At 39.0% G+C, this 72,089-nt stretch overlaps 1 long non-coding RNA gene across 1 annotated transcript; it reads right to left on the bottom strand.

The window, feature by feature from the left end:
* Positions 1-17,367: 17,367 nt before the first annotated feature.
* On the bottom strand, positions 17,368-37,550 carry LOC136139004 (uncharacterized). The gene is made up of 3 exons (XR_010656790.1): positions 37,466-37,550; positions 19,088-20,167; positions 17,368-17,974 (listed from the first exon to the last, which is right to left on the bottom strand). It is a non-coding gene; the product is annotated as an uncharacterized lncRNA (long non-coding RNA).
* Positions 37,551-72,089: the final 34,539 nt, after the last annotated feature.

The following is a 72,089-nucleotide window of genomic DNA, read 5'->3' as shown; positions in this document are numbered from 1 at the left end:
ATTGGAAGGCAAAATACCTAATATCCCCTAATACCTACTATCATGCCTGGGGCATAGTAGATGCCTAGTAACTGTTTGATGAATGGATACATGACTTGAATGAATTTCATTTTATGTGACGACCATGGTAAAATAGCAGTAAAGTTTGACATTTATCTTTACTCCACCTGCTTCACAAATTGGGTTAAATAAGGTCATTTTAGCCGATTAGCATTTTAGTAAAGAATGGGGGTGCTTTGGAAAAATGCTACCAGCAGCCAGCTCTTTGCAGAAGTTCTGCCTAACTGGACATAAAGTGTTTAAATTAGCAAATAATATGTCCCCTTTGGTCCTGACACAGTTCATCACTCTTGGCTTCTGAAGAAACTGTAAGAGGGAGATGAAGGACGATTTGTAAAGCCCAAGAGAGGAACAGTGCTAAAGCCAGAGAGCTCTGAGGTCTCAGTGGTGACTAATGGAGACTTGCCGGGGCAACTGACCAACAGCCTTTATTCCTCGGCTTAATTGTTCATGACGATCTGAAAATTTTTGCTGCTTCCTGAAGAGTAGATCTCAACTGTGACGTAACATTGGGGAAAACGTAGGCCTAAAGCTAAAAGTCACATTTAAGGAAACTCTGGGCTGACAACTCCTGAGCCAATCACAATAACCTCTTAATTTTTGCTTATAACATTCTAGGGTTCTGAAATACTCTTGGAGTGAAAACGAAAGGAAAGATGAGGCTCCTTGTGATTGACAGGTACTTCTAAGGCCTGTTGTCTCTCCACAGTTAATCTTGTTGATATGACCTTTCTTCACATTTCTTTATTTTTAAGTCACCAAGGCATTTCTCTGAAAAAATCATCTGTTGCAAAAGGCCCCAAAGCAAGTATAAAGGAGAGAAGAAAATCATTTATCAAAATTGTATGAATTTGCAATTCATAATAAGCAAGAGGCAACTTAAGGAGATGGTTTTCTACCACTGACACTGTTGTCAAAATAAATGTGGGGAAGATAGTTACAGTAATTAACAAAAGAGTTAATTTTACTTTGTCATAAGATAAGGCTCAGTTTGAGTTCTGATTAAGAGAAGATCCATACCAAAGCTTTTTCTTCATTGCCGTTGATTATTATAAATTTAGACTAGGGATACACATCAGTTTCTCAACTATTGACTTGCATTGGAAAAACACTCCATCAACACCCAAATGCTTTAACCACAGCCCTCAGTTCTTTTCTCCTATCTCCAATCCATGATTCCTTCACCTACTCAGCAAAGAAGGTTGACATTATATTCTACTTAAGCCAAACACAAAAATGTTAGGCACCAGAATATATTTTTCAGATGAAGGTGTTAGCTTTCTTGCTGGAAAGTAATGTTCTTTAAAGAGCCCCTGAGTCTGTTTGAATATGGTCATCCAAGAATCACATGATCCGGCAGCAAGTGAAATTCCCCTAGCAAACAAACCACAAGAGTGATCATATCCTCCAAGTCAGAACTTAATAATAATCATGCAGTCGGCTGAGAAGTTGGTGTTTTGTAAGACTAGTAAGCTTCAAGCCTCAGGGGCATGCATGAACACACATGTGTCTGTTGGGGAACTCTTGGCATCCATTTAGCCTTCAGTGAGGGTCCAAAAACACTATAAATGGGGCAGAAGAAAATATACATACTGCATTTCTTTAGTAATTGAAGCAATTAGATAACCTCATTCTTAGATGCTTATAACATTCCTCATTAAGTTTGACTATGTTTATGAACATTTTGTGCCTGGCTACATTTATGTACATTTTGTGCCAACTTTACCTTTAAAAAAGAAAAAAAGAAGGTAAATGAAAGATTTTAGTTACCAAATCTTGGTTGGGACATGAGAAATGTGCCACAGATGTGGAGGCCCAAGGTTCTCTTCTGGTACCATATCAAAATAGCCTGTGATTGAATCTGCACTTGGGAAGAGGCTAGTTGACCTTGAGAAAGTTATACCATTTCTCTTGGCTCAGTTTCCTTGTCAAGAATTGGGAGTGGGTAAGATGACCACTAGGCCAATTTCCAGCTCTGACATTTAGTAAGCCGGGCCAAGACTGGCAATGGCTAGCTTTAGAAAGATAAGGAACTGACCGTTTCTCCCCAAACAAAATGCTAAGGTCTCCAGACAAGAGCATACACAGCCTTTGTTTTTATTGTTTAGGCAGAAGGAGAAGAAAATTAAAAGAAAATAATGCCACTGTATCAGTTAGCTATTGCTGTATAACAAATCACATCAAAACTCAGTGGCTTCAAACAAAAATATTTATTGTTTTTCATGAGTTTATGGATCAGCTGAAAGTTGGCTGGTCTGGGTCAGACTCAGCTCACCTTAGCAGGGCATATTCATCTGTTTGTATTCAGCTGGGGAGTTGTCCGAGGGCTGTTGGTGTAGGATAGCCTTCCTCACCTCACAGGGTGACGAAGGGGTGGTTGAGCCATGAATCTCTCAGTGTCCAGCAGGTCAGGTCAGGCTTGTTCTTTCTTGAGATGTAGTCTCAGAACTGGACTACTATCACTTCTGCCATGTTCTATTAGCCAGAACACGTTCCAGGAGTCAGGAAATAATATCTGCCTCTTGATGGGAAAAACTACAAGGTCGTATGGCAAAGGCTATGGATGCAGGGAAGGGTGAAGAATCATGGTCACTTTTGCAATCAATCTACCACTGTCACAAATAACATTTTTATGGCTGTGAGAATACAGTGGTAATCAAGATCCAATCATCACCTTCAAGAAAATTACAGTTTAGAGTAGGGGAAAGAACCTGACACCGCTAATTAGAATGCAGTGTAATAAATATTATAACTGTGGAGATAGTATGGGATCTAGATGTGGGGCAACTCCTGCTCAAGAGACTCAGGGAAAGCTTCTCAGAGGTGGTAATCTTTGAGCCAGGTCCTGTTCGGGTCTGGATCCCAGTGCCTGACTTGGTTCCTGGCTCACAGTAAGCACTCAGTAAATATTTGATGAACAAATAAATGAAGAATGAGGAGTTGGCACAAAAAGAATGAAAGACAATCATTCCAAGGAGAAGAACCAGCATGAGGGAGGAAAAAGGGACTTACCATTTCATCTCTAAGAATATTTATTTTTTCAACATGTGTTTGCTAAATGTCCACTAGGGATGAGGAACACGGACCCCAGGGAGTGGGAAGGAGACCAAATCTTTACTTATACTCCCCTCCATGTAAGGGAGCATGCCTGCCTCCTGCAACTCCTGTGCCCCCCTCACACAGACATCATCACCACTACCCTCCATGTGATGAAATCAACGTTGGTGAACCCAGTGAGGATGTGAGCCGATGGCATCTGGTAGGCTGCTCAAAACTCAAGATGCACTCATTGCACAGTGGCCAGATCCCTGGTTCATATCTCATCAAAAGCCCTCATTTTTTTTTTTTTTTCTTTTTTTTGGCGGTACATGGGCCTTTCACTGTTGTGGCCTCTCCTGTTGCAGAGCACAGGCTCTGGACGGGCAGGCTCAGCGGCCATGGCTCACAGGCCCAGCCGCTCCGCGGCATGTGGGATCTTCCTGGACCGGGGCACAAACACGTGTCCCCTGCATCGGCAGGCGGACTCTCAACCACTGAGCCACCAGGGAAGCCCAAAGCCCTCATTTTTATTCCTTAAAAAAAAAAAAAAAAGTGCTCAAAAAGGAGGCAATCCATAAGTAATGTTACTAGTTGGAATCCCAGACTATCTTAGAATACTTTCTAGGTTTTATGGAAAGCATATTTTGGTCCTGGGGCACATACATGCCTTGCATAGTTTTACAGATCTTGTAAATATTGGGTTGGCCAAAAAGTTCATTCAGGTTTTCACAGAAAACCCAGTAAATATACTGGTCAACCCAGTATGTCAGTGCTCCTCTAAGTGGCGTGGGCTGGGTCAAGCTACATCCTTTTCAATCTACTCCCTATTTCTTAAGGATAGTTGTCAAAGGTACAATACCATACAAGGTTTGCAGGGTGTTTTGGCTGGTTCAGGAACCTTTGTCGGTGGCTGCCCAAATCCTACAACTTGGGTTTCCTCTACATATAACACTCATGTGAAGTAGAAAACTTAAGGATCCTTATCAAATGTACCCAGAGTAACCCATCAAAGCATAAACAGAATATATAGATTAAAAGTATTAAATGTCCCTAAGTTTGTCTGCTTGAATTCTATCAGGCTTATCTTGACTTCTTTTAAGGGCTACAGACATAAGTTCATTTCCATGGGCTGAAATATAGCTCTCAAGTCTTTCTACTTGACTTTGTAACACTAAGTAGACATGTATGATATTCAGATACTTAACAACCAGTAGGATATAGGTACTGACCAATCAGAATGGATATGTGGAGATCCCATGTGTGCCAGTCATTAACCTTATTTGTTGGGCGGCAGGGAGTTCTGGAAGAGGCATTGGTGGGTGAGGGCAGAGGTAGTAGGGGTGCTTTTGGAACTCCTGGCTGCTGTCCTTGACCAATGATCACAGTTGGCCCTGAGCTACACAGTACATACCTGGTTCACTCTGATGAACACCTGTCTCTGTGGTTATGATCAATCATGATCAAGCTCATTATAACATACTTTAAGATTGCTAAATCAACTATACTTCAATTTAAAAATATTACTGATTTCTAAAATCTAAGGATAAGGCCAGGTACAAATTGACAAATTTTCCTTGCCTTTATTTCAAGTAACAGCAAGAACTAGTCTTTGTGATTGTAGGGAAGAAATTATACTTTTAAGAAGACCAGGATGAGTAACAAATAGTATGGGAAGTCAACTTGCTAAATGTGTCCTTAAAGTAAAACAGCTGCCAAAGTCATGTAAAACCAGACCTTGCTTTGGGTTGGCAATATCAACATCTCCGTTCTCCTCCTCCATCTCTTCCTCACAGACCTGGATTCTCTCAATCCACAGGTCCTTAGCTTGTGTGACTGGAGGTCTGGAAGTCTGATCTCTAGCAGTGCAGGCTTGTTGTAAAGAACTTGTGGGAAAACAATCCAAAGATCCAGTGTTTGGTGCAGGCACTCAGCTTCATGTCCACATTGTTGTTTTTCTGGTCTTTAAAGGCAAATTCTTTACTGATGCAGTAAGACTGGAACTTGATCAACAGAACAAATGTTGCTTTAGACACCATAATGATAATAATTTAATCAAATGTGATTTGCTTTTAATAACTTTATTGGCCCTCTCATTTTGAAGAGTGGCCACGTGAATGGTTTGCTTATGCCTTTTTAACAAGAGGAAATAAATGCTTCTGCTTGTAGGAGCAGAAGACTAATGATGCTTATTCCCATACTCTTTGTTTCAAGGAACTAAGTCAGCCGACCCTGCCAGTACAAGCGATCAGTCTGAAACTCCAATCTTGATTGAGCCAGTGGCAGCATTGGACCTGGTCCTTTCTCTGAACTTTGAGGGCATCCACCAGCCAGATCAATATTAACTAACATTTGCACTGTTCCTAATTGTTTACAAAGCACTTTCACTTATATGTGCTCCTTTAAACCATATGACTCCCATTTCACGGAAGAGACACTTGAAGTAAAATGGACTTGACCAATGTCACACCGTGAGTAGTGGTGGCACTGGGACTTGAACACTTCAAGCTCCCACCTCTGCACTATGGTGGGTGGTGTGTTAATATAATGAGCTTAGCAGGTCCATGGTGTAATTGGGAAAAGAACTGAATTCTGTTTATTCCTAAACCATACTCTCTCATACCACAGACCATCTGAAAAAGAAAGCACAAATAAATAAACAAGTCATCATTAAACCCACAAACTGCTGGGTGAACAGACTTTGCCAGGATACTGAGTTGGAATGATTCACATTAGAAAAGTTCATCCACTCATACCTAAGCGTCTCTGTAATTTAAGGGGTTTATAACAAGGGGAAAATAGTTTCTGAACAATCTGAGAAGACAGGACTAGGCCATCATTAAAGTATTTGTGAGTTGTTAAAGAACTTTTGTTCTGCTAGAATTCAAAGCTCATGGAATGAATTGCCCATATTTTATACTTACCCTTATTTGTAAAACTTGCTTTACCAAAAATAAACTTTTAAACTTCAGTTGAAGTTGTGAATTTCAGTTAGTCAAACCACAAACAAAATCGAGAGGACAGACCGGTGAAATTTTGTAATAACGCCAGAACACAGCTCTGATTCCTTAAAATTGATTATTAAACAAAGAACAAGGGCAGAGAAGCAGCTGGGGTAGAGGTAAGAAATAGAAGGAAACATAAGTTGCAGTGGATCCCCCCCACCAGAGTCTCCTAAAAACTGCTTTGAGAAAGAAAAAGGTGACTAGTAAGTTTATTTATGCTTTTTAAAAAGCACTGCCAATCCAATTTATCAGTTACTGTCTTGTGACAATTTATTCATTGTTCACTGTTAGAAGCCAGAAGTTACATAGAAATGCATGATTGGTGATAGCTTCTCTATTTCAATATGGTATAATAGAGATAACACAGTGCCCAAAAGCTCTGCAGCTGACTTTTTGTCTGCTTTGTCTCTTTTCATTACTCTATCAGAATCTTCATTTAATAGAATCCAGAAAAGCAAGGTAATTGCTTCACTTATCAGTTATCATCGCTCTCGCATACTTATCGTGTCAAAATTATTTATGTGGATAGGCCAGGTTGATCTTGCTGCATTCAGAAGCTTAAAATCTGAATAATTGTTCTGCCAGTTAGGTTATCAAAATTGCAACATAAGCAATGAGCTTCTGTTCTGGACGTTGGAGTGGGGAAAAGGAACAACCTCTTAGGTGTGCAGGTGGGAAGGGGAGTCCTGGACTAGGGTGGCCCTCAGGACCAGCTCTATTGGCAAAAAAAAAGAGAGGAAATGGCCACAGAATGAAGGCCGTAACTGGAAGATTTCATTGTGTAGCTCTATGACCAAGTAAAAGAGAAACGAAGCCAATTGAACAAGTCTTTTGGTGTTTTTCCTCAACAGTTGCTCCCTGAATAACTAATACAATTATTCTATAGGGCATGACAGACATTTCAACTTGGGTCTCGTATATCCACCTTTCCCTTTCTACTTGACCTCCCACAAATGTGTGTTGCATTTTCCTACTTGTAACTCATTTTTTAATTGTCAAGTTTTTGTTGTTTTAAAGATATATTAGGCTAATGCAGAAGGTGGCAGATTTTTAGTCTAGAAGTGAACATTTTTTTCTGCAAAACTACGTGTTGTTTGACAAGCCTTGTTTGGAGGCATCTAGGACTCTTTTTATTTTACAAATGTTGCTAGTAAAAAGAAGCTACTTTAGAGTGTTCATTCTCAGCTCAGTATCAGGGACTGTGCTTATATTAGCAGAGAATGGTTAAGTCCATGTAAATTTTGCTTCTTGTCAAATCTTGTGCATTCTTGAGAGTCTCAGAACCAACGGGGACTCTGTATCCTAATTCTTCCAGAGCCACTAACCCTTTCTCAAAATGTCTGTGGGGTCTGAGTCATTCTGGTACAGTGGGACCTTCTCATATTCAGCCAGTCATTCTCATATCCAGTCAGGGAATGAATAGAACTAATGGATGCTATTCTCGTGACTGTCTTAAGATCATCTTGGGCTATGTAATGGGTACTTTTTAATATTTTTCAAATTCTCTCAATGTGACAGATAATTCTTTTTAAACTTATTTACCCAGATCCTGCCACACTATTAGCTAGGATCTAACATCAATCAGAAAATTTTATCTAGGCTAGTTGCAGTTTATTTCTTAATGTAGAGCTGATCCTTCATTGCACCTTTAATTCTTCACTTATGGTGGTTAGCCTTGGAGCTGGAAACATGTGAAAGAGAGCACTAGGACATATTTGTGCTTTCCTCTTATTGCTGTTTTGGTAAATTTTTTGAAAATGGGGTGACAAATGCATGCTTAAAATCCAGTGTTTATATTAATTCTCTAGTAGCTGCCATTATCCTAGAAGTTAGAACTAAAGACTAGGTGGATATCATGACTTTTAAAGACCCTTGCCAACCCTGGAATTCAATTCTCATTTAAAAATCTAACACAATGAGAATGTGTTTGAAGAAGGGTCCACACCTAGAAAAATAACCAATGTCCCAGTGCCTGGGAGAGTCTGGTATCTAGTGTGCACTCAAATATGTGTCGGGTAAATGAATAACTGAATGAGTGAATAGCTTGCTCCCTAAATTTCAACCTTCAAAATGCCACTGAACACACAGCAAACGTTGAGCACCTCTACCACCTAACAGAGCGGTCTAAGGCCTGGCTCATGCATCAACCCTTTATAGACATTTCCTGATCACTTGGCACATCCTCTTCTGACTGCTATAGCACTGATACCTACCACCTTGCATCGCCATGATGCATACACATCTCTTACATCCTGTCATGCTGAAGTCAGGAACCTGGAGTCAGGGACTGTGTCTATATACTTTATTCCTCTCATAAAGACTGATGAAGCACCTTTATACACAATAAATATAAGTAAATACTTTATAAAAGAACGAACTGGCCTCAGCTTCTTCAATTGGTTAAATACAGATAATCATACCAAGGTCATGCCCCATGATATAGCTATTATTTCATGAGGCAGTGCCTGGAAGACAGTAGGCACTCAACAGATGTTGGTTATATTTGAACGTACAGAACAAAGGAACACAGAAGACGGAAAACTAACTCAAAATGCAAGGCAAGAAAGGCTTCACAGGGTTCAGATTGGGAGGATAAGTAGAGAAGTTCTAAGGGAAAGAAGGGAAATAGGTAGATCCCAGCAGAGGAAGCATTATAGACAAAGACCAGAGGTAAGAAAGATCTCATCAAATTATAGAGTCAGTGGATAGTGCTGCCTGGGGACTCTGAGGGACCCCTGATCTTTTTCTTCCACTCAATTATTACCTAAATTTTTCTCCTCAGTTAAAAAATGGGGGGATTCTCTTTGCCTTCTTAATTAAGACACCCTATATCAGCACTTGTTTCATTTTATTGGGTTTGATTTTAGAACAGTGATGACTTGATTTATTGGAATCATTTTGAATTTAATTTTAAATTCTAGAGTAAGGCAGCCATCATCAGGTTTTAGTCATATATGCAAAATGTTAACATATATCCTACATACATATCAAGGAAGGATTTGGCATCTGAATTATGATTCTGTTAATATTTTCAATTTAACATCCTATGTCTGTATAATTAAGAACATCTAAAAGACCAACACATATTGGGCAAAAATGGAGAAATGTGGCCAAAATCCAGATGTCTTGAATTATCTAGATGATTGACATCATATGGATTCAAACCCTAACAAAATGATGGTAATAAATATAATAAATAAAAATTCGGTATTTTACATTAAGAAACATTTAACTAGTTTTAGATACTTAATTTTATGTTGATATAAAAAAATGAATACACTTCTTTTCGGTTCATTACTGTCATTACTATATAAGACTGTCTAAAACTTATTTGGGTCAAGGTAATCAGTACGCACTGCTTTTTTACTCTATAAAAGGTCATTAATTCTCAAACAACTTTGTATGGCCTTTTAAATATAGGTACTGCACTGGATTTTTCCCAGTGATCTGGGGTTCTGCCAATCCTCCACAGATCTTCACATGTTATCATTCTTGGCTCTTGATTACATCAATTATTTTCTTGGCAAATCCAAGGTAGAGTTGGTCAAGCTCAACTAACATAAAAATATGTAACACCCCAAAGTAAATTGTAGGCCAGTTCAAATTCTGCTTTCACCTTCATTTTTATCTTAGCCTTCTTGTGTTAGGCACATCGCTATAGTTACTTTGCTTCATGATTACAGTCTTCTATATACACACGAAATTGCCAAGAGGCTCAGGGAACAATTTAGAATCATCCAAAGCCCTTAACACTATTAAATCCTACTTGATCTATGAAGAATAATTAGCAAGGTCTAGGGAACTTGTATGGGAATTTACCTATTTACAGTTAGGTCTGTCTGTTTGTGAACAGCCAGATGAGTTTCAGCCAGGTTCAGATAAGCATTTAGAGCAATTCTGAGACAGCTATATAGCTTCTTGGGTCAAGATGATGGACAGACCCTACATTGCCTCCTCTCCATTCCAAATTCCCATTGAAATGACAATATACACATAAAAATAAATAACCCCTTGGCAGCTCTTGAAACAAACAAGAAAAGGGAGGAGAAAGGGGGATGACATTAGCAGACCAGAAAGTTTGATGAAGTCTTGGAAGATAGAAAACAGATTGTGTTAGATAAACTCTAGCAGACTAAATCACAACCCAAAATGTACACAAAAAAAGAGGTAGTAGAGGTAGGGATCATTTTCCTGAAAATATCTCTTGAGAGGCTCTAAGCAGGTACTGGTAGAAGAAATTTCTAAGGGGCAGCAATAAAGATTTGTAAGGGGAAGACCATCTTCAGAGCAGCTAGACTGGATCTTGTATATGGAATAGTTGACCTCTTTGGCAGCTGTGGTGCCCCAAGCCTGTTAATGTACTTGAAAGAAAAGCCACTTGTCTATAGGATTCACCCTTTGACACAGAGCCTGAAGGCAGCCTTTGCATTCAGGAAAGTGGCCTTTTGGGTAAAACAGTGCCTTTGACCTAAAAGGATATTCATGTCAGTTATCTAAACTAAGAGATATAGTCCTTTATGCCCAAATATTAGTGATCAACCAAGGATTACCATAAATTTAAGGGAAACTAAGTAGAAGAAAAAGAAAGACAAAGTTGAAGTTTAAAAAACTGACTACTAAAGAGACTAATAATAGAAGAAATAAAAGAGAGCATTAAAAATTTCTAGTTAGTATCCTCCAATTTTTAAGAATATACTATATTTGTAATATTAGAAAAAGCTGATACAAGTTCTTGGAAATAAAAAATCATCTAAAAGTGAATTAAACTGTGGATTGAACAATGGCAAACAGAAGTAAAGATTTAAATTTAATTTTAAATGTAGAATTGGTAAAATTTTCCAAAATAGAAAGAAAAAGAGAGAAAAAAAATATGAGAAGTCATTTCAAGAAATATAAATCTTCTCTATTCAAACTGTGGTCCATGCACCAACAGGATCATCATCATCTGTCTCATTAGAAATGCAGAATCAAAGACTTAATCCAGTATGTATGATTGAAGTAAAGCAGGCCTAGAACAATCCTTGTGTAACTATTATAAGCTTCTTACATAACTCTGCTTATAATCTCTTACAGGTCATTAAAAAAAAAAAAAAAAAAAAAAAGACTTCATCCAGACCTACTGAATCAGAATCTTCATTTAAATAAGATCCCCAGGTGATTTGTATGCATTAAAATTTGAAAAGTGCTGATATAGAGCATAAAATTGGAAGACCCAATACCTATGTAAAAGATGATTTAGGAGACAATATAAACAAAAAAGGAGTTGAAATAATCAAAGAAATAGCAAAAGAAAATAGATAAAGAAACTTTCCTGGAACTGGAAAAAATATCAGCCCCACAATTGGCATATCCTACCACAAGCCAAGTGAAAATAATGCACTATATATACCTTTGTAAAATTTCAGAACACTAAGCATGAAGAGAAAAGTCCTAAAAATTTTCAAAGAGAGGGGAAAAAGTGATTACTCAAAAAGAAATAACCACCTAATTGGCATCAATGTCTTTTCAACAATATAGGGTATTAAAAGACTATAAAGAAATTTAAAATCTAGAAGTCTATACCAATTACAATTATAAATAAACTTTAGGTGAGGAATAAAGACATTTTTAGACATGAAAAAAATTCAGAAAATTTACCTCTCATCTACCTCTTCTAAAGAAGATATTATGAGGATGTACCCCCGTAATATGAAAAAATAATCTAAGAAAGAAGAAGAAAAAGAATCTAAGAACAGTTTAATTTAATCCAAAGGTATAATTAAAGAAATCTCAGAATGAGCTGTAGGCCAAAAAAAGTAATGAGTAGAAATTAGAAGGAAATCCGAGGACTTTGTGGGAAAAAAAAAAAGATTTATATTAATTGGAGGTGGGTTGAGAATGGCAGTGTGCATAGGCAAACAGACATAAGAGAAAAGTCATGGTGAAATATAAAGCAAGCTAAAATGTAACATTATTTGAGCGATTATTGATATATATATATATATATAATAGGTATAACATATGCATTTTATTTCTTTATTATTATAATAATAATTAACAAATAAGATTTAATATTTGTTACATTATATATATTAAGCCTTTTGACTTCGGTGTTTGGAACTATATGGGACTACATCACCTTCTCCATGTGCTTAATCATACTTGGTTCTAGAAAAAGTAATATTCATAATGTTCAAATATTGATTTTTTTCCAGATATTTATATTTTTAAATCCAATTATAGACAATTCATGAAAGACACTGGATACAGAACCAATGTGTAAATTGATTCCATGTAAATGGAATCAATGTGTAAATGGAATAAATGTAATATACTTACCGATGTGTAAGTATAGTTATTATAATAATAATGTTTGCATAGAAATTGCTTTAAGCTCTAAAAATGTAAAATATAATGATTCGGCCGGAAGGAAGAAAAGAAGGAAGTGTAGGTGCACTTATTTCTTCATCTCACCTAATACGTGGAAGGTAGAGTCAGCCTAAAGCTGGTGACTGAAAAACATAATTTAAGTATATTAAGTAATAAAGATAACCAATGGAAGAACTATATCAAAACAACAACAACAACTTAGAGGGAAATAAAGGAGAAGGGAAAAAGTAAAAGTATGAGTGTATAAAATTTCTCATCTTCCATCTGGAAAGCAATAGATACTCTCTGAAGTCTTAAGAAAACCAAGAATAAAAAGTGTTGTTTAGAAATATGATGGTAAATATCAGAATAGCTTAAAAAGAGAAACAAAATCATTTTCTTTAGAAGCCGTTAGAGTTCAGTAGAGGACAGTGAGGATAAATTTTATTTTTTGTCCATTTCATATGTACACAAGTTTGAACATTTTACATATATAATGTTTAAGAGTAAAACATTTTAAATAAAAAAACAATGTCAATGCAATGCATAATAGATATCTAATTGAAACTAAGCAGAATAAGCACAGAAAATTTACTAGTAAGTACCTGTTGGTTCAGTAAATGTTTTGAGCACCTACTATGTGTGTACTTTTGTGCAACATTGGGTCTGCAGCACTGAGCCAGACAGGCCTGGCCCCTATCATGCTGGAGCTCACTGTCTATCAGTAAAGATAGACATTAAACAAATAATTACACAAATAAATTGCTCAATACCCTTGTGTTACATGCTGTGAAGGATAAGTGTAAAATGAAAAAATATAACAGGGGAATTTAAGTCTGGGAGATGAGGTTGCTTTGGATGAAGTTGTATAACAAGCAAAGTTTAAAAATTTTTGATTTCTTGGTATTAAAATATAAAGGCTATTGGACACACAGGAAATAACCAGTGAGAGACAAATGTTTAACTAAAGGCAACTAAACTACTTCCCACTTCATCACAGTTCTGTCCCTTATTCTATATAAGTCAAGTCAGAAATAAAAGCATTTACAGATGTCCATGGTTTTAAATTTACTGAACTGTAGAAATTTCTCCCCAAGATGAATCAAATCACACAAAATTAAAAAAAAAAAAAAAATGAAAGCTGACAATTTAGCAATCTGCTGTGAAGCTAGGTAAAGATCAACCCACTTTCACATTTGAAAAAAGCATAGTGTTTCCAGAACTGTCAAGAACTTCAGGTTGTAAAGGAAGTAATTTGATGTACTGCACTTAAAAACTATTTACTTACCCATTTCCATCAGCACTCACTCACATAAACTAAGTGTGAGGATCAGAAAGCATATTTTTATTCATCCTGTATCCAGCTGGAACATGGGATAGAGTGTGACAGAGTAGAGGGTCTTCTGATATGACCAGAGGGCTGGCCAGACATGGAGGCCTGCCCCGAGTGAAAGAGGAGTTTTGGAGGGCACAAAAGGAGAATACATTAAATAATTAGGAGACCATTTTATAATTTAATAAAAACAAGTTGGGGCTTTCTCATGTGCCATGTCGGAATTGACATGGTAAGGACAATTGTAACTGCAGAGACCCCAGAGTGGACCACGTCGACTACAATGAACCTGCACCTTTCTGTACATTCACCTGACTCTGAGATTCCCACTGCCATATTATCTACAACCCCACACACACCAGCAGTCATACCCATTTTTAGTGCTTCTGGTTTTGCAACCTGTTAAACTCAGCCATTTGATCAGACTGGGAGAGCAAATTGGGACACTTTGTTACTGGTTGTTCCTTTAGAAAGTATCAATCCATGTGCATTTCAAGCCCAAACCTCTATATGCACAGATGTACTGGATAGAATACATGAGAAGAGTTCATTTCTGTGCAAACCAAGCAAAGACAACCAAACAAGAAGTTTTCTTTTCCACAAATAAGAAGTTATATTTCAACTATGTACTATTGTTCTTAAAATGACAAATGTAATAATAGGTGAATAAAAGCCTTTTAACAGAAAAATCAATAGACACTAGGTTGCTGATTGCCTCCATGTGCTTCCCAGTTTTGGAAATTTTGCCAAACCCCTAGAAAACTGAAGATAGGACAATAATTTCAAAGAAGATTAAATTTTAGATTGACCTCCTTTGGGAAACCCTAAAAGAAAGTACTCATTTCTCAAAATGTCTTTGTTTTTTTCCTTTTGTGGGGGGGGGGGTACAGAGTTTTTTGTTAAATAATTTCCAGCATTGTGATCATACTAACGATCCCTGCTTTGGGGAATATCTGATACTTTATAATAGTTTGTTGCAGAATCATCTTAGAAACATGTACACAGCATCTATTCTGTGCCAGAACACTAAGTGCTTTATATATTTTAACTCATGTAAGACTCACACAGCCCTAGAAGGTTGGTATTCAGAGAGGTCGTGGAACTTCTCCAAAGTCGCACAGCTAAATGAGTGATGGAGATGAACTCAAAAGGTCTGCCTTCAAGAGCTCTAGTGTATACAGCATATCTTGTAAATACATGTCATATTTTCACTTAGACTTTCATTATTGTTTCATCAACGTTTGTCTTGAGACTTGGTGAACCTCAAGTGTCAGTGATTCCTCCGTCTCTTGAACATTCTCTCCCTTCCGCTCAGCTCTCTCCACCTGCCTTTCCGGTCGGCCTGTCAAATAGTTAATGATCTGCACACAAACACTTACATGAACTAGTGGAGCTCAGCCTTTAAAAGAATCCTAGGGGAATCCTTTAAAGACTCTTTTACGGTATGAATAATCACCCCCTAATTTATTCATCTGTAAATTTTTGTTTTCATATAATAGATTTTTCTTCAGGCAGGGCCAACCCGAATCAGGTTTTTTTAGCTCTTCTCAATGCATCAGATTTGCTTTGCTTTGCCATTTTGTGATCCAAGAAACCAATTATTTTAACGTTCACAACAACCATTCTCCTTTTAGAGTTTATAAAAGTAAAAGATATGTAGCACAAAAGCTCTTTGTTAGGGAATATTTCTCGTGAAATGGAAATTTTAGTTCCTCTTACTTGGAACGCTTACTTATTCAGACACAGGATGATGAAAATAAAATTTGTGTCCAGAATATTATTTCTATTCATTTTAATTTTGTCAGGCCAGATCCAGTTTCCATAGCAGATTAAATAATTTTGTATCAACTCACTTCCCACTTTAATGTCAAGAAATTTGCTGTTCTATATGCTTACACTTTCAAGTAAATATAAGCTGACCCTGATTGCTCTAATTACCTCTTTGGTCTACTTCTTTGACTGATCTACCCTCTGGAAGGTTTAGTTTTCTGAGATCAGCAGCAAAAACCAAACTAAAGCCTATCGTTAAGCACTTTGAGCAAAAATTGAAGCAACCCAATGGTGGCTAACATTTCAAAGTTGCCACCAAGTCAATCAATGATATGAATGTACAACTTCATATTGTAAACATATAATGTTTTTTGTCTCAGTTGCTGAACCCTACATTTGGATTTGGAGTACTCCAAGTTCAAACTGAGCCCCTCTTTTTTTTTTTTTAAACATGTTTATTGGAGTATAATTGCTTTACAATGGTGTGTTAGTTTCTGCTTTATAACAAAGTGAATCAGCTATCCATATACATATATTCCCATATCTCCTCCCTCTTGCATCTCCTTCCCACCCTCCCTATCCCACCCCTCTAAGTGGTCACAAAACACTGAGCTGATCTCCCTGGGTTATGCAGCTGCTTCCCACTAGCTATCTATTTTAAGGCCAGACACTATCAAACGCTTAGAGGAAAACATAGGCAAAACACTCTATGACATAAATCACAGCAAGATCCTTTTTGGCCCACCTCCTAGAGAAATGGAAATAAAAACAAAAATAAACAAATGGGACCTAATGAAACTTAAAAGCTTTTGCACAGCAAAGGAAACTGTAAACAAGATGAAAAGACAACCCTTAAAATGGGAGAAAATATTTGCAAGTGAAGCAACTGACAAAGGATTAATCTCCAAAATATATAAGCAGCTCATGCAGTTCAACATCAAAAAAACAAACAACCCAATCCAAAAATGGGCAGAAGCCCTAAATAGACATTTCTCTAAAGAAGATATACAGGTGGCCAACAAACACATGAAAGGATGCTCAACATCATTAATCATTAGAGAAATGCAAATCAAAACTACAATGAGGTATCACCTTGTTCATACCAGTCAGAATGGCCATCATCAAAAAATCTACAAACAATAAATGCTGGAGAGGGTGTGGTGAAAATGGAATCCTCTTGCACTCTTGGTGAGAATGTAAATTGATACAGCCACTATGGAGAACAGTACGGAGGTTCCTTAAAAAACTAAAAATAGAGCTACCATATGACCCAGCAATCCCACTACTGGGCATATACCCTGAGAAAACCATAATTCAAAAAGAGTCATGTACCACAATGTTCATTGCAGCTCTATTTACAATAGCCAGGACATGGAAGCAACCTAAGTGTCCATCAACAGATGAATGGATAAAGAAGATGTGGCACATATATACAGTGGAATATTGCTCAGCCATAAAAAGAAACAAAATTGAGTTATTCGTAGTGAGGTGGATGGATGTAGAGTCTGTCATACAGAGTGAAGTAAGTCAGAAAGAGAAAAACAAATACCATATGCTAACACATATATATGGAATCAAAACAAAAAAAATGGTTCTGAAGAACCTAGGGGCAGGACAGGAATAAAGACGCAGATGTAGAGAATGGACTTGAGGACATGAGGAGGGGGAAGGGTAAGCTGGGATGAAGTGAGAGAGTGGCGTGGACTTATATATGCTACCAAACGTAAAATTGAGCTCTTCTGCTGTAATACGATAAATTTCACAATTAATGGCAAGCAGTGGAGATAAACATTAATGGGCAGCTCCTATTCACTTTTCCCTGAGGTCTCTGAAACACATTTTCTAAACTCCTCCATGTGATCCAGATCATGTTATGGATTTGTTAACTTTGCAATACATTCGATTGAAACATCATAATTCTTTCCATGACAACACTGTCTGATGTTACAGATGCCCAACCAGCAAGGTCAATAGTTGACAGATGGAAGTTGGAGCCATGCAATTACATTTCCCAAACCATTATAAAGAATATAACCAAAGAAAGGTGCAAGCTGGTCTAAAACACCAAACAATAAAAAGCACAAAAATAATTGCTTCAAATTTAATGAATCTTTCTTTGACATGACAACCAATCTAAGAATCTCTGAATTCCCTTTCTCTGGTAAAAGTCAAAACATTTTTGAGCTGGTAGCAGTTTATCTAAATTATTGTTTTTCCTCCATCAGTCTTTAGGCTTAATCTCATTTGCTTTTATGGATATGGTAACGTTTTTGAATAGCTTTTAACCTTTTAAAAGTCGCCTTGACCCAAAGAGCCTAAAAAAATTTTAATACAATATTGAATAATAAAAATTGAACAATTGAGCACTTTTCCTACCAGCAGTCTGCATGCAGTGCTCCGGGTCCTAGAGCAGAGTTTCCGTCTGAATAAAAAAAATTAAAATACCTGTATATAGCTTGCTTCTAGCAGAGACCTTCAGCTCTGACCTCCATTGTTCCTTCTGCTTCCACAATATATTGGCTTTCTCTCTTCTAAAGAAAGAGTGTGCTTTATCCTTCAAGCACATCAGTTTCAAAGGGCTCTTACTTTAAGTGTCCAGCACATCATTGTGGTAAATTTAAGAAATCATTGCCTTTAGACTATCTCTTTCAATAGCATATAATGTAGATAACTTCATGACTAAATGTTATAAACCAAGCCTTTTGTTTCCTTGGGTTTTTTGTTTGTTTGTTTGTTTTCCTTACCATAGTCTCTGGGGCATTTTCTATTTTGTGTTTGGTAAGATACAGGACCAGAAGATGATCCACAAACACAACTCACTTTTTTAATCTTTGTGATGTGGAATTTAATTACCAAACTCAAAGGAGAAGAAAACAGGATGGCATTCTTGCCAGCCTGTGAAAAGGGGTAGGGACCCTCCAGTGGAAGGCTAGCCCCGGATGGGCTGGTGGTGAGAGCTGGGAGACAATGGCCTTCCCTGGGAAGAGCCACCTCCAACCTGGCAGACCCGGCTGGGATCCACGCTCCCACATCCAGAGGCGAGGAACATCGATTATTGGGAATGTCAGTCAGTTGACACTCTGTCTCTCGCTCTCTCTATCTGAGAAGGGGATCTGCATTTTCTAAGCCAGTTGGCAGCATGCACCTCAAACAGCAATGCACTGCAGGCCTGCGGTATAGACTGTCACCCTGCGATAAGTGTGCCAGCTCAGTGGTGCAAAGGTTTTCAGATACCCTCCCTTGGGCTATATCATTCTCTTCCTCTCCTCTCCCTTGCACACACTGAGTATGAGGCTCTCAAGCTCACTTCTCGACATAGTTAAAATAGCCCATCCCAGCCAGTGATGCTTAAAATTGAACCATGGTTCAGGGGAGCAGTAAGCTCTCCCTGCAAGCTCCCTAATGTGTTTAACAGCCATGCCAGGTAGCTCTCTCCCTTCTCAGAATCAACGACTTATGGAGACTATCTGTCAATGGAAGTTAGTTTTTATGCAAGTCCTCTAACCTAGTGTTTGAAGGATAAACAAACTTGTACTTATATAGTTTCTTTAAGAACAGTATCTCGCTAACTGTCTGCCCTAGCTGTCTGCTTCAACTGTGGGCCTAGAAACAGGAAAGCAGTGTAGGTTTCTGAGCCCCTCTGGTGACTGAGCGTGTACCTCCAACATGACTGCGTTTGTACAGCTGAGGCTCGGAATGTAGGGCTCTTTAGATGGTTGGAATTATTTCATTTGGCACCGTGATTGCCTCAAATGATACATGTTTTCAGAGAGAGAAACACTGCAAAAGTAAACTCGAACCAATAAGGACATTTATTCTCCAGGTTTAAAATTAATTTCCTGTATTTCTCTGGCTTTAAAAAAAATTCTGTTGGAACTGCAACCTTATGAGAAGAAAAATCAGAAACTATTTCTTTTACACTGAGCCCGGTATCAGATGAAATGGAAATGTAAGGATTTCCTTAGCGTTAACCCACTGGAATTCTCCAGCTGAGAACTGAGGTCTGCAGGCTGTTTTAGGTTAAGACCTTGCTCTACTCCATGTTAGGTAATCAGATGTCATTTAGGCAAAATAAATGGGAACTACTCAAGGAATCAGAAGAGGTGAAAGAGCAGAATCTGGTTTGGATAAAAGTTTAATTCTTCAGTTCCAACAGGCATGGCCCTTCGAAGATGCTGAGCGAAGTCAGACAGCAGTGGCCGAGTAATGAAGATGGATGCAGCTTGTTATCAGCAAGCCGTTTACTAGGGCTTGACGTAACCTTAAACATTGCAGATAGCTCAATGGCACTTGCCACTAAAGCCCTAATTAATGAATAGCAGACCCTAAATTAACAATGTACATTTACAGATGAATTCTGGGCACTCATTAAATGATGTTCAAATACCAAGCAGCAACTGTTGGCTTATTCCTGCTGGATTGCTCCATCCACTGGGTGTTTGGGAGGAGTTTCCACCCGGGTTTTCCTGTCTCTGAGGCCTGGAGACCAGCTGCGGAGCAGAAAGGGACACTGTTCTCAGGCGGTGAAGGCAAAGGGATGCGAGCTCAGCTTTGAGTGGTGACACCTGTGCCGCCATTTATAAGGATTCAGAAACAATCTCATATTTAGCTGGTGCTGCCAATAAAAGTGGAAAAAAAAAAAAATGAAAAGTTTGAATCCTAACCAACTCTGCCAAGGACGGAATGAGACTTTTCAGAGAGCGGCCCTACAGTGCACTTTCGTGGGCGGGCTGGAATGTGCTCTGGGGGCGGAGGGTTTAGACAATGCGTAGATGTGTTTGGCGAAAGCTTCATTAATAAACAATTAAGGGCTTATGGTGAGGGAGCTGGGGTCTGGCTGCTGCAGGCCAGGGTCTCGACTGCCCCCTCCATTTAAGCAGAGGCCCAGCCCAAAAGCTGAGGCTCCATGCCCAGAGCCAACCAGAAGTGTTTCCTGCAGCAACAGTAGCCAAGCTTATTATCTTGCCCTGTTTTGTTGGGAGGTTTCCTCTTGATTTCAAAGAATAGAATGGGGAGCTGTGGACTTATAATGTAACAAGGATGTGGCGCCCGTGTGGGAAGGTGTATCTATGACTATTAAATAATATTACCTTCAATTGGCACAGACGTAAAGACGGGAGCCAAGTATGAGTAAGAAATTGGAAAGTAAATTAAGTGAAAAAGAAACATTTTTAAACATTTGTGGGAGGTGGCAGTGAAAGAGTTTCTTGCAAAGCTCTGGTGTGGAGTAGAATGTATTTGAGGGGAGGGGATGTTCAGGAAACATCTCCCTTTGAAATTTTTGCTCCAGCTAAAACCCTGGGGCAGGGCCCTTCTGTTGTGAAGGGAAAGCATCTGAGGTTTCTGAGCGGTCACTCTCCGGAAGCATCCATCCTAAAGAAAGCACAGCTGCCTGCCCGCCGAGGGCACAGGGCAGAGGCTGTGGAACAGCCCGGGCAAATTCCCCACACTGCAGTGCCAAGCTCCACGTATGGGCAAAAGCAAAGGCATTCTCTTGTTTCTATGGATCGTTCCCACATCAGGCTTTTCAAACTTGGGTTTGTGTATGTTCAGGGGCAGGGTATTCCTGTGGCCCCATAGAGACAGTATAAAAGCAAACCGTTTGCCAAAGGGGAAGAAAAAATATCTCTTAATTTTTAAAATGCCAAAGGGACTTGTATTGGGGCAGAGGCTAGGAGAATGGGGTGCAACGGGAGGGGAGGCAGGGCTGTACAGTTCATGTCTGCCAGCTAAGTATTCCTGAGTAATTAATGGATAGGAATTGAACTAAGTGGGGGAAAAACAGGTGTTTCCCTTTTCCCAAGGGCATTTCTCATTTATTATATATCTAGTCAAAAGTTTCTCTTTGAGCAGGCTGTCACATACAGCTAGACAGAGGCTATGTGAAAAAGCACCCTGAGCAATCATTTTAAGAGCTGCCCTCATTCCACATTGTGTGACTGAATACAAATGCTTTATTCTTCCCAGTTTGATGATGAGATGGAGATTTAACCTCTGCTTGCCATCATGATCAGTTCACTGAGTTTCTGAGTAAAACCACAAAGCTCCTGAAAATGTAAGTTACTGGATGTTTGCTCTTGCCCCATTCCCCCCATGCCCAAAGCAATCCAAATACGAGCTAACTGGGAGGGGAGAAGATCAATAGGAAACAGATTCTTATTACAACATTCCACTGGATTTCTCAGAACTCCATTCATGGGATCTCTAGTCCCAGTGGTCATACAATTAGAAAAGAAAAAGGAAACTTCAGACAATAAAAAAGAAGGAGCAAAGGACCGACTCAAATCACAGCGTCTTTTTCTGCCTCCATTATAAGTTGTATAACCCAGCTCATCATAGCATGTGTGTTTGTGTGCCGCAATTTCCTCAGGTTTCAGAAGCCTGATGGTTCAATCAGAAATGTATGTCACAATAAAGCAACAGAAGAACAGTCCTTTACATAACCCTCACTAGCAAAATATCGAGATTCCATAGCCCATTTTGATTCAAGGAATCCCTGGGGAGTCTCACACGTGTCCCAAATCACTGCAAGCCTCCTCCACTACCACCTATGACATTTGCTCAAATTTCTCTGCTATTCCTGATTCCCAGAATGACTCTCCACGTGTTAAAATTGACATCAATCTTCTAGGCAGGTATTTCCACCCTTAACATAGTCTCTTTTAAGATTCTGACCTTGGCCTAGAGAAGCTTTCCTGGACCTACAAAAAAGGAACCCACTCTTCCTCAGTCTAACATATTATCTAGGAAGTTAAAGGATAGCCATTTATTCTTGGGAGGGTCTTCTCCTTGGGGGACAAGTCATCAACGCCAACCTGACAGCTATTAATTCTCTCCTCTGTCTAAAGGGAGTTTCACCAGTTCATTAAACCAGCCCGGAGAATAGCGTCTAGGTATACCCACATTGACTACCTATACAGTGTAGACCCTCACTCTGAGATCCTCAAATATACAAGATTAGGTAAAATAATTTTACCCAACAGTGCTTTCATGGGACTGCCTCTTGCATTAAGGTAACTCTATCTGTTGTAACAAAAGAACCCAAAAATTCATTAATAGATCAAACAAAACAATTTATTTCTCACTCACCAAAATAAAAAAAAAAAAAAAAAAACTAGGATGGGTACTTTTTCAAGTAATAATCTAGGGTGCCAGACTCATTCCCTCCTGTAGTTCCACTATATTTAACATGTGACCCTCAAAGTCACCATGCTCTTTTGCATCAAACTGGGAGAAGGGGGAAGAGAGGCATACTGTTTCTTAATGCCCGTGACTCAGCATCAACACGTCGCATAAAATCCATTGGTGAAAATCAATTGCATGATTCTCTTAGATATAAGGGGTAGGGAGCTGAAAATATAGCCTGTGGCCAGGAAATCATTTCCAAGAGACAACTCTACACCCTGGAAAAGGAAGCACAAATGTTGAGGAGAGCCAGGCATCTCTGCCAGAGCACTATATGGATATAGATATCTATCTCAACAAAAGAACAATAACACAATAACAATAATACAATTAAAATTGTATGTTCAATTTCAACTTGTCCTTATTTTGAACTTTTTATGTTCTTTGTATTACTCCATTTAGTTCTTACCGTAAATCTAAAATAAGGCAGGTCAGGTATTATTAGTCCACTTTACAAAAAGAGGAAGTATGGAATCTTAAGAAATTTGTTAAAGAGTAAACATGATTTATTCTTTAAAATAAAGATGATGATGTCAATGGGAATAGAAGAGAAAGGACCTCCAAAAATCTGTCTCTTCATAAAGCAAAAAGAACACTGGCAAAATGGTCAAAATTAAATATTTCAAAACTTTGGAAATTAACCAAACATTTGCAATGAGGATTGTTTACTCAAGAAAAACAGCTGAATCCCCATAAGAAAATCAAGCTTTATGGTGTTATGACTTGCCCTATTTCCATCCCCCTCTTCTCAGTGCTGATATAACCTTGAAAACAAACAGCACCAGAGTTACAGTAAAAATCACTGGACTAGCAGCCACAGGAGGGTTCCCAGAGAACTGTCATTCCAGTCTGCCAGTTCCCAGGAAATCCCACTTGAAAGACTGTCTTTATTTGACCTGAATCAGAGCTCACTTAGTGTGAACAGCCTTTTCCCTGAAAATGTTTATCAAAAACAATCAGCAGCTGGGAATTTCCTGGCAGTCCAGTGGATAGGACTCTGTACTTCCACTGCAGGGGGCATGGGTTTGATCCCTGGTTGGGGAACTAAGATCCCACATGCCATGCGTCACAGCCAAAAAATAAATAAATAAATCAGCAGCAACTGTATAACCTTTCAGTTGCCTGAGAAAGGGACAAAAATTGGGGAATACAAGAAGCTAACCAAAAAACTTAAAAGAAAAATCATAAGGAAATATTCACTGAGGCTTTAAAAATCTCTGACATATTTCTGAGAAACTAGAAATCCATGTGCGTGTATAGGGCTGCACACATCCCCAGTGTGTGAGAAGGCCCTACACTCCCATTTCTGGCTAAACTTGAGGCTCTGTGGAAGCAAGAAGTGAAGGGTTATGCAAAGTTGTAAACTACCAACCTGAGAGTTGAAGATGTACCCCAATACACAGACAAAGTCCTTCAACAAAGGCTGAGAGTCTTATTGGTTCCAGGCATTTAAGAAAATAACTTTACTATTATTATCTTGCCACCAAGCTAACTGTGCAGAAATATTAATGGCTAAACATGACAAAGAAAACAGAGATTACATAATTAGTTCAAGAGGATCCCTAAACAAAAAAACAACAATAACTTCTGGGTTTGATTTCCAGAGTTGCCATATTGTATTATTTAAAATGTCTATTTCTTAACAAAAAAATTGTGAAACATGCAAAGAAACAAGAAAGTATGGTCCCTGCATAGGAAAAAAGTCAATCAGGAGAAACTGTCCCTGATGAAATCCAGATGTTAGACTTACTAGACAGAGACTTTAAATCAGATATTTTAAATATATTCAAAACCTGATGGGCAACACATCTAAAGAAAAGTATGAGAATAATGTCTCACCAAATAGAAAATATCAGTAGATAGACATTTTTATTTTTAAAAGTACAAATAGGGCTTCCCTGGTGGCGCAGCGGTTGAGAGTCCGCCTGCCGATGCAGGGGACGCGGGTTCGTGCCCCGGTCTGGGAGGGTCCCACATGCCGTGGAGCGGCTGGGCCCGTGAGCCCTGGCTGCTGAGCCTGTACGTCTAGAGCCTGTGCTCCATGACGGGGGAGGCCACGACAGTGAGAGGCCCACGTACAGCAAAAAAATAAAATAAAAAAAATAAATAAATAAAAGTACAAATAGATATTCTGGAGTTAAAAAGTGCAATAATAGAGATAAAAAGTTACTAGAGGGGCTCAGTATCAGACCTGAGCTGGCAGAAGAAAGAATCAGAGAACTTGGCAATAGGTCAGTCAAGATTATCCAGTCTAAAGAATAAAAAAGAAAAAGAATAAAGGAAAATGAACAGTCTCTGATTCTTATGGCACAACAAAAGGATACCAACATGTGCATAACAGGAGTCCTAGTAGGAGAAGACTGAAAATGACAGGAAGAATATTTGAAGAAATGATGACCAGAAACCCCTCAAATATGATTTATAAAATATTCATCTACACCTTCAAGAAGCTCAATGAACTATATATATAGGATAAACTCAAAGAGATCCACACCTAGATACATTATAATCAAATTATGGAAAGGCAAAGAGAAGATCTTGAAAACAGCAAGAGAAGGTACAAGAAATCATCAAGATTAATATCCAGCTTTTATCAGAAAACATGGAGGCTAGAAGGCAGTGGAATAACATATTCAAAGTGCTAAAAGAAAAAGAAAAAGATTTATCAAGCAAGAATTCTATATCTAGCAAAACTATCCTTCAAAATGAAGAAGAAATTAAAATATTGTCAGATGAACAAAAACTGAGAGAATTTGTCACTAGCTGACCTTCCCTACAAGAAATACTGAAGGGAGTCTGTCATGATGAAATGAAAGGATACTAGAAAATAAATCAAATCCACATGAAAAAATAGAAAATACTGGTAAAGGTAAATACATAGGTAAATATAAAAACAGTTTAACTGTATTTTCTGTTTGTAATTATTTTCTTCTCCTATAAGAGTAAAAGACAACTGTGTAAAGCAATAATTATAACTCCGTTGATAAGCAAATAATGCACAAAGATGTCATTTGTATGACAAAAATATGACAAAGGAGAGGAGAGGGAATGCAGCTAGGAACAAAATGTTTGTATAATATTGAAATTAAGTTTGTATTCATACAAACTAAATTGTGATCAATTATAATGTTAATTGTAATCACCATAGCAACCATTAAGGAAATAACTCAAAAAAATATACTAAAAGAAACAACAAGATTAAAATGCCACAATAAAAAATATCTATGTAACATATGTCGCTAATAGAAAAAAAAAGGGACAAGAAGACATAAGTCACACAGAAAACTAATAGGAAAATAGTAGACATCAATCCTACCTTAGTAATTACATTAAATGTAAATGGATTAAACACTCCAATAAAAGACAAAGATTAGCAGGATGGATTTTAAAAAGCATGATTTAACTATATGATGTCTACAAGTGACAAACTTTAGAGTCAAAGGAGAAAATAGTTTGAAAGTAAAAATACAGAAAAAGATCTATTATACAAATAGCAACTAGAAGAGAGCTTGAATGGACATACTAATATCAGAAATAATAAACTTTAAAATAAAAGGTGTTACTACAGACAATAAAGAATGTTTTTAAATGATTAAAATGTCAATCAATCAAGATGACATCATTATAAAAATATATGTACCTAACAACAGAAAAACAAAATCCATAAAGGAAAAGTGTATTTTATTTCTTTTGTGGCTGAATAATATCAATTGTATGGATATAACACATTTTGTTTATTATATAACAGATGAATCTTGAAAACATTATGCTCAATGAAAGAAACCAGACACAACAGGCCACATATTATATGATTCCATGTATATGACATGTCCAGAATAGACAGATCCAAAGAGAGAAAATAGATTCGTGATTGCAAGAGTTATAGAGAAGGAGAAATGGGTAGTGATTGCTAAGGGGTGCAGGGTTTCTTTTGGGGAGTGATAAAAATATCTGAAATTAGATAGTGATGTTAGGTGCAGAGCCTTGTGAATACAATAAAAAAACACTGAATTGTATAGGTTAAAGGGGTGAATTTTGTGGTTTGTGAACTATATCTCAATTTAAAAACTATAATAAAATTTAACTTATCCATACTTCCCTCCCTCTTTCTTTCTCTCTCTCTCACTCACACACACACACACACACACAACAACAACAACAACAACATGGGTTAAAGGTAAATGAAGATTTGATTGCAAATGTGTCTAACACTGAAACTTTGTTTGCTTGTTTTGTCACTATGTGGTTCCCTTTAACCCAGAAAAAAGAAAAAAGAAAAGTACTTAAATAATTCCAAGATATTTGCAGTTTATTAGCCATTGTCCTAGAAAATCTTTATTTTACTTTAATATTTGTATCATTTTTTTTATTGTTGCATAACAAATTACCACAAACTGAAAAGCTTAAAACAACACAAATTTATTATCTCATGGTTCCCACAGGACAGGCGTCTAGGCACTGATGAGTTGGGTATTCTGCTCAGTGTATCACCAGGCTAAAATTAAGATGTCAGCCAGGGCTGCAGATCGCATCTGGGCCTCTGTGTCCCCTTCCAAGTTATCTGGCTGTCAGAAGAATTCAATTCCTTGAGGTAGTAGGACTGAGACCCTCAGTTTGTAGAGGACATCCACCCTTCCCTACCTAATGGCCCTCACCATGACTGGGAGCTTGCTTCTTCACAGCTAACAGAAGGACACCTCTGCTGTTTTTTCTGACCCCAATTTCTAGACTTTCTTTTAAATGGCTTATTTAATTATGTCAGGCCCACCCCAAATAATCCTCCTTTTGTTAACTTAAAGTCAACTGATTGGGGACCTTAATCACATCAGTAAAATCCATTTACCTTTATAGCATCATGTAACCTAACCAAGGGAGTGACAATCTCATCATATTCGCAGGTCTAGGCCACACTCAAGGGGAGAGGAATATACAGGACATGGGTCATTGGGATTATCTCAGAATTCTGCTAAGTTGTTCCATGTATGTCAGTCAAGAATGGGCCTTGTTAAGTTATGAATATATATAAGCATGGTCACCATTTGGACACCTTTTGGGGAGGCTTGGTCAGCCACACCCCGACAGAGCCAGACTCAGCTTAAGCATGAGACCTAACAGTAGCTTCAAAACCTGGCTGCCTATCAGAATAACCTGGGAAACACTACATTCCACCTCCTAGAAATTCTGACTCAGTATAAAAGGTATAGCTAACTGCCTCCACGCCATCCCCTACACACACACACACACACACACACACACACACACACACACACATATCCTATGTTTGTTTTTGAGAAGCTCCAGGTGACCAGTGAGGTTGAGAACTATTATCCTTAGACTCTGCAAGCCACAATTAAGAATAAAAACAGTACTATGAGTAAGTGTAATGCTGGCTTGCAAAATAATTAAATTTAACTACACAAATAATTACTTACAATATTTAATTTAATCACTGATTCCTCCTCACTTTTTATTCATGAGAGGAAACACTGTAGCATAGGAAAAGAAATCTAAGGTTTAAATGTCAGATATACTTGAATTCAAATCTCCACTCCACTTGTACTCGTCTATAGTCTCCATAAATTACTTAAGGTCTCAGTCTCAGGTTCCTCTTCCATAACGTGAGACTATCAGTACCTATTCCGCCTACCTCTCAGGAGGATGGTGAGGGTGAAAGGGATGCTAAACTCTTCTAAACACAAGTTGTTAGGTAAAATCTGAGTCTTTCTCCTTCAGTCTCCTTGACTTTTGAACAGCAGCAATTCCTTGGGTCTGTTCTAGGAGCATCCTGGGAGAACTGGTCCTCATTCCCCTCCTTCCTCCTTTTCTCCCAAAAGAGGACTGCTAGGAAGCCTGCCCCTTAAGGCTGCTGCCTTCCATTCCCACTGTTCATCCTCCCTTTTATGGGGCCTGTTTGACAGGGAAAGAGCCATACATCTAGGTATGTTAAAGGTTGTCTGTAGGTGGAGGGGAAATATTCCCCAGAAAATTTTAATATCATATAACATTCCTCCCTCACATTGATTACACATAAATTGGGCATGCACGGCCAATTACAGGACAAAATACCACTCCCACATCCACCACACCATATTTTCCCTTGTATCCACCTGGCTGACCATGATTAGTAACCCCTCAGAGCCAGCTTGTGCCACTGTCTTACCAAGTACCTGGCACACAATGCTTCACTTCTTCCAGTGGGAGAGGTTAAGAAAGGCAGGATGTGTGGTCTGACATGAAAGGGAAATATAAAACTCTGCATAAAAATAGGACCATTAACATTTGAGCACTCATTTTCCCCAAACTTGCAAATAATAATAGCTGTTTTACCTAACTCGAAGGATTGTTCGGAGAATGAAGAGAAATAACGGTTGCCAAATGCAGTTTGTACTTTTTCTTCACTAAGTAATCATAAGGCTTAAGAGAAAGATCTCAAAGTGGGTCAAGTAAAATTAGGAGGGAGTAATTCTCATTCCCTCAGACTTCTTCCCACATGTCAAATTATGCTCTGATCATTGTTTGTGCATATCTAAATCACCCTATTGGACTATAAGCTCCTTCAGAGCAGAGCCTGTCTTGTCTGTTCAGAATGTTGGCTTTTACTAGAGTACGATCCAGGGTAAGGTACGGAAGGGTAGATGCTTATTTGTCTGTGATGGGCAGCCCCGCGACGGCAGGGAATTTTATCTGTTTGGTCTATTATATCCCCAGTACTTTAGAACCATGCCTGGTACACAGTAAGCGCTCAATAAGTATTTGTGGAGTAAATGAATGAGAAAATATTTGCTGGCTTGAGTTAAAATAAGGTAAATTTGATTTGACAGAATGAAATGGCAGTTGTTTTCATCTCTAGGAAAGGAGCAAGCAAAGCTGGATAAAGACAAAGTTCAGGGCTTCCCTGGTGGCGCAGTGGTTGAGAGTCCACCTGCCGATGCAGGGGACACGGGTTCGGGCCCCGGTCCGGGAAGATCCCACGTGCCGCAGAGCAGCTGGGCCCGTGAGCCATGGCCACTGAGCCTGCGCATCCGGAGCCTGTGCTCCGCAACGGGAGAGGCCACAACAGTGAGAGGCCCGCGTATCGCAAAAGAAAAAATACAAAGTTCAGTCTTCGAGATGTTGTCTATATGCCCTTCTCTTACCCTCTCAGAATGGCTCTCTCACCCTCTTTGCTTCTCTCCCATTCTCCCCACCCCAGCGCATTTTATATTGTTCTATGACTGTGCAAGACCCTTGCCGTGGAACCTGGCCCAGTCCTCCTTATTCATGCTCCCAAGTTGCCTTCCCCCTCCTGCTCTTTCCATTCACCACTTCCCCAGCAACACTTCCTGCACAGCAAAGTTGAGAAATCACACCCATACATTGTATGGAGAGTGTAGCTGTTTCTGCATTTTTGTGTCCTGTTCCCTGAGTGTCCTCCCTGCCAGGATCCCATTCCCCTTTCCCAAACCTCCAACAGCTCACTCACCACTGCCGCGTCTGCCTCGTCATTTGCTATGTACCACCTATCTTATTGGAAGGATGTTATATTAGTCAGCGTTCTCCAAAGAAACAGAGCCAACAAGATGTACATCGGGGAAGAGATTTATTATAAGGAATCGGCCCACATGATTATGACAGCTGAGAAGTCCCAAGAACCTCAGTCCGCAAGCTGGGGACATAGGAGAGCTGATGGTGTGGTTCCAGTTGGAAGGCTAGCAGAACTGAGGCTCAGGAAAAACTGATGCTTCACTTTGAATGGGCAAAAGCTGATGTCCCAGTATGAAAGTGGTCTGGCAGAAGGGATTCTCTCTTATGCAGGGGATGGTCAGCCTTTTTGTTCTACTCACACCTTCAACTGATTGAATAAGGCCCTCCCACATTGGAGAGGGCAATCCATTTCACCCAGTCTTATGATTAACTGTTAATCTTATCCAACCCCCCCCCACAGACATAGCAACACAACGTTTGACCAAATATCTGGGTACCCTGTGGTCCAATCAAGTTGACACATGAAACTAACCGTTGCAGATGTAAACTTCTCACCAAAGTCACCTACTAAACCCTAAAATAAGCTTATCTGAGGCATCTACTTTTTTTCTGACTCCTAGAAGCGAAAAGTGGCAGGCCCAAAGCAAGTGCTGTGAAAGGGAAGATGTTCACCACGCCATCCTCCACCCTGTCTTTCTTCCCAAGCCTGGGGCTCCAGAACTGACTTGAGACAGGACAGCCACCTCCCTAAGATGAGCCTGTATGGAAGGCTCATCCCCTGATACCTGCAAGGAAGGACTGCTGGGAGCCACAACCTCTTTGTCTCTCCTTCTCCACTCACTCTCCAACCACCTCTACAAATGTTGACTTGTGCCTGAAACACACTTACCCTTTTCATTTGTGTAACTTACCACAGCTGTCTAAAGGCCGGGCAGCCCAGTCATCCACAGTCATACTCTTAAATGTGTCAAATAAACATCATTGCAAGTTTTATTTACTACTAAACACTGTGATCAAGTTGAAAGACATGGACAAACAATCAGAAGACTTGAGTTTGAATACTGGCACCATCACTTGGTAGAAATAAGAAAATTAACAAAACATCTAAATTTATTAAGCCCAGTTTTCTGATATTTTCCTTTATCTACCTTGCAGCACCAATGTGAGCATAAATGGAACAAGGGCTGATCTTGGTAATAGAAGTAGTTCGTAAGTCATGAGGTGCTATTCCAAATATAATATATCGTTACGTTATTTTCAGTCTTCACAATTTGTTGTTTATATAAGCTTCCATTCATTACTTTAAAAACAAACTTTAAAAGGCCTCTGAAAGACAGGAGCTTCAAACAAACTCTGCTGTAAAGCCCCAGAAATCAAATAGAAAAGGAAAGAAAGAAATATACCCAAACTTTAGGAAATGCAAAAATCAAAGAGCAGAAATGGCTATGCAATAACTGCGACTAATAGGAAGTGCATCGTCCTTGGAGGAGGTGTTCCGTTCACCATCGCAGGATAGAGATACTGTACTTTAAGAAAGGCCTTCATTTATCATCAAAATGATATCGGGTATCATGCAGACCAGCTGTGAGGCTCTCCAAGGGTGAAAGAGACAGGACAAATTGTGTCCAAGAGTCGAAGGAGAGGGGGTCACAACTCTTCCAGTGCAGCTGCGTAGCCCATTGGGCAACAACGACAAAACGGCCCCAACTCGAATGCCAGCAAAGCAAAGGTGAGTTCATATCAGAGGCATATACAGGGAGAATTCATATCTCTGCTTTATAATGGATGTTCTCTTGTGCTCTAAAAGCTTTGGTGAATTATGACAGACATTTATCAGACATTAGAAAAATTCCAACGTTGGAAAAAATTTACCACCATTTATCAGAGGCTTGAATCTACAGTGAATTTTTCATTATGGGATATGGGAACACATGTGCAATGAGTGGGTAGGTTTCTGGTTCAAAACACCAAACCCACACTGTCCTACAAGTAATCGGATTCAGACAAACACAGGACAGTGCACTCCAGGTCCCTGAGCATCTTAAAGCAAGAAACAAAAATCATTCCAAATGGTACTTAAACCCAACAATGATAACCGAAACGCCCATACCAGATAACATAACCTTTGGTATCACATTGTGATGAAAGCAATAGACTTGAACGTGACCAAGTCAAATGCACCTGATGTTCTACTGTAGGCATGATAAACCTCATCTTAGACCTGTCCTCAATCTAAACTCACTGAGGCTTTTCACTCCTAATCACATCTGCTTCTCTATGACCTGATCAGTCCTTAATTGCATCTAATTGATCTCAATTTGTACCTTTGAATTGGTACATCATGACCTAATTTAGAAACACAGTAGTGTTCTCCATATCACTCTCTCCTTTGATCCTCCTGACAGTGTTGGAGGGGTGTTGGAGTTGTCTGGAGAAACACTTTTACTCATCTCTTACATAGGAAAAATTAACTCACAATAGAGTTAATAGAGTTAGTAGGAGAGCCCAGATATTATGACTCCCTCCTCCAGTGCTCCTTAAATATGGAAAAGAACTTCTTGGAGCTTAAGACTGTGAGACCCTCACAATGTGCTCCTCAGGGACATCTCGTAATTTCCTCTTCAGGAGCTCCTTAAGAATAGCATAAAGGCATATCCAGCTGGAACCATTTACAAAAACTGTACAGCCTGGAGGCAGGGGATGGACTTAATGACCCTAGGCTAATCAATTCCTGCTTCCTAACACAAGGAGTGATTGCAAAGTAATGATCCACCAGCCCCAGACAAACATCACTTATACATTAAATGAAGTTTCTGATTCCTCATTCCATGATAAATGTATGGTTAATCCTGATTCCTGATCCATCATAAATTGCTCTTCTCTTCAGGGTCACTAAGTGACATTTGACTGTGAGCTGTAGAGGAAGTTAAGCAGGAGAGCTTCAGCTGGAGTGGGCGCAGTATTGTAGGTATAGTAAACGTTCGTATTAATCTGTTGCCATCTGTCTTTATTTTGCTAACCCACTCAATCGGACACCATAAATGTTAACAGACATAGAAATGCTTTTCTTCAACATTAGGCACACATATCTTCTTGCTTCACCTCCTGAATCTCAGACAGCCCTTGATTATCATAAGCAATGCCACGATGATCCCCCAGCTCCCTGAAGTGGCTCCGAACAGTCACGCCATATAAGGCATTATTCCTCATCCACAACCAGTTTTTGGATTCCGTCTCCAGGCTCCAGCGCTCCTGTACTTGGCAGCAGATTTTTCCCCCTCTTACCCAGAAAGATCCAGAATTCAACCTTTAGCTCATCTTCTAAGAATGTGGACTCAAGCTGGGGTGGTGAAGGTTAAGCCAACCACTTTTTATTCTTCCAAGCAGATTGAGTGGAGGCAGCTACACTCCTGCCCCAGTTCCCCCAAACACCCTACATATCAAAAACCAGAACAGCCCCTGTGTTTTTGCTACCATATAGTAAACGGAAAATCTATTTGTTTGATGAGTAAAAAGGTTCCAAAAAGAGACTTGCCTTATAATTTCTAAGAGATCTGCCATCTCTGGGCCATTGAAGGAGCTCCCTGAAGTCTTTATAACTCTGGTACACTCTGGCAACTTTTGAAAGAATTAAATAACTTTAAAAGTCTAATTTGTATTTTAGTGGATGCTGTAATACACTGCCCAAATCCATCCTCCAGGACTGAGATACACATTCCCTCAGCTACCTGCTGTACTGACCACTTACAGCTCTCAGCTGAGTCCTTCTCTAGGACTTGCCCTAGAAAGCCACCTCACTGGGGGTCACAGGGTCACCCACATCCCATGACTGGTCACTGCAAGGGTATAAAGACCCAGTCTTCTAGTGCCAATTCAGGACAACTCTGCAAGGCAAGCCCAGCTTCAGAGATCCCCAAAGGGCTCTGTGACAAGTGTCACAGTAACCTGAGGCTTTTCTTGGGACCATCACACATTGACTCCGCCCTCTCCCCAATCCTATTGCCTTCCCTTCTCCAAAAGGCAGGGTACTCCCCAGTACATGCTCTCAGTGTCTGTTTCCTGAAGAGCCTGCTTTACACATGGATATTTGAAAGACAGTGGATTTATAAACTGAATCAAATGCATAGCAGTTTGTTGATTTGTTTTTACTACTCAATATGACTAATAATTTTGAGCTTTGGGCTAGAGGGAGTCTTTATTCTAGAAAACAGCTTTCACAGGGGACAAGGGAATATTGTTGAACCAGGTAAAGAATATACAACTGTTACACTTTCAAACACAACTACTCTGACAATGTTAAACACTATGTCATTCTGAGTCAACCACCAATTCTGTATTAGTTGAAATGCAGGTCCCAGTGTAGAAGAGGGTAAAGAGACAGCTAATGCTCCCCAGCTATTCATACTCACTCTTTGTCTGAACTTCCTATCTCCTCTGACAGTTAACCACAGGGGGGTCTTGCCTTCCCACCCTTCTCTTCATATCTTTAGGGACCAAATCCTGACTGGTGGGGTCAATTCTTATGATTGTTTTGGTAGTAATAGAACCAGAAGGGAGAATAAGCTCATCATGTTTGAAAAGCTCAAGAAGTAGCTCCTTCCTCCTTAGTCTACTGGCTGACAGTTATGTTTCATCCATCAATCGTCTTGCCAGTGGGTGTGGGATCAGAGTGCCCATATTCTCATCCCTATGTTCCTTTATTGTATACAGCTCTTCATGCCTCTAGACCTGTGTTTCTTGCCTCTGATAGTTGTCTCTTTTATCTCCAGAGATGTTATGAAAACTAAAAGATGATTGAAATAGGGAGGGTTTGAATTTATTAACTGGAAATCACATATTTCCTATATTACCAGTAGAAGGCAGTGAAAATGATATGAAATCAAGATAATATCCCTAGGTTTCACAACTATTAAGCTCAATATTATGAGTCATTTTATCACTCTGACCCACAATTACTGCCTGTGTCTATCTGATTCCATTCAAGCATCCAGTGAGAAGACAGGAAGAATAAAGGCTAATTCCAGAATGGTATACTTTCGAAATCATTAACTGTATCAGTGCCTTTTCCTAGATAAAGTGGGGAATATCCAAATAAAATTATCACCATTCAGCCAAAATACTTACATCTCTTTGGTGGTCATGATACGTTACTTCAGTTTTTGCAAATAGCTGCTTAGTTATAAGCCTGTAATTTTAATATCCATCCATAACGACAAGGTAAAGCAATAATCTGACATAAATGTTAACCTAAAAGGTAAGAGTGTGATTATAAGAGAAAGGGAACTGACCTTATTACCCAAAGCTATGTATAGAACAGTGCAATTTCTATAAAAATTCCAAAGGCATTTTTCACAGAAATAGAACAAATGTTCCTAAAATTTGTATGAAACCACAAAAGACCCCAAATAGCCAAAGCAATCTTGAGAAAGAAGAACAAAGCTGGAGGCATCACAGTCCCTGACTTCAAACTATATTACAAAACTATAGTAATCAAAAAAGTATGTTCCAGCATAAAACAGACACCTAGATCAATGGAACAGAATTGAGAGCCCAGAAATAAACCCACACATATATGCTCAAGTAATATTTGGCAAGGGATCCAAGGATACTCAATAGGGAAAGGATAATCTCTTCAATAAATTGTTCTGGGAACACTGGATATTCACATTCAAAAGAATATAGTTGGACTCCTGTCTTAACACCACTCAAAAATTAACGTGAAATAGATTAATGATTTAAATGTAAGAAAGACCTGAATTCATAAAACACCTAAAAGAAAACGTAGGGAAAAATCTTTACAGTGGTCTTAGGAATGATTTCTTGGATATGACACCAAAAGCAGAAGCAACAAAAGCAAAAATAAATAAGTGGGACTACATCAAATGAAAAAGTTTCTACACAGTAAAAGAAACATCAACAAAATGAAAAGGCAACCTATGGAATAGGAGAAAATATTTGCAAACCATATATCTGACAAGGGGTTAACATCCAAAATACATAAGGAACTCACACAACCCAATAGCAAAACAAAACAGACAAATTTTTAAAACCCAGATAATCTGATTTAAAAATAGGGGCAGGACTTGAATAGACATATTTTTTTCCAAAAATAAGACATACAAATGACCAACAGATACATGAAAATATGCACAACATCACTAATAATCAGGGAAATGCCAATCAAAATCACAAGAAGATATCATCTCACACTGTTAGAATGGCTGCTATCAAAAATACAAGAGACAACAGGTGTTGGCAAGGATGTGGAGAAAAGGGAACCCTTATACACTGTTGGTGGGAGTGTAAATTGGTATAGCCACTATGAAAAACAGTATGAAAGAATTTCTCAAAAGATTACAAACAGAACTACCATATGATCCAGCAGTCTCATTTCTGGGTATATATCTGAAAGAAATGAAATCATTGTCTTGAAGAGATATCTGCACTCCCATGTTCATTGCAGTATTACTCACAATAGTCAAGGTATAGAAACAACCTAAGTGTCCATGAAAGGATGAATGGATAAAGAAAATGCGATATATGTATACAAGGGAATATTATTCAGCTCTGAAAGAAAAGGAAATCCTGCCATTTGCAACAACATGGGTGGACCTTGAGGGTATTATGCTAAACAAAATAAGGCAGACAGAGAAAGACAAATACTGTATGATCTCACTTATCTGAGGAATCTAAAAAAGTCAAACTCATAGATAAAGGGAGTAGAATGGTGGTTGCCAGGTGCTGGTGGGGGTAGAGGAAATGGGGGGACACTGGTCAAAGGGTACAAACTTCCAGTTATAAGATGAATAAGTTCTGGGGATCTAACGTACAACATGGGACTACAGTTAACAATACTATATTGTATACTTGGAAGTTGCCGAGAGAGTAGATCTTAAATGTTCTTACCACACACACACATACACATACACACACACACACACACACACACGTAACTATGTGGGGTGGTGGATGTGCGAACTAACTATATTGTGGTAATCATTTTGTAATATATATTTGTATCAAATCTTCATGTTGTACACCTTAAACATATACAATATGTTATGTGTCAATGATATTTCAATAAAATTGGGATAAAAATAAGAGAAAGGAGACTAAGGTGGAGAAGATAACCACACACTGACTTGATGTTCTCTATTTCTCAAAGGCTTTAATTGAAGCATTTCTCTCAGTAATGATGCTTTTGCAACTACATAGCAACAAAGCATTTGAAATAACTTTTGACACTCTAAGCATAAAAATTTACACTGAGGTGAGGAGTTTATAGAAAGCTTCCTGCTCCAGTGCTTACTGCTGCTGCAAACAACATGAAAAGTGTATTCCCAAAGTTAAATGGGTAATAGCTGAGAAAGGGTTAAATAAAGAGAACCAGATCCCAGCCAGTCAGGGTCTGAACACCAATGAGCATTTCTTTAGATGATGTCATGCTTGAATCCAGATATTCTTTTGAAAAGAGCTTGTGGTTGAAGTTTCTGTAAACCAGACTGAACTGGAATTTCCTCCCATTCCAGGAGTCTCCTTCTCTCCCTCCTACATGGTTTGCTTAGGTAGGGTTGTTCAAATGTAGTAATGTTCTTTCCTAATGTTTGACCAAAAGCACTTTTTGTAACTGTGATTTGCATTTGGAGTTTTTAAATGATCCTCGTCCACTGCTCTCCGTGAGCCTCTTTCATCCTTACTTGGTAATGACACGGGAATAAGTGCTTACTAGAAAATTCAGAAAGATACTCTCTCTTCTCAGTCATCCTAAATTCTGCCTCTTTCCATTTATGTCCTTCAGACAGTTCTTGGGGTGGGGAGGCCCGCAACAAATGAAAAGAGTGAGACCAACACTTTCAGTTACATAGCAAGACGGAAAGTTGTTGAGGTGTGCGTGGCATTATCCTCTATTCCTCTAGCCTGTGTTGACAACCAAATAAGCAGGAGATTTCCAGGTGACAGCAAGTCTGGTGAATTCAGGAAACCTACTCAAGGAAAGAGTGAGACCGTTGAAAGCCTTCACGACTGATCTAGAGACATACAGCATACATGAAGAGACAAGGGTCATGTGCTCTGGACTTTGTTTTAGGCACTCTTTTAACTTAAATCCTGGAGCTATCAAGAGAGTTAGGTTCATGAAATGGCAGGAAAGTTGGTAAGGACTCTTAGGGCCTGTCAAAAATTGGCACATCTCCCAACTTGCCGAGAGACAATGTCCTTTATACAAGCTATTTTTGTATTTAAAGATACCGTCTTCTGAAAGAATTAATTCATTTACCACCCCATTAAATCAAATCTTAAAATCTCGGTTAACCAATAATCTCTTCTAACTTACTTCATTTGGAATATACTAAAAAATAGCCATTAGGAGAAAATGTATGTCAAACGTCATGGCACTAAATGAGTTAGTATATATGTGAACAGTCTTTGGAAACAAAAAAAACTATAAAAATAGAAGACATTATTTTTAAGATCACTGGCTCTTAACATCATCATTGTCTACCTGTAGTGTAGTCTCCAAGAGAATAAGAACCACATTTCTTTTGATCTCCATCGTATCCCTGTTCCCTAACACAGTGCCTGGAACATCATAAATATCTGATAAAGTTTCGCTACATTGAATTTAAATTTGAATCCACAAATATTTATTAAGCACCTAGTATATAAGTCACTGTGCTGATAGGTAATTGCAAAAAGGAGTACAGAGATAAGTTTCTACCTTCTTGAGGAGAGGACTCAGTCTAATCCATCTAATCCAAGAGCTCTGTCACCCCAGATTGCAAGGCAATGGTTGCAAACACAAATGTCTTAAGAACCAGACAGAAAATGTTAAGTGTAAGTAGGCTGCTGATTTTAAGACAATACCATATCATGAGGGTAGTGAAACCTGGAGAGGACAAGCTTGCTTAAAATAACAGTTATTCAAGAACTTCCCTGGTGGCGCAGTGGTTGAGAATCTGCCTGCTAAGGCAGGGGACACGGGTTCGAGCCCTGGTCTGGGAAGATCCCCCATGCTGCGGAGCAACTAAGTCCGTGAGCCACAACTACTGAGCCTGCGCATCTGGAGCCTGTGCTCTGCAACACGAGAGAGAGGCCACGACAGTGAGACGCCCGCGCACCGCGATGAAGAGCAGCCCCCGCTTGCCACAACTAGAGAAAGCCCTCGCACAGAAACAAAGACCTAACACAGTCAAAAATAAAAAAATAAATAAACAAATGTGGGGTTAAAAAAATTATAGTTATTCAATTTCAAACATTTTGTAATCACTCTACTAATAAAAATAGTTTTGTCAACTTTCTGGCAGATTATTCATCCATGAAAAGAAATGAAGTTCTGATACGTGTTACAATATGGGTGAACCTTGAAAATATCACACTAAGTGAAATAAGCACACAATAAAATAAGAACAAAAGATAGATGTAGTATGATTTCACTTACATAAAATATCGAGAATAGGCAAATTCATAGACACAGGAAGTAGATAAGAGGTTACCAGAGGCTGGTGGGGAGAGGGATGTGGAAAGTTATTGCTTAATCGTTACAGTTTCTATTTGGAATGATGAAAAACTTTTGGAAATCAATAGTGGCGATGGTTGCACAACGTCGTGAATGTAATTAACGTCACTGAACTGTACAATTAAAAATAGTGAAAATGGCAAATTTTACATTATTTATATTTTACCACAATATATATTTTTTTAAATTCAGGCAGATTCTATGCAATCTGGCTAGCCAGTTGAGACTCATGAGTCCTGGCACAAGGCTTTGTTCAGTAATTATCTTCCAAATAAAGAAAGACATGGTTTCCCCCACCCCCATGATATTCCGGAGTTTAGTGGAAAGAACACAATATTTCAATTCAGGTGGTTATTGCTTTTGCTATTTACTAGCTACATAACCTTAGGTAAATAAATCTCTCCATACCTCAGCTACCCCTTCCTCACTAATAATGCGGAGATAATCGTGGAACCTACCTCCCAGGATTATAGTGAAGATTGTATGAGGTAATTTTTGTAAAGCTCTTCTCAAAGTGGTTGGCTTATTATCATTATAAGCTATTATTAACATTAGCTAAACTAATAAGAATTAGTTGTTATAATCATTAGAAAAACTAGACAAATAAAGATTTGCATTTTTGTTCCTAGCCTAATGATTTGTTTATTTACCTGACTGATTTTCTTCTTGGGAACTATAGATGCGTCAAAACGGAGTTCATAATCTGTTTTTAAATATCTCCGTTTTATCTAATGATGTTACTGACTTGCTGAAAATCCTTTAATGATGCCCTGTGGTTTCAATAGGCCCCAAGTCCTATAGCACAGGCCCGTCTTCACCTCTTCAGCCTTGTAGTGGACTCTGTGGCCTCCTCCTCATCGATTCTGTGCTTCCCAGCAGTCCTGCTTTCTGTCTTATAATCTCTGTGCTTCCAGAGAAGCTGAATCTTCCCTTGGCTCCAGAGAACAAATCTCTGCCCAGGCCACGCTAAGGCAGGCTTTCCCTGTCTCCTCAACACTGCGCGTGGTCCAAAGCAGAGCATGGGGCCTCCACTGCTCCAATTGGGGTTCATCTCAGGCCTCTTATTAGGAATTCTGTAACAAGTTTTTCTCTCTTCTGGATGGTGTAGAAGGCAGATGTGAGGGCTGGAGCTGCTGCAGTCACTTCACTACCTTAGGATACTTAAGTCAACATGCAGGAGAGATTAGGGCCAAGAAAACCGGAGAGGAATAAAGAACTCTGATAAAGTAAGGACTGGAGACATCCACCTCTGGATTTTTCTGTTTACTGAACCAATAAATTTTCCTTATTATTGCAACCAAAAAGTCTTAGCTGGTTTAAAAAGAAAAAAGTGGCTCATGTTGCTCCACTGTTCCCTACCTTTTTCCAGCCAAATTTATCTGGTTTCTGTTTCAGAACATAACTGAGCTTCTTCTTATCAAACTGTTCTCAGCAATACACTCTCTCCCTGGATTGTTTATTTGCCGTCCTGCCTCCTATCATTTTCTTACTCTGCTTGCTCTGGTTAATTCTCATTCACCCTGAATAGTTCAGCTCAAAAATGATTTCTCCAAGAAAGCCTTCGCAGATCCTTCAGTCTAGATCAAGTTCTCCTATCGTGGGCACCAATAACATTTTATACTTCTACTTTGGAAGACTTGCCACCATGATAAATAATTGTCTAATTCATCGATTGACGTCTATCTGCCACATTTTACTATTTTGTTCACTATTGCTATATCTCTAGGGCCTAACATAAAGCCTTGTCCATAAAAATAACATTAAATAAATATTAGTTGAACAAATGACTAGCTCTTAGCTGCCAAGGCTAATTGTTAAGGCACTGGTGTAGACTACCCAATAAAAACAAAAACATTTTAGAAGCAAATCAGTAGTTGAGAAAAGAGGGGTTAAGATAAGAACAAGCTGCTGGTCTCTGGCTATGGATGAACAGCTACATTCAACAAATATTAGTTGGGCACAAAACAGAGACTGAGGTACAGAAGACATTAGCCCTGCCCACAGCAAGCTCTTTGCTGGACTTTAATTAGCTGGGCCTAGAGAACACTGCTGCTGTGAAGGATTCCAAGTCACATGTATTACTCATTGCTTTGGTGCTTAGTTCAATCAGGGTCGAATCTACATTTAGCCTTTTAAAAAGTCTGGCTTTGGCACTGGCCTAAATAGCAGAAAAAGCATAGCTCTCAAGCCCTCCTTTCTTTGACTTTACCTTTATTCTCTAAAGCTTGGAGACAAAGAGAAGCATGTTGGTTGCCTCCAAACCTATCCTCCCCAGGTATATGAAAACATTTTGTAGACCACAACCCACTGTCCACATTTAAGTTCTACTATATCATCGTATGGAAGGCAGAGATGGCAAGAGCTTGGGAATGAGGCTGGATTCTAGTGGGAAGTCAAGATGAGCCAGAAGCCAGAATCAACTTTAGTTCCAAACCACACAGAACAGTGATGGCTCTGGTGTCTGAGTAAAGCCAGACATTGATCCATCCAAACCCGAGCTTTGCCACTTAACTAGCTTTGTGACCTTGTGAATGCTACTTATGATTTTCGAGCCTCAGTTTTCTCGTCTATAAATCGGGGATAAAAATATCTAGCCTCATAGAATGAAATGAGATAAAAATACATGAGACACTTTGCACAAGTTCTGGCAAATAGAAAACATTCCTTTTAACCTCTCATTATTTTTTAATCCACTAGGAAAAAGGTAGCAGATCAAAGTATGAAGTTTTCCCCCAGCTTTTGTTTTGAGCTCAGGCTGTTTTATTCAGTGATGATCTGTATTGACTCCATAAGCAGATGCTTCCTTGGAGATTTTAGCTATATTTTCCCCCTGGGCCCACTTTACCCTGAAACAACCACACGAAAGGTGAGACAGTTCAATGCCACTGCTTTACATCGTGATAACAGCTTTGTTGACACGTCAGCCCTCCATGTCAAAATATGACAACCATAATAAGCAAAATAAATTTAAAACATTTATTGGTTTTAAGTGTTATCATTTCCCTCTACTATCAGTGACATATCATGTCAAATGTGATCTATTTGAAGTATACTTTAAGCAAGATAATTAATTAATTGGATTTAAGAGCTGAGTATTTAACATATTTTATGATGCAGTTTGATGAAAAATCCCCATATATAGACAGAGTTCAATAGAAACTCCTGGCCACAAGTCTAGTTTACAATCCAAAGACATCCTTCCTACTGAGGCCCCATGCCCACACACAAAAGGGAGGGGAGAAGATCAAAGTATGCTCTTGAAATTGCTGACACCATCCTAGTACACATCAACAACCAATCTAGGCATCGTTAAAAAAAAAAAAAAAAAAAAACCTAGAAGAATTGGGCTTATGGTCATGTACTCTTCATTTCATACCAAGTCCATCATTATAACTTATCTTCTCTCAACTGATAGCTTCTTGGGCAAGGATGAGGCCGCGCAGGGACAGTTTTTGCTCAGCCAAACTACCGCCCTCTGGGCTCCATCGGGGTGACATCACGATGTCATGAGCAAAAGCTTTAACGGTGACAAAATCCAGGTGCTCCAGAAGATGAAAGGTCCAAAGCCATTCTGCACCAAAGAGTGGCCTTCAGTTCAACAGTGGAGAAAAGAAGGAGGAGGGAGAAAGGGAACTGAAGCGTCAGTGACAATTAGAGATTGCCTGACAGGGCCTATACTCAACGAGTTATAGGGGCAATTACCCTAAAAATTTTGAAGCAGCCATTTGCTCGGTAACCTAGCCGGACCTGACACCCTAGCAGAGATTGCCATAAGCAGGGAATTTATGGTGTTGGAATGCCAGTTTAGCATAATTACCTCAGGGAACAGATTTAAACCACTTGGTTTTTGAAAAGTGTGCAACAAAAACAACAACAAAATGAGTTTATGCAGACTCGGTACCAATTGCACGAAGAGCCCTCTAAGTCTTTATCTCCAAAGACGGGGGTCCTTCTCCTTGCCTGTTTGTTTTCTCTCTTTGGATGAAGATTCACAGCATTCATCCATAATAACTGTATCTCACTCCATTACAGGTAGTTCAAGGCCTCTCCACATAAATGATATACATGGCTTTGTGTCTTCATCTTTAAAACCACCAGCTATCTTAGTTGCAGACATATGTTAGGTTTAATGCATCCCCTGCCATAAAAGTGTTGCTTAAGACTAATGAACAAACGAATGTTTGTTTAAACCTCTTTGTGAAAATCAAACAAGCTTTCAACAGCTATTCATATATTTACTGTCAGATGTGAATCATCACTTAGGTGCTTTACCCTGGACTATTACCAGCTAATGCTTGTAGTTTCACGGCATTAATTCACTTGCTGGGATTTTTGTTTGGGTTTTTTTCCCCCCTCTTCCTTTCTGTCGGTGCCATCTCCAGAAAGGCTCTGGATGAAGAGTCCCATAATGTCACCGGCAGAACTGACAACACTTGTGCCCCGTACAGGCATGGTGTTCTCTTCACGAGGGCCACAGCCTCCAGGGACTGCCAGCCAGCGCTGTACTTCACCCAGCACCTGTCTGCTTTGGATGGCGCCCTGAGGATCCCGCCACCCCCAAGCAAAAGAACACAAGCAGAGCCCGTGTCCTGCCTCTGCCCCCGCCCCTGCTCACAAAGTAGCTTTTTTTTTTTTCAGACTCAGCAGTACCTGAAAAGCTCCCACAAGATTTCCCCATTATATTAAATAACAGGTTTTAGAAGCTGGGAACTGTTATTCTAGTGTGGCTGGGTGTCATTAAGGTTGCACGTCTATGCTTGTTTAATTTTTCTTCTGCCATTAAGCAAACTAAATGCTCGGAGGTTTTTTTCTGTCTCAGTGGGGTCCACCCAGAATAGAAAAGAGAAATAAGTGTTCCAGGGTTGTGTAACTGGGTTTTTTTGTTGCTTTGATTATGAGGAAGGAATTAAAAATCCCTCCTAGTCAGTACTTAAAATATCAAAGTCATTGTTTAATGCCTTTGAGTCACTGTACGGCTAATTCAACTGCATGGCATAGTGCCGTTTCACGGTGTGTGAAACGCAGATAGTACAAAGTGATTGCAAAGTTGAATAAACACCAAGTTAGTTTCAGAAGTCTGCAACTTCCTGGTGGAGTCTTTCAAACTGAACTGTGCTATTGTCTGACAAAGTCGATGGTCGCAAAAGGTTGCATTCCCTTACACTTGTGTTAACATGAGGGGGTACCTGACACTGTGGTACCTGGAAGAGATGGCTGTCCTCAGGGAGGTGTGTGCACTGACAACTCAACATCACCTGACTCCCTGTCCCTCAGGGAGACATCACCACACGGCCCTGTGTGGGCAAGTAAGGGACAAGCAGGGCAGTGACAGAAAGGCTATGGCCAAAGGAGAGACCCCAGGACAATTTTTAAAGCAATGTGATGTCAATGTATACTGTGACTTGAGAGTTAAAAAAACAGAGTAAAGGCTCCCACCCTGCTGCTTCCTGGCCACAAGACCATGGTCAAGCCAACCTCACATTTCTGAGCCTCAGTCTCCTTACCTGAGCCCACAGTCAATAATAACAACTATTGACTAACTCCCATGTGTGTTCCAATATCAAACAAAACAAGTAAGCCCATGTCCTCAGTGATGTTTATTAGCTGTTATAAACAATTATAGAAATCAAATAAAACCCAATGTTTATTGATTGTTAGGGTGTGTCAAACAGCGAGCTAAGGGCAAGAGATACAACTGTACACAGAGCACAGCTCTCATTCTCAATCATTCACCCAGCAAAGATTTTTGAGGACCTGATAAGCTCCAGGCACTGGTAATATAACAGATAAAAAATGAAATCTCTTGCTTTCTAAAGCTTGTATTCTGATAGGGGAAGATGAGCAAAAAAGCCAATAATCGGCTCACCCCTTTCAAGACTTTGCTCATATATCCCTTTCTCAACAAAGCTACATGACCACCCTGTTTAAAATTTCAACCACCACCCAGTATCCATTCTCTTTTACCCTGCTGTGATGTGTCATCTTGACTGGGCCCTGAGTGACCAGATATTTGTTCAAACATTATTCTGTGTGTGATGGTGTTTTGGGATGAGATTAACATTTGAGTCAGTAGACAGAGTAAAGCAGATTGCCCTCCCTAATGTAGGTGGGCCTCATCCAATCAGTTGAAGGCCTGAATGGAACAAAAAGATGACCTTCCCTAGAGTAAGAGGGACCTCTTTTGCCTGACCACCTTCAAACTGGGACATTAGTTTTGCCTGCCTTCAGACTTGAACTGAAACATTGGTTCTTCTTGACTCACGAGCCTGTCAGCTTTCAGAGTGTAACTTATGCCATCAGCTCTCCTGGTTCTCAGACCTTCAGACTTGGACTGGAACTACACCATCCTGGGTCTCCCTCTTGCCAGCTGCAGATCTCCATAACCATGTGAGCCAATTTCTTATAACAAGTACTTATATACATCCTGTTGGCTCTCTTTCTCTGAAGAACTCTGACTAATATGTCTGCTCTGTCTTTTCTCCATCACACATCTCTTTCTGACACTAAATAATTCATCTATTATATTTTTAGTTTATTATTTATTTCCACCAGTAGAATGTGAGTTTCACAAAAAACTTATTCATTGATACAAGGCTGGCACCTAGTAGGCACTCAATAAATAGCTGTTGAAAGGTGAAACAATTAAATATGTGTCAAGAGGAGATAAATACTATGAAGAAAAATTAAACCAGGTAAAGGAAATAGAGGGAACCAATGGCAGTTCCTTTTAGAGAAGGTGGTCATGTCCTGGTGGGACCAAGGGCATTGTTTCATGAATGACCATACTATTTTTTATCTTTCAAATTCAAACTTTTTTCTTCTTCTTCTTCTTCTTTTTTTTTTTTTTTTTTTGCGTTATGTGGGCCTCTCACTGTTGTGGCCTCTCCCGTTGCAGAGCATAGGATCCAGACGCGCAGGCTCAGCGGCCATGGCTTACAGGCCCAGCCACTCCGCGGCATGTGGGATCTTCCCAGACCGGGGCACGCACCCATGTCCCCTGCGTCGGCAGGCAGACTCTCAACCACTGCGCCACCAGGGAAGCCCCTTCTTCTTCTTTTAATATAACTTTTTACGTGAAATCTTTGTAGATTCACATGGAGTTGTAAGTAGTAATATGGAAAGATCCTATGTACCTCCTACCTGATTTTACCCAATAGTAATATCTTGCAAAACAATAGTACAATATCACAAATAAGTTATAGACATTGATGCAATCCACTAATCTTATCCAGATTTTCCCAGTCTTACTTTCCTCACCCAGGCAATCACTAATCAGTCCTCCATTCGTATAGTTTTTCCAAACTGGAGACTTTTGAAAGCAAAGGGGAACATATTAATAACCACGGCAGGACAACTTTCAAATGAGGACTGTCTCCTGCAAAACCTGACAAATGGTCACCTATTTATTACAGTAGTAATATATAGTAACAACAATAGTGATAACAACTGCTAACAGTCATGGAATGCTTATAGCACGCCAAGTACTATCCTAAGCCCTGTCTATATTATCACTTTTAAAACTCAGAACAACCGTATGAGGCCAATACCTTTATAGTTCACATTTTACAGATGAGGAAACTGAGGCAGGGAGGCCTTAAGACGCCTTCCCAGGGTCATGGGTCATACAGCTTTCAAAACCAAAAATCATAATGAGGTCTGTCTGGTTCCAGAATGTGCCTTTGAAACTCCAGCCTATTAAACAAATAATTACAAAAACTAAGTTGTTGATTACAAGTGAGCAAAATGTTCTGAAGGAGAAATACAAAGTGCTACTGTAGCATAAAACGAGAATTGGAAAAATACTTAACCTCACGCAGAATTATCGTAAGGATTAAAAAAATACTAGTTGGAGTGTTTGCATACCAAAAAGAACCTTTAAAAAGTGTCTAGCATTGTCAATCTGTATGCCAGAAGAAATGGCCGTAAGTGGCCATCCATCATCTTGAATTTCCAAAATTTTAAGAACAATCTCCTTAAAAGCACAGTAGCTTCCCATATATTCTCTGAGACACTGACACCAAACATTGGGTTTTAAATTTTAAAAAAACTCTATACTTTCCAACAGCAACTCAAAGGAAGTCCCACTCAGCCTGACACCATAAACTGTACAGCAGAGTTCACCCCCAGAGGAAATTGTCTCTGAGTTCCCTCAACATGTGAGAGAATTCACCACTGAGGGATTGAGTCTTTCAGATTCAGAATCAAGTGGGATGTCCTAGAAGACAAAAAAAAAAAAAAAAAAAAAAAAAAAGGAGGTCCACTTGTCAAAGAGGAATGGATCCAGGAGCAATTATGTCAAATTTTATCTCATGTTTTCTCAAAAAGAGGAGCATTAAGCATCAGCTATCCTAGCAGCACATACTTAAAAATAATTATTTGTAAAAAAATCCTTGATGTCTTAATGTGGTAGTGGGAAAACACAATCAAGAGTACAGCACTAGAATGAAATAATGCCATTTGCAGCAATATGGATGGACCTAGATATTATCATACTAAGTGAAGTAAGTCAGACAGAGAAAAATAAATATGATATCACTTATATGTGGAATCTAAAAAATGATACAAATGAACTTATTTACAAAGCAGAAATTGATTCACAGACATAGAAAACAAATTTATGGTTGCCAAAGGGGATGGAGGGAAGATAAATTAGGAGTTTTGGATTAATATATACACACTACTATATAAAAAATAGGTAAACAACAAGGACCTACTATACAGCACAGGCAACTATACTCAATATCTTGTAATAACCTATAATGGGGAAGGATCTGAAAAAGAATATATATATATATATATATATGTATGTATAACTGATTCACTTTGCTGTATACTTGAAACTAACACAACATTGTGAATCAATTATACCTCAAATAAAAAATTTAAAAAAGAGTATAGCACTTGGGCTAAGTTAGAATATTGAAGACAGAATCTCTTGATAGAGCTCTCAGATGTTCCTGTTCTAAACTTCTTTTTTTTTTTAATCTATTTATTTATTTATTTTTTGGCCACGTTGGGTCTTCATTGCTGCGCACAGGCTTTCCCTAGTTGCAGCGAGCGGGGGCTACTCTTCATTGTGGTGCATGGGCTTCTCATTGCAGTGGCTTCTCTTGTTGCGGAGCACAGGGTCTAGGCACATGGGCTTCAGTAGTTGCAGCATGCAGTCTCAGTAGTTGTGGCTTGTGGGCTCAGTAGTTGTGGCTTGCAGGCTCTAGAGTGCAGGCTCAGTAGTTGTGGTGCACGGGCTTAATTACTCCGCAGTATGTGGGATCTTCCCAGACCAGGGATCGAACCCATGTCCCCTGCACTGGCAGGCAGATTCTTAACCACTGTGTCACCAGGGAAGTCCCTATTCTAAACTTCTGGATTTGCTGAGATCTGATCCTGTACCCACTGATGGAAAGTCAGAATGATGGGATCCTCCAGGAGAAGATCATGAGCCCGTACAAGTCAGCTGCCATAGGTAGGGGTCAGTGAGGGTGAGGGAAAGGGACAAAAATTGGTTAAAAGACCCATCAACTCAGCACTGAATTGAATGTTGGGTTGGAACCAAAAGACTGAGTTTGAGTCTAAGCTCTAATACTGCTGGGTGGTCCCAAGCAAAGTCCCCAAGTCCCAGTTTCCTCATCTATAACATAAGGATGAAAGTACTTAATGGACACAGTTGCTGGGGAATTAAATGAGAAAATTATGCTCTGTATATACTCTCAAATTTTATATAAATAAAGGCATTCTTTCTATTTGAGAAACTGAAGAGAAGGACACACCGAACAGGAGAAATACAAGAGAAGATAAAAGGGTGAAGGAGCCCCTACAGGGATTCCTAAAGGAAGGGCTTACGCAGGAGCTGCGGGCCCTTTCAAGCACTCTGCTTGGAAAATTGCATCCTGAGAAATCTCTGCACCCCATTTTTTCTTACCGGAAGGATTTTGATCCTGTCTTATTACCTCATTCTCCAGGCTAGAAAGCTTTTGTTTTCTTTTTCTGCTTCTACTCCAGAAGACAATATGAAGTGGACAAAAGGTGGGTCATTGTCCCTTTAGCAAGGTCTCTGTTCAAATATCACCTTCCCAGAAGGGCCTTGGTTCATTTTAAATGGACCACACTCTCTAAAATAACAGCTTCGGGCTTCCCTGGTGGCGCAGTGGTTGAGAGTCCGCCTGCCGATGCAGGGGAAACGGGTTCGTGCCCCAGTCTGGGAAGATCCCACGTGCCGCGGAGCGGCTGGGCCCGTGAGCCATGGTCGCTGAGCCTACGCGTCCGGAGCCTGTGCTCCGCAACGGTAGAGGTCACGACAGTGAGAGGCCCGCGTGCCGCAAAACAAACAAACAAACAAACAAAAAAAACAGCTTCTCCGGTACACGGTCTAACTCTTACCCTGCCTTTTTTTGCCTCCAAATCTCTTATCACTCCCTGACATGATTTTGCATGTTGATCTGTTTGTTTATTGCACGTTCCTTCACTAAAGTGAAAGTGCCATGGGGGCAGAAAGACCTTGTCTGTCTTATCACCAATGCCTAAGAGTGTGTGGGACACACTAGGTGCTCCATAGATATGTTTTAAATAAATGGAGGAATGAATTCCATTCTTGGCTTTTTTCTATTGACATTCTCCCTTCTTAGCTGCCTTGGGCAACTCTGGAGGTTCTTTGGCTACTTTGCACACTGTTTATTGTCTTTCTCTGTTATTTCATTTGAATTTTTTCCTTACTTAGTTTGGGTTACCCCAAAAGTAGAGCCTGAATCAATGGCTTTGGTGCTAGCAGTCAATTTGGAGGGTGATCCCAGGAGTGGAGGGAGCAGGGTGGCAGGGGAGGGGGCATGGGGGAGGAGTGAAGGTGAGGCGAGGAATGAGGAAGAGCCATTTCGAGGTCACTGATATAGACATTGAGCACTCAGTCTGCCTGGATTTCCTGAGAGATACCTCCCAAAACACAGAGGATGGAACATTAATCCACCAAAACTGAAGAGTTTGGGAAAACGCTTAGTCCTTGCCATTGAGAAAACTTTACTCTGTGTGAAGATGAAAACATGAAATGCTTATGACCTATTTATTGTACCAAAGGGAATTAAATTTTATTGAGTGCCAAACATGACCTAGGCACTGTGCTAGGCGATTTATGTAAACTACCTTATTTCATTACGGCAACAAGAGCTGCCACGTATTGGCTTCTACCATTTAGTTAGGTTCTTTGCATACATGATCTTACTAATTCTCCTAATAAGGGTTTTTATCTCTATTTAAGAGAGGAGAAAAGTGAGACTTTAGATAAAAGAAATCATTTGCCCTAGACCACACCACCAATAAATGGCAGGTCTCTGTGACTCTATTGCTTGTCCTGTAGAGAAACAAGTGTAGAGAAAATCAAGAGGAACATACCTTTGAGTGAGTGACTGGGACACAGACATAAAAAACTATCAGGATGCAGAGATGGGAAAGATTGTTGTGAGCTAGACATCGTTTTAACAAGATTTCATTAAGAAGGTGGACCTTGGTTAATTTTTTTAAAAGGTAGGAGAGGAGAAGGGGATGACAAGCCCAAGAAGACAGCTGGAGAGAATGGCATGGAGACTGGGTAACTGGCTTCATGAAGCTGGAATCCTTGGACATCAAAAAGCTCACCCCACATTATCTTTCGTAAATAAGTAGCATGTCATGGAATTATGGAACATGAAATGTAGATTTAAAACATGATCTAAGTCAAATGAAAAAGAAGAAAAAGCTACAACTAAGAACAAAACCCAGATTGTGGTGATGATTCTGAGGCCCTTGAACCTTGGGAACTCTTTAATTTTTCAAAGTGTATTTGAAAAGACATATATTCTGTTTTTGCAGCCTGACAACAGTGGAATGCTAATAACATTTAATTTCCTTGACTTCTAACCTTCTTAACCTGCTGTGCTGTGGGAACAGCACAGTAAATCAAAATACACCGAATTGTATGGGGAACATGTGTACTGAGCCATTCCAAACTGCCTGGTGATTTTTAAAAACACCACTCACAATGATATTTATGCTGTTTTTATTTTTCATACGTCTTTCTTCTCACTCCTGCTACAACCGGTTAGCACAGGTGTCAAAAACAACACACAATAAAGAAGAAAGCAGAAAAGAAACTCAGAGAAAACATTGAGGGAGGCCAAAATATCCCTGACATCCCTCCCAACCCCAACTGTTCTAAATATTCTTCCATTTTCAATAAAAAAAAAAAAAAATTGGAATATCTCCTTGAGTCTACTAAATCACTGGCAAATTAAGAACCTGTTTTTAATAACATTTAACTTGTAAATAATGCATTAATTGACTAGCCTGAATGTTAGCTTGAACATTCAAAACTCTGCTACTAAATTTGTAATGAAAGAAATGTGCTGTAACAGTAGGCTATATGGTGAATATAACAGATTAAATATGACAGTTGATATTTGTGAAAATGGGGTTATAATTACAGGACACCTGCAGCTATTTTCCAACCAAAACAACAGAAATTAAACATGCATAAAGTGTGTGCGTGTGTGTCACATTTTCTGGTGGCGTGTTTCTTTTGTTCTCCTGGAGTCCTGTATTGGGTTTTTTCCCTATCTTTTTGTCAGGTCATACGTCTATGCAAGCAACAAGTGGCTATTGCGGATACACTTTACTGGATCTCTAAATGATACATCCCGGGGAGGAAAGAAAAAGAACATGAATCTTTTTTTCCTAAGAATTAAGAGTTACTAAAAAAACATGACTGATGGCCCAGCATATTTATAATACTCAGAATTAGAGGAAACCACATGAAAAGGAGCCAGCAGTCCCCTCAGTCTTGCCTGCCTTGCCCCCAACTATCTAGTAGGATCTCTGAGATGGAAACATGAAGAATGTGGCACACTGCCAGTTATACATGATTAAAAATGTATGTAGAGGGGGTGGGGTAGAGAAGTTGCTGGAAGTGGGGATTAAATTGATTATTGGCAATGGCTAATAATTAACGAAGTGCTTCAGTTACATTAATTTGTCTTTTCATTCATTCAACAAACATAGATAAGTACCTTACGGTGCCTACACTGAATCCTGAGACACAATGAAGCGAAAGAGCAACCATGAAAGTCAGGGAAAGGGATGAAATATTAAGAAGCAAATCTTGGCCCATCCTCTCACATGCACCAGGGAAGTTAAGTCAGATAAAGACAGAAAAGCTGCTATTGAATTTGTCAATCAAAGGTCATTAGTGACCTTGGCAAAAATAGTTTTAGTGGAGTGTGAGGGACAGAAACCAGATTACAGTGTGTTACACAAGTAAGAGGCAGAACATGGAGAAAGTGTGTGTAGACTGTTTTTTTCAGAAGTCTGACCATGAAAGGCTAGAGAAAGAGGGTAAGAGGGAAAGAGAGAGAGAGAGAGAGAGAGAGAGAGAGAGAAGGAAAATGTATAAAAAGCCAGTTTTCTAGTTGCATATGCCCAGTCGTGGTCACAGCCCTTGCACACAGAGAATCCTGGCACGTTAACATGCATGTGTGCATCTCAGTTACACTTTTTTTTTTTTTTTTGCTATCAGAAGTTGAAATTCTCTTCTGAATTAAAATTCTCATTTCATATGCTAATTAGCCTTCATTTTACAAAGGATTGTATTAAAGCTTTGGATACACATTCAACTCTATTACATATTATCAATGAGTTGCCATTAACTTGATCAATAATCTGCATTTTTCTGTATGAAAATGTTCACAATTTACTATCTCATTCTAACTGGGTTACAGTGAACCATATATAATTGCCACACTTGTGGGTCAAAAATCACTGAATATTGGCAGTTTCACGTGGATCAACCTAACAGTAGATTGGTGACCACAGAGATCATAGCATTTCAATATCATTTTGAATAGACATAAGGTGAGAAAAAAGAAACAAAGAGGAAAGCTGGGACAAAGAATGAGTGAGCAATAAAAAAAAAAAAAAGTAATCTTTTTGTCTGGGTTAGGTGTGTGTTCCCAAGGGAAATAATTTTGGGGCATGTAGCTTGATAGTAATAATAGCACTTTTAAGGAGTACGGATGGCTCAGGGGATCAATTGGGATTTAGGGAGTGGGGATTTTACCTGCAAGCTGTCCAATTTAGTCAGACTAACTTGCAATTTTACACAGTTAAACATCTTAACGGATCTGAGACCAACAGACCAAAGTAAAACACTCTTACAATTGGATGTCTGGGCAACTCTTGGCAAGTCTTTTATCCTCATTGTAATGTGATTGCTCCACCTTGAAGATGGAGGTATGGGTTACTTGCTCAGTCTCAATCTCATGTTAGAAGTCCAGAATTCTAAGTCAGAGTTAAGACAGTCCTGGTACAGTCAGCAAGGGAAAGTAATTTTTTCCAAACTGTTTGCACTAAAAATAAACTTAAGATAGTCTCAGGGGACAGCTATCCAGTCCCCTTCATGGACAGTATAGTCACTGTGGTGGGAGGTTGAGATGGACTAGGAAAAAAAACTAAAACCTAAAGAAAGACAAACACCCTAATGAGGGCACCAGTGGTGAGTTGATGGGAAGTGAGCTACCACTGGGAATGTATTACCTGAGTTTTCTCCAGAGAAGGGTCATTGGACAAATCTTCAAGGAGAAATTTCCACAGCAGTTCACTATTTGGGCTCTAGCTAAGTTCTTGGAATGTCCTTTGTCAGCTGTCAGAGTCACATACTCATGAACAAAGAGAAAAAGACTCACTAACATTAAACTAAAGAACAAAGAACACCAGATCCCGGTTCCTTCTGTGCTAACAGAGAAAACATGAAACTGTTTAAACCAGCGTACCAGGGGTCCATGTCACCCTTGATACCTTCATGGTTGGTCTCAAGTTTCTCACCACTGTGAGGCCAGGGCTAGGCAATCCATCAGAATAACTCACTGCTCCTTGCAGGGCACCATACTCGGCATGGGAAGTCTTGAGTCATAGGCCTTGGTTATACAGCATCTTAAAGAAATATCCTAGTTCTCCATCAAACTATAAAATTCCTCCTTCTACACAAGGAAGGTGTATGGAATTCTCTACCATATCTGGATTTTTATTTTACTGAGTTATAGGCAGAACTCTTTCCTCTATTATATTAGATTTATATTATTATAAAATTGGTCATGGAACTTAAGAAGGTCTCAAAAGCCAGGTCTGGATGGAGTTCTCTCTTTCAGTTTATAAGATGTATTTTGTAACACTTGGCATAGTTGCTTTTAATATTATAATATAATACCTATAATGTATGTGATGAAATACATAACCTGCCTCCCTAAAGGTAAGATATTTCCTAAATCCTAAAGTTAAATAATCTAAACCACAGGGCCAGACATGAAATTACAGCCAGAAATTCATACCAAGTGTCTAACCTCCCTGATGTTACTCCTGGGAGCTAAATGCCAACTGCGTTTGGAAAGAAGTAATTTGACCCATTGTGTTGCTTGAGGAGGAGTTCTTCTGCCACACATGGAAAAAGTTGTGGCTAATTATATGATTGTTTCAAGTTATTTGTTCCTCCTTAAAAGAAGCGTATACTTCCTCTTTCCCACTGACATCAAGCTTGACCATGTGACTTGCTTTGGCCAATGAAATGTGAGCAAACATGCGGAAGCTTTGAGAGCCATCATGTGGTTCCACCTTGCTCTTCTTCCTCAACCTGGAGAACAGAATGACCTAAAATATGGACTCCTCCTTCAGCTTCAATTCCAGAATGAATATATGTGGTACAGAGCTGTAACTGGCCTATAGCCAACACATAACAAGAGAGAGAAATAAATCCTGATTGTTGTAAGCCACTGAGAAATGGGAATTATTTGTTACCTGCAAATAACATAGAAAAAGCTGACCAATATAAAGGTAAAACAAATCCATCAGCTACAGGAAGCGGCTCTGCTCCCTGAAACCCACACATAACCAATCTAGCTGTATCTCTGCAAAAATAAGGACGGGGATAATGAGGGGGAGGAATGAAGAAGGAAGTTAAGGAAAGAAAGCCCAGGGAACTATTGGTGGTGTTCTAGAAGAAGTGATTATGTTCTGTCAGCTGCATCTTAGGACATTTATTTACTTCCAGGTTTTATCTCCTCTCCTCTCAGTTGGAACTCCCAGGAATATATTACTGTGAGAACATCGCTTTGCCAACGACCAACCATATATGACTCCAGGAAACCAACGTGTTCTATATTCACCTCAAATGTGTTCTTAATATCCTCCAGTGATTATACTGTACTACACTTTTGTAGTCCAATAATTCTTCCTCCATAGACAACTGTTTTACACCTACTCCTCTCTCTTCAAACCTCTAAACACTTTTATCATCCTCTCTCCTTCCTAGTTTACTGAGAGAATGACAGCACTCAAGAGAATTTCACTCAGCTTCCACCACCACATCTGCTTCCCTACCTGCATCTGTGTCCATCTACTCAACCTTCCCTCCTAGCCATACTCCTAGTCAAGACCAAACCTTCACTTGCCACTAGAGCCTATCCCATTCACTCACTAAAAGACATCGATCCAGCAATTTTCTCTTCTCTCTTCTGTATTACCAATTTTTCTTTCTATTGGATCACTCTCTTCAACATTGAAGCATTGAAAAGACATGTTATTTTCTCATATCTTCTTTAAAAACTCTTTATTACAATTCTCCTCTAGCTATTCCCCTTTTGTTTTAGAGCAAAACTCTTTGAAAGAGTGTCTATACCCTCTGTCTCCAATTTCTCTCCTCTTATTCTCTCTTGAACCTACTCCAATCCAAGATTTTACCTACAACTCTCTGCAGACATGGCTCTTATCAAGGTCCTAAAGACCTCTACTTTGGTAAGCCAGTGATCATTTTTCAGTCCTCATCTTACTCAGCCAATCATTGGCATTGGACACAATCACTGTCTGCTCTTTGAAACACTGTTTCTTCATTGGGCTTCCAAGACTCTCTGCTTGTCTGGTTTTATTCCTACTTCTCTGGTCACTCTTCTTTGTTTACCCTTGTTGTTTCTCCTCATCTCTCCATCAGAGTCCCCAGGCTTGGTCCTTGGACCCTGTCTGTTTTCTATCTGTGCTTACTCTAGTGAGAAACTGATCCAATCTCATGGATCTAAGCACTTATACTTCCAACCTATCTCTGTCCCCTGAAATCCACACTCATGTATCCATGACACATGTCATAACTACTAGGGAACTAAGAGTTGCCATGTTTAAAACTCCTAATAGCCCCACCACCACCATCTAAACTGTTCCTCTCACAATCTTTCCCATCTCAGTAATTGGCAACTCAGTTCAAGTCAAAGCTCCTTGAACTTTCCTTGACTCCTATTTTCTCATAACCCACATCCTAACCATCCAGTAAATCCTGTTCATTCTACCTTCAAAATATATCCAGAATCCCACCACTTCCCATAGCTTCTACTACCACCATTCTAGTCTGAGCCACCATCATTTCTTGCCTGGATTAGTGCAGTAGCCTCTTAACTGTTTCTCCTTTTTCTGACTTGATCTTTTTCTTACTCTGTTCTTTACATAGCAATAAAGGTATTTCATTTAAACATGCCAGATGGCACTTTCTACTCAACATCTTCACAGAGTCTTTCTCATGATCTCCCCTCTCACTTCCCTCTTTTTCATTTAACTCCATTCCAGCTGTATTGGCGTCCTTGCTATTCTTTGAACATATCAGGCATGTTTCCATCTCAGCACCTCTGCACTTGCTGTTCCCTCTGCCTGGAATGCTCTTCTGAGTACTTTCATTGTGTCTGTGAAATAGGAAGCAAAGTTGCCACAGCTCATCTGCTGACTTCCTTCAGAACTTTACTGGATGAGGTCTCACCTGGCCACCCTATTTGATGCTGCAAACCCCATCCAGAGTGATCAACCCTGGCTCTCCACTTATTCTTCTTCTAAGCACGTATGATTATCTAAGAGACCTAATATTTTACTTACTTAATTTGTTTATTGCCTGTATTCCCCAACGGAGAACATAAGCTCCATGAGAACAAGGATTTTTTAACTACTATACTCTAAATACCTAGGATAGGGCCTGGCACATAGGAGGCTCAAAAAACATTTGCTGAAAGAGTAAATAAAATATTTTTTTCAAATTACCTTCTTGATGGCTGGGTTCAATATTATTTTTTTTGTCCTGACTTCCCTCCTTGTCTGCTGATTTGTTTTTTGTTATTTAGGGCCATTCTACTACTTGTAATTTTCCAGGTCAAAATTCTACATATCCTGTCTTTTCTTTGTTTCTTTTCTTTTTCTAAACCTATCTTCCAGTCTGCAACTTCACTTCCTTGATAGATGGGTGTATTTATGTGTATTTAGTGTTTTATCCCCTTTTCTTAGAGTGATAAGAGAATGTCAAAGTTGAGATGAATTTTAGAGTTCACCTCATTCCACCTTCTCATTTGACACAAATGGAAACCTTGGTATGGAAGAGGGAAGAAACCTTCAAGATTACACACCTAGTTCCTAGTTAATAGCATAGCAAGGCCACCCACTTTCCTCCTACAATACCAACCACCTCATCTTCCTTCTGGTTTCTGTAAGTAAAACCAGCTTCTGTTAACTCTTCTGCCTCTTTTATTTTGTCTCTCCTCTTAGTTATATCACTTTGATATCATCATAAACCTTCTTTTATCTCATTTTGCAAGAATATTTGTATAAAATTAACAGGGAAGATTTCCATAGAATTTAAACAAAACCCCTACAGACTCTACTAAAGTTTTCATTAGACTCTTTTAAGATGTATTATGTATAAATATGTAAAAGATGTGTTAGAGTTTAAACTGCAGAACACAAATGTTTCAGAAAACATGATTAAGATGTTAATAATAGCATCTACCTCAAAGGGGCATTACAAAGATTCAGTGGAAAAATGTACATCGTCTGGCACATGGGGAAGACAGAAAAAACATACACTATGGCATGGAATTATCCTTTTAAAGTGTGAGTGTTGTGTGTGTACCAGAGTTCCTTTGTGGCCCTGTTCTACACAATCTCAAAAAAAATTTGGTGAATTTGTAAGGGTCCAATTAGTTATAATAATTTATTATTCTACTTCCTAGAGTACTTTTTTGCATACTGATTTCTTTTTCTAAAAAGACACGACATCTCTTTAAGTTAGTGAATGCCAACAGTTATCATCTCCATTTTGTCTGATGGAAACTGAAACTGAAACTCAGCTCAAACATAGCTAAGTAATGGAAGACATGGAAGCAGAACCTTGAACACCTAATTCCTAATCCTGAGTTAGTCCATTGAGTCAGTCTGCACTATGAGTAAATAATTTAAAATAAAAAACTAAACATTATTTTTCTGTACTACTAAAAATGTGGACATTTCTCTCATGGAGAGATTGACTCTATATTCCATGCCCTTGAATCTGTGACTGTTTGGCCAATAGAATACAGATGTGAAGCTGGGCCGAATTTCAAGCCTAGACCTTAAGAAACTGGCAACTCTCACTCCCTGTCTCTGGGAACCCTGGGTCAGTATGTAAGAAGTCCTACTGCCCTGAAGCCACAATACTAGAGAAACAATGCAGTCAACACTCCAGCCAACAGTCCATGCTGAGTCCCACCTTCCAGACAAAACTGCTATGGTGATAGTCCTGTGAATGAAGCCATCCTGAACCCTCCAGACAAGCCCATTCACCTGCTGAAGACCATTGAGCAACCTCACCCAATTCAGCATGGAGCTGAAATATCACTGAACTGAGCCATGCCTGAATTCCTGTGCAATAAAGTCTTGATATAATAAAAATGGTCGTTATGTTTAGCTACTGAGTCTTGGGGTAATCTATTATGCAGCAACAGATAATGAACAGAATTTGATATCTGCTGCCATAACAATAACCGAAGCCTTGTAACAGCGGTTTGGGAACCAGATGATGGGCAGAACTGGAACGACCTTGAGGACACTGTTAGTGAAAGCTCGGAGGACTGGAAGGAGACTGCTGGTGAATACTTAGAAGATAGTACGGTGATTCCTATTGGAAGCTGGAGAAAAAGTTGACCCTAGCAGAAAGTCTGGCAATGCTGTTACCTGTGGCAAATGTACACAATAGAAAATAGACCTAATGAACTGAACTGGTTTGGATTTGGATTTCCAGAAGGAATGCCAAACGATTCATTTTAGCCATGTGATATGATATGGATAGAGAAAGGTAAGGTTAAAAAAATAAGAACGGGGCTTCCCTGGTGGAGCAGTGGTTGAGAGTCCACCTGCCGATGCAGGGGACACGGGTTCGTGCCCCGGTACAGGAGGATCCCACATGCCGCGGGGTGGCTGGGCTCGTGAGCCATGGCCGCTGAGCCTGCGCGTCCGGAGCCTGTTCTCCACGGCGGGAGAGGCCACAGCAGTGAGAGGCCCGCATACTGCAAAAAAAAAAATTTTTTTTTTAAAAAAGAACTATTTAATTATTATAATTACTTATATTATTTTATGGTATTACTGCATAATTCCTAGGGAGCAGGACTGAAACTTAATCAGTCCAATGCCAGTGTGTGGCCAGTAAGATTTAAGAAGTGTTATAGACTAGGGACTGCTCTGTGCTTTCCATTCTCTCCATTCTTGAAGAGGAATGCCTATTGCTTGTGTCTGACCTCTGTCTCAATATTGCATGCTGGGGGAAATAACCTGTTCCTTTAATTCACAGGTTTTCAGACTGAGAGGACCCATACTCCTAGAAACAGACCTGAAGAGTCTTACTCATGCCTGTACCTGATTTGGATGACAAGATCCTGGATCTTAAGCCTGGTCTTGACGGTGCCTGGATCCTGATATTGTCATGAGATGAGAAGTTTGGGGTCCTTCCGAGAGAGTGAAGGTATTTTTGTATTGGGAAGGAATATGAAAAATCAGTGATTAAAGAATATACTGTGACAGATTAAACATTGCCACAAATTCTCTGATATCTCTTCCATGGAGAGCTAGAGTGTATATTCCCTCCCCTTGGATCTAGGTGAGTTCTGTGATTTGCTTTGGTCAACAGAATATGGTAGAAGTGATGCTGTGCCAGTTGCTGTCTCCAGGCTGAATCTACTGACAACCTCCACTTACATTCTCATGGAACACTGTCTCTGGGAGCCCTGAGCCCTCAACTACCCTGATGCCATGTTGGAGAGACTCATGTGTAAGCATTCTAGTTGACAGTCCCAGCCAAGATCAGGCTTCCAGCCTAGACACTAAATTTATGAATGAAACCATCTTAGAATCTCCAAACCAGCTCATCTGCCAGCTGAGTATCCCAAGTGATCTCAGTTGACTCCAAGTGGAACAGAGGGAACACCCAGCAGACCCCTATTCAAACTATTAACCAAAAATATAGTGAAATATAATAACATAGTGTTCTAAGCCACTGCGTTTGGGAGTAATTTGTTACAGAGCAAGAGATAACCAGAACACTAACTATTCATACAATAAGTAAATACATGGAGGCATATTTTTCACAATAGATTATATGCCCTAAAGTGATGATGAGTTGACTTTTTGTAAAGGTAACTACATTTCAAATGTGATAAGGATGATTTGTATTTTTCTTATCCATAAAGCATGCAGATAACAGTCACTATCTCACTTAGTTCAAAGGAATGTTGAGAGAAGCAAATGAGATAATATATATCTCATCTGCAAAGCCTTTCCCACTATGTAAATGTAGGACATTATTATTACTTTTTAAAGGCATATTTGAATAAAGTGAAGGGTTCCTTTGCAATTCAAATAATCATCCAGTTTTTATCAATTTTGTAAGTTCAGCTCATCACAGGCCTGATTTTTCTATACACCCAGGTATTTATAGGCATGTAAAATTGCTGTTCTATAAATGTAGACTTTATTCAGTACTGCATTAAAGCCATGCTTGCTCATAAAAATGTAAAGATATATTTTAGTACAATGTTGACCTATAGCAGACATATTTTAACTCAGATAAGTAAAGCACAACTGGTATTAGTTCATTCAATCAAACATACAACTCTTGGGAGAGGTGGGAGATGCAGGTAACAAGTAGCTTGAGATAGAAGTTCTACTCCTAGGTTGTGGTTCTGCCTCATCTTGGCACTTAACGAGGGGCAAGGTGTGCATGAAGGAGAGAGAGAAAGGAGCATTCAAATATTTTCTTCCACGACAAAGAACAAAGTGTTCTGAAGGCCTAGAAGTAGACCCATGCATTGCTTCTGTTAGGAAAGCTGAGACTGTGAGAAATTTGTCAAATTTTAGGTTACTGAACTCAGATATAGTAAGTGATATTTCATGCTTTTAATGACAGTTTTTCCCCCTCAGAAAGCTAATATATATATAAACGGTCTTTAAAAGGTCATTCCTTAGATTTAGTATCAAAAAAAAGAGCTAAAAGCGTGTAAACACATACTACACACACACAATTGTCCATTAGTTTCACTAGCAGCGTCTGCTTTTACACCCTAAAACCTTTCATTTGAATGAACAATACATAATGAATGGCCCAATCCCTCAGCTATCGCAGCACATGACATTCCACTATCAACCCCTCATTAGTGCTGGGCCCCTTTCCACAGAGCAGTCAGAATGCCATAAGACTGAGCACTTCTTCTTAAGCGTGCTAGTCAAGCACATCACAAGTGCCTGGTAAGGTGCTCTTCAGATATCGGTGCATCTTCCCTTTCAACCTATGACGTTTCAGAGATTTCTGGAGCAGTAGAACTTGAGAGGGTCTGCTCCCTGTTAAAGGAAAGACCAACTTGGGCTGAAGGAACATTGAAAACCTAACCAACCTTTGTTTCCATTGCCCTTCAGCAAACACCTTTACTGCAGTAGCACCTTAGATTCAGGGCAAGTACTAAAATAACAAACAAACAAACAAAAAACCTTTCATACAATCTTCCACCACATGGCCAAGACAAGACCCAGCATTCACTCTCACTTAGCATGTTAGACTGACTAGTGTGTAAAATGCAGAAGTATCGAGACTTACTTACTGGGTACCCTCACAACAACCTTATAGACTAGACTATCATTCTCATTTTACAAATGAGGAAACCAAGGAATAGAAAGATTAGGGAGCTCATCCAACATCACATGGCTGTCATTTATTGAAAGGAAAGGAACTGGATTAAAACCTGAGTCTGATTCCTTAACCCTGTGCTTGACCACTGATTATACTGGCTTCTGAGTGAGGATGGGGGCAATAATGATAGCTATCATTTGTTGAAAGATGATATAGTAGAGTCACGAAACCTGGGGCTTTTAAGACAGGCAGAACCTCAACCTCTTAACACTTCCATGGCCCCAGGCAGGTGAGTGAACATCTTTAAGATGGACATAATTACAATATACTCATAGGGTTAGTGTGAGTTTTAATAATCTATTCAGTAACTGGAATTTAATAAGCACTCAGTAAATGAGAGGCTAATTATTATTAGTTCCTATGTACCAAGCACCATTCATATATTATGAACAACCTAACAGCAGCCATGAAAGGAAGGTATTTTATCTATTTTATAGACCCAGAAACTGAGCCTCAGATTGCCCAGAATCACATAGTTGAGTCAGGATTTGATCCTAAGCCTATATGACTACAAAAGCTTTGCTGGTTACATACTGTTCCTCAACTTCTCTCAGTGCACCAGCCTAGGCTGAGATCACCCTGCACCAAATATGACATCTTGAATAATCAGTTAACTTTTGTCAGCTACTAATGCGGTGAAACTGCATTGTTCAGTTAACCCATTGCTTTTCAAATTCTATTTTTACTCTAATGCGCAGGGAAGGAAGATATCTAACATATTTAACTTATCTCTCCTGCGGAAAATACTGAACTTATAAACGGCAGCACTTTATAAAAATATTCAAAGTTAGCTTAATTTAGAGAAAACGAGTCTGGACTAAGGATCAGGACACTTGGATTTTGTTTTGCTTCACTTTTCACAACTCTCCACTGACAAGCTGTGTGCACTTAGACATGTAACTTCAGGACCTCTACATTCTCCCCATGAAATGAGACATGAGAGACGAGCTCAGAGGGTTCCTTTTAATTCTAAGGTGCTACTAGTTAGTACCTCTTACACACATGTACGTATACACATGTAGCAGTCACGAGCCTCTAAACCAGTTGCTCTTCTCAGTAGGGATCCAGCAACATTACTATTGATGAAAGAGCTGTTTCAAAACTCAGGTTTTAGGACCCGTGAGATTCTGATTCAGTTGATCTTATTGAAGCTTGAGATCAAATTTGTATTTTCTTCTTTTAACACTGCTCAGCTTTCTCAGGTGAGCTATCAGGCTCCAGAATCACTGCTTCAGACTCCTTTGCAGGGTCAGCAAAATCGCCATGCCCTGAGAACACAAGGATGAACAAAGCTTGCACCAAGGCCTCCGCCCACAAGAGCAAGTTCACTGGTGAGGTAGAGCTGTAATGCATCAAATTTGATGTTGTTGGCCATGTATTATCCCATGGTGGATAGATGGGGGAAGAAACCTTTACAAATTACTTTCCTGTAGAAAAAAATGTCATACTGCTATTAGGGCATCATTTTAAAACTGAAGTAAAGGTCTAGAAAACAATAAAATTGGCCCATGTAGTTGTGGTGTCACATTCAACTTGAGAATCGCCCCAAATCAAGAAAAAGTATAATCAGCGAAGGCCAATGATATGGTCAGTACATGAGCACCAAACCTGTACCCCAGTACCTAGGTTTGCTGAGCTGGGATCATGACATGACACCCAAACAATTAATGAAATTGAACATGAATGGGCAAAATAGATTGAAGAGATTCCAAAGACAAACACAGTGACACCCAATATCAAGAAATGAGTTATAGCTATTTACTATTGTCGAGACCAGCTGAAGTCATGCTGGAAAGGATGCCACCAGCCAGAAAGAAATGGGTCTTTTCTTAAAATATAAATACTACTCAGACCATCATAGTAACTAAAAATACTTACCCAAGGACTAGTGACACTGTACATAAAAGGCTGAAGATCATGTAGGCACATATCCATTGTCACTATTTCTAAAACTCAAGGATCATGCAAGCCAGAAGGTAAATGCACATAGATCTGTCACCAATTTGAAGAGGTATTTTGTGTGTGGTCTTAAGTAATTCTTGTTCGAGTGCTCAAAATAGAGCTAATAACACTGCCTAAGAATGTTTGACAATTATTTAATTATAAGCTGCAAAGCACACTAAACACCTTGGCAGAAAGAGATGTATGAAAAAATGGGTGAAATGGATAAGAGCAACATAGTCCTTAAAAATGAAACAGTGCACCTCAGATTGGGACTTGAACCCACGCGGCAGGGACTCGACCCTGGCCAAAACTCAGACTGGGACTCGAACCCACATGGCTGGGACTCAAACCCGGCCAAAACCCTGATTGAGACTTGAACCCACACGGCCAGGACTTGAACCTGGCCAAAACCCACAGTCTTCCAACTGAGATCACGCACCTTGTTTCAGGATTTAATAAAGCTCAGGTTCTTGATGTCTCAGCGCAGAAAGAATTCAATGAGAGACAAAGTGATACGTAAGAAGTGGATTTATTTAGACGGAAACACACTCCACAGACAGAGTGTGGGCCATCTCAGAAGGTGCGAAAGGCACCAGGGTATGGGATTGTCAGTTTTTGAAGGGCTGGGTAATTTCATATGATAATGAGTGGGAGGAGTAATCCAGCTATTTCAGGAAGGGGCAGGGATTTCCAGGAATTGGGCCACCACCCACTTTTTGATCCTTACGGTTGGCCTTGGAACTGTCATGGCACCTGTGGGTGTGTCATTTAGCTTGCTGATGTGTTACAGTGAGTGCACACTGAGGCTCAGGGTCTAGGGGAAGTTGACTTGTCCACCATCTTGGACCACTTGGTTCTAATCAATTTATGTCATGTCCTCAGGCTATGTTATTCTTTCAAAGGTTGTGCACTTCTCCCTTCCCTCCTGTTTCAAAAACACCATGACACCTTCCACTATAAGCTTAGAAATCACAGGAACCAGGCCATGTCTGTCTTCTAGATCTTCTAATCTCAATATCTCTTCAGGTATTTATGAATGAAATCTTTCATTCATAATCAATGAAGGAAATTGTTCATTCATAATCAATGAAGGAAATTCTTCATTGGTAAACTGTGAGTCCTGTGTAGATGGCCTCAATGCTCTGCACAGAAAGATATACAAAAACATAGGGATCTGTGGCCTAATGCAAAAATATATTTGGTCTTTGCCCCAGTTCCTGGCACAGAGGTCCTAAAACCCTTGGTATTTCCTGAGTGATAGTAGTGTCTTTTGTTATTCCTGAGTTTATGCTAGTGATATGAATTAGGGTGGGGTCCCTAGATAATCTCAGGATGGGGCTGGTTACCAGAAAGACCAAGTGATTAGAGTGTTGGAACTTTCAGCCCCACCCACTAACCTCCAGGAAGGGGAGAGGGAGGGCTGGAGACTGAGCTCTATAAAAACTCCTGAACAATGAAAATCAGAAAGCTTCCAAGCTGGTCAACACCTCTCGGTGCTGGCAGAGTGATGTGTCTGGGAAGGCATGGAAGCTCCATTCTCTGCTCTTCCTCCCCTCCCCAATACCTTGACCTATGCCTCTCTTCCACATAGTAAGTAAAAGACTTTCCAAAGTTCTGTGAGCAAATTATCAAACCTGAGGAATGGCTCATGGGAATTTCCGATTTAGAGCCAGTCAGTCAGAAGTACAGGTAGCCCAGGACTTGTGATTAGCATCTGAAGTGGAACCAGTCTTGTGGGACTGAACCCTTTAACTTGTGGGATCTGAGGCTAACTCTAGGTAGGTAGCGTCAGAATTGAATTGAATTGTTGGATACCCAGTTGTGTCTGAGAAATGGAGAAATGGTGTTGGAAAAGACACCACATATTTGGTGTCAGGAGGAAAGAAATCTTCAGGATCAAAGGGTGCAACCAAGTTCATGGAAGCTGAACTATAAGTTGTAGGTGTCTTTGCTGACTTCACTCTCCTCTACCCCCCTGAAGGTCCATTTCATTATGCCTACAGGCATGTGTTTGGAAATCCTTGATATTGGGAAGAAAAACTGACCTATTTCCTCATACCAGAGCTTTCCTGGACTGATGTCCCAAAAGGTTACATTTCTAGACTAAAAGACAATTGACCAGGAACTTCATGTCAAGCAAGAAATCTTAAAATGAGATGCTGTTTGGGTTATAATTTTGCTAATATCTCTGCAATTTTAAAATTTTTATTTGGTAGAAATAAAGCCTGTTTTAATGTGAAATGTCAACCTAAGTCCAAACTATTTCACAAGTGGCTTCTTACTAAAACTCTGTAAAAGTGAAAAAAAAAAAAAAATCCAGAACACAGGAGCAGCCAGGTAACCCACAGGCTCAAGTCCTCTCCTAAGTGAGGTGACAGAAACAGCTTGTATTTTTGTTTTATATTTCTTTTAAGTCATAAGCAATATATTTTCTAAATCAATCACTCCTATCTTCCTATCCTATCCTATCCTCCTATCTTCATTCCTTTCTCTAAGCTTCAGAGCTCTCTTTCTCTATCCACTTCTTCACAACCCTGAATAACTTCAGGCTTGTCTCAACTGCTTATAGTAAAGTATATAATGTTCTAGAAAGTGTACTAGTTGGGGATCAAGAGACCTGAGTCTTAGGTCTATTATTGCCTAATACTGCCACTAACTAGTTTGGGGATTTAGACTTAACATTTAAATTCTCTGAGACTTTAGTGGTTTCATTAGTTTTTTTTTAATTTTTTTAATTTTTTTGAATTTTTGAATTTTATTTATTTTATTATACAGCATGTTCTTATTAGTTATCCATTTTATACATATTAGTGTATATATGTCATTAGTGTATATATGTCAATCTCAATCTCCCAATTCATCACACAACCAGTGGTTTCATTATTATAGTATTGCATTTGGACTAGACAATTGAAGATCTAAGATTCTCTAACAACATTTTCTATAATGTTAGCAACACTGACTAGTTCCTGAAATTAAGCAAAGGTCTCAGAAAAAAAATTTTTTTTTCACAGTAAGAAGAAAATGGTTGATGCATCCTAATTTCATCATCTACAAAGTAAGAGGTCAATAGATTGTTTCATTCTTGGCATAACTGGAGAAATACAGGATTACACATGTTAGCTAAAACTTCAGGGAAACACAGGAAAACACTGGTTCCAATCTTAAGAGGAAAAAGAGCAAAGAAAATCTAGTCCATATACCAAATGGAAGAAGAGGCAGCAAAAAAAGCAGAGGGAGAGAGGAAAGCACAAAACAAGATGAAAAAGGTAAATAAAAGCAAAAATGTAGTTATGAAAATAAATATAAATAAATTAAAGTTCTTTATTAAAAGATTAAGACGAAAATTGGGTTAAGAAACAAAATCCAACTATATGCTGGATTAAAAAATATACATGTAAATTAAAAGTAAAAAGATAGGTAAAGATCTACCAGGTTTATGTAAATAAAAGATTAATAGCACAAAAAGTAGACAAAAGGAACTAGAAAAAAAAAGAATGTAAATTTAGAGTAAAAAAAGATAGACTTCACAACAAAGGTATAATAGGTAGGAGCCGTTATGTACCTAGTAACTGGAATTAAAGTGTATAAATCACACAGCTCTCACATATAGTGGGAGAAATAGGCAGATACACAACTGAAACCTTGAAACTTTTCCTTCTTTGATAAATCAGTAGGCCTAATATAAATTATATTTAACTAGTAATTTTTAAATAATATGATTGTTATAGTTTAAAGTTTATGCCCTTCCATGAGTACATGACTTAAAAATATGTAGAATGTTTTTAGAAGTTAATCATGTAAAAGAACAAAAATTAAACTTTGACAAATTCTATAAAGGACAAGTATACAGTCTACATTCTGCAACTCTAATGAAATAAACTAGAAAATAGTAACAAGAATTTCAAAAAAGGAAACTTTATTTGTAAATTAGAAAACATACATAAGTAATTCGGATCAAAGAAAAGATAAAAATTGTGTTTACAAATTATATGAATGTTAGAAAATTGAATATTAGAACATTTCATATTAAATCTAAACAATAGATTTAAAACTAGTCAGAGGAGATAGAAATTTTCTATACTTGCTTTATTAGAGCAGAACTAACACAAGTAAAAGACTTAAGCTTAATTAAATTTAAGAAGTTAGAAAGTAAAAATATTTTTTGAAAGCAGAAGGAAATAAATAACAAAAATTAAAGCAAAGAGTAATGAAAGCAAACACAGAAAAATGTAATAGTCAAGCATATTCTGGCAAGTTCAGAAAAAAAGTTAAAAAGATAAATAACTTAAGACAAAATTACATAAAATGAGAAATGAGAGAAATAGAGATATGAGAGATACTCTTAAGTTATACAATACAATATTGTGTTAAACTTTCAAAATTCACTAATGTTCTAGGAAAATAGAAATGGCTAAAATCAACTCATTAAGACTAGTAAATTGAATAGGACTTTGTCAGTGGAAAAAAAAATTAATTAATTCTAATAAGGTTTCTAAGTCAAAACTACTTTACCAGTCTTTGCAAGTCTTAAAAGAAAGAATCTGCCCATCACATATACCATTTTAGCATAGAAAAAGATGGAAAACTTTCAGACTCCTTTCACGGTGAGCATAGCCATAAGAACCTAATAAAGATAACATGGGGGGCTTCCCTGGTGGAACAGTGGTTGAGAGTCCACCTGCCGATGCAGGGGACACGGGTTCGTGCCCCAGTCCGGGAGGATCCCACATGCCGCGGAGTGGCTGGGCCCGTGAGCCATGGCCGCTGAGCCTGCCCGTCCGGAGCCTGTGCTCCGCAACGGGAGAGGCCACAACAGTGACAGGCCCGTGTACCGCAAAAAAAAAAGATAACGTGAGGAAAAAATTACAAACCAATACTACTTCTGAGTATAGATATAAATTCATAAGTAAATTTCTTGAAATTGGGATCTCATAATTAAATAACGAAGACTGTGAGCTTTTACCCTACTTACAGCAGACAAGTTAGCCTGCCATGGTTTCATGTGGCAGAAGAAATGAGACTTTGGGGTCAGAGACAAAATATTTTATTACTTATAACACAAGAAGCAGCCTGAGCATCAGTATGTATGTCAGTGCCCCCCATGATGCAACACGGGCCCAGGTAGATGCCTGCACATTCAGTGGGTTGCTTTACAGGAGAGGAACCCTGAGCTTAGGAAACTTGAGTCTTTAAAAGTGGGCAATAAGCATCCTCCCATTGCCCCAGAGAGAGACATTATCTTTATTATAGTGGACAGTAAGCATGCTTGCTGTTTGCTCCAGAGGGAGACACTATATCTTCAAGGCTATAAGCAAACCTGCCCTTTGCTCTGGAGGGAAAGACTATCTCCATCCTTGAAAAGATATTCTGAAACAAAGAGCAGTCAGTGCCTCTGCTTACAAGATACACAGAAATGTGTGAGATCCATGAAGACTTGCCACCCAACACATCATCAGTAGGTATTATTCTAAAAATGTAAGGATGGTTTAATATTTAAAAATACAAATAAGGCAAAAAAACAACAATATAATACAATTCAACATCTAGTCTTTGTGGTTAAAAAGAAAATTTTTTTATAAATAGAAATATTATTTCTTTAAATGTCTAATTGAAATCTCTCTGTTAAAATCGACGTAAATATATTAAATGTTATCCTAAAACAATACACAACATACTTACAATGAAACCCTATAGGCATTCTCTTAAAATTGGAAAGAAAATAATGATGGCCATTGTAACTGCTATTATCTAACATTATTCTGGAAGTTCCAGTCAATGAAATGAAAATGAAATATATGTAAGAAGTGTAAGTATCAAAAATCATCATTATTTTAAGTGACACAGTTATACATAGACAAAGCAAGAAGAACTAAGGAAAAACTTTAAAAATAATGAGTTCAATAAAGAAGCCACAACAAAATAAACATTTAAAAAAATGTCCAGTGCCAGTAATAATGAGTTATTTTAAACGATGTTAAACCATAATAACTAGTTACATAAGATTCCATTCCTGCTAGCCTCAAAATTTTTTTAAAAATAGAAATAAACTGGACAAGAAAGAATGCCACCTATACAAAGATAAATTCAGCACTTCTGAGGCTTTCAAAAGAAAGTATTTTAAAAAAATAAATCACATGATCCTAGGTGGAAAAAGGAATTTTGAAAGTTATTGAGCTGCAAATATAACTATATTCAATTAAATTCCCAGTAAGAATTTAGGGATCAGACTTGATAAAATATTTTTAAATGTATATGGAAGAATATCACATGATGATAACAAACAAGTTTCTAAAAATAAGAGTAATGAGAAGGGACTTATCCTTCTAAATATTAAAACATATCATAAAGCTACAGTAAAAACTCAACAAGCAAACAAAAACAGAGTGAAATTAAAGAAAAATCAGCATACAGTGCAGTGGGGAAAAAGAGAGATCAGAAAAAGGTATACACATCATAAATCAGTGGAGAAAGGATGGTACTGAGCCAACTAATTTTTTTCTTAAAAAAACAAACAAACAAAACTTATGTCTCTCTTATATAAAATAATTTCTGGATGGTAAAACTTATATTTCTAAAATAAAACCATAGGAAGCTAGAGTAAAAGATAGGCAAAATCTATTGGGGAGGGCAAGGACAAAAGCACAAAAGTCAAGATGGAATAAGTCATGAAGGAAAATAAGAATAGATTAACTGAAGAGAAATAGAAATCTTTACAGCAAAAAAAAGTCACTATAAACAGCGTTAAAAGGCATTCTATAATGACAATAAAATATTGCAAAAGTAATGATAGATGTATTCAATAATGGGAGACAGCATTGGGTAGTTTACAAGTTCAAGCAGGAATTTATGTACAAAAAAAGTTCATGTGCTATTTATGACATAGAATAGATGAAAGGAGATAGAGAGAAGTGATTAGGAGCACGGGAGCAAATCCCAGTTCCAGCTCTTGCTAGGGATGTCACCAAGCCTCAGTTTTATCATCCCTAAAATGAGAATAATAACACCAAACCTCACAGTGTTGTTGGGAGAGTTATGAGAAATCACAGCTTGGCAAGGGAGTAAATACTAAATAAATGTTAACTATAGGAGTATTAGTTGCAGTATGGGGTATAGTAAGTTACACTTTCACTCTTGACTCACTTGTCTCTCTCCATCTGTGTCAGGAGCTGAGTGAGAGGTAAACACAGGAATCTAACTGATGAGCATCTATACATAATCCTAATTGTTAATTAAACCGGATTAGAGAAGCAGCTCAGCCTGTGGCCCAAAGAAGTGAGTCTTATTTGGAGAATAAGAGAAACAGAGAAGCTGGCTGCATCCTGGAGACCAGCTGCTCCAAGGAGATGAAGGGGCTGAACCGAGAAGTCTGGGGACTTCATAGGGTCGTGGTGGGAATAACTGAGTTGT

This window comes from Phocoena phocoena, chromosome 1 (genome assembly GCF_963924675.1).
Source record: "Phocoena phocoena chromosome 1, mPhoPho1.1, whole genome shotgun sequence".
NCBI classification, from domain to species: Eukaryota; Metazoa; Chordata; class Mammalia; order Artiodactyla; family Phocoenidae; genus Phocoena; species Phocoena phocoena.
Note: the sequence above shows the minus strand (reverse complement) of the source record. Positions and strands in the feature narration are given on the sequence as shown.